The sequence below is a fragment of the Vicia villosa genome, linkage group LG4, assembly GCF_029867415.1.
Source record: "Vicia villosa cultivar HV-30 ecotype Madison, WI linkage group LG4, Vvil1.0, whole genome shotgun sequence".
In the NCBI taxonomy this organism is placed as follows: domain Eukaryota; kingdom Viridiplantae; phylum Streptophyta; class Magnoliopsida; order Fabales; family Fabaceae; genus Vicia; species Vicia villosa.
In genome coordinates this window covers 58,882,889-58,954,977 of record NC_081183.1, presented here as the reverse complement: position 1 = coordinate 58,954,977, position 72,089 = coordinate 58,882,889, and the positions used below count along the sequence as shown (strand labels likewise).

Here is a 72,089-nt window from a genome sequence, read left to right as displayed (position 1 = left end):
TAAAATACCAAGTCGTTTGTCATGCTTTATTAGAATTAAACCAAATATCAAAATATGTGTTTAGCACAGCGGAAACTCATTTTAACAATGTTAAGAAACATATCTAAACGAATCAACAATACATAATCCATAACCAATAATGACAACGATGTACATCAAGTAACTCTAAGACTATCGACCCCCAGTGTTACAAGATCAGAGCATGACCGACACGACTCCACATAACCGGATAAACTCTACGAGTCATCCTCACCGATCGCTTAAACCGCGACTTCAATCTGAAATCATCAAAGTAAGAGTGAGACTACATCATAATTAAATAGCATTATAAATCATCAGATATAGAATTTCATAAGCAATTATCCACCCTACTTAGCATATTCAGATTTATCAATTCATACCAATCACAAGCACAAGTCAAAAATATGCACCAATAACACCACACAATCATAACACCGGATTTCATCCTGACATGTCACAATTTATACAAAGACCATGCAGACTCTTATGCATGTGGTACCAAAATTCGTGAATCACATTCACAGGACTTCTCTCTTTGATACTGCCCTCTAGTCGCTCACACCCCACATGGGCACACGACTACTGCCTCATCGCTCACACCCCACATGGGCACACGATGACTTCCCGCTAATCTCCGCACAATGGGAATTAGCCTTCCAATGCAAATGATTCATGAATGAATGCACACATGTCACATACTTATAACATCATATATCATCATCAATCCGATGCTTAACATCGCTTATCACATCTTACCAATAACGTCACGACAAGTATGTACATGTACATGCATCATTCAAAGCAAATCAATCATCATCAATCATCAAAACACATGATAACAACATTTACCATGAATAACATCCATCTGCATCATCATTCATCAAAACACATGATAACCATATTTACCACGAACAACATCCATTTTCATAACAAGCGGAAGCAATCACATTATAACAACACACATCATTGCACATATTCAATTATGCAAACAACAATTCATTGCACCTCATCAACTATGCAAAACAAGAATAAACCACATTTGAAGAAAACGATACTTTTCAAAATAAAATCAAGTTATTGTTTTTTTCTTTATCTCATATGGTAAAGCATTCAATTTAAGGAACAACGTCCAAAACGGCGTATAAAACGGACTTACGGTTTGAAAATTAGAAGCTTTTAAAGTTAGAACAGTTTTCAAAAGGTGCTGCTGGAATTTGTACTGGAACCCGGTTCGTCCCACATGGGAACCGGTTCCTGGACCCAAAAATGTCATTTTTAACGTTTAAAAACACTGGAACCTGGTTCCTCCCACATGGGAACCGGTTCCCACGAACCCAGTAGCTGAAAAAAGTGATTTTTAAGACTTTTATGCATCCCAAACACATACCAACTCATACCATTACGAAATTGATCATCGATAACATCAAAATACTCCAAATACATGATTCTAATGCACAAACAACATACCACAACACCATGTAACAATACTACATCATCAATTGCAGTCAATTCATCAAATCATACATGTCAGTGTTGGTATTTCACAAAACCTAACATCCCAAATAGAGATTCTAATCCCTTAATTCAATCCTATCATCATCAAAATCATAATACTACATAATTAGAGTAATCACCCCTTACCTTAGCCAAATTCTTCATCTTGGTCCTCTTCCTCTTTGGTTCCTCTTTACGTTCCTCAGCTCTTCTCTTCAACTTCTCATTTTTCACGTTCTGACTCTTTTTCCTTATTTCCCTTATTTTATGAAAACATAAAATAGTTAGTAATGGGCTTACTCACTTAGCACCCCCACCATCCGACCCAATGGCCCTTAATCCATAATTCTACAATAATTCAACCAAATACCAAAATAATTCTAATTAATAATTTAATTTCCAATTAAATTAAAATTAGAAAATATGGGGTGTTACAGAGAACATATATAGTAATCAAAGTAGATATTTATTTTTTTTGTAATAATCTAAAATTCATAAACCAGCACCGACCTGATATCTTCCATAAAAATCTGTTTGGGATTTTCTATCAAGCCAGATATTAATACACCGTATCTGTTCTTCCAAAAATGTAGTCATTCAGTTATCATTATGTAAATTAAAGATAAAACACCCATAAAAAACATATATTGATTGCTTAATCAACTTGTTTCAGAATCACAACAAAGCAGAACATATAGTAAACTACAACTTCAGCAGAAACTTAAGCAAAAAAGTAACGGAGTTTAAACAGAACGAACTAACCAGCAAAAATGTTCAGGAATTGATTCAGAATCAGTATATGAAGGTTTAGGGTTTGAGGTTGGAATAGGTGGTGGAGGGGTTTTAGAATCTGGTTACGGAAGGGCGACAACCATGTTACGATTCGTTGATGAACCGAAGGTGGTGATGGTCGTATAAGGGTGGAGAAAGGGGTTGTGGCGGCTAGGGTTGGGGAAGGAAAGAGAGAGGGACTCTGTATAGAGATGAAGAGAGAAGGTAATGTACTGATTCAAGGAGATTTGGAAGGAAATGGGGAAGTTGGGGGAGCGTGAGCATTACCCGGCGGGTATTGCTAAGTATCCAGCAAATTTGAAAAATTATGTATGCCACTTGGACAATTGAAAGGTTTTGATTGGTTTGGAAAATTTAATTTAGTCAATTACCAAGAAGAGTTTTTTATAGTGTAATGTGAACGATTGGTCTACTGTGTAAAAGGCTTACTGAGTTATAGTATTACACAATGAATAAATTGTTGTTAGAAAATAAACAAAAGCAAAATTGAGAAAGGGGTGCCACTTGGATTAATTGATACATATGATTGGTCCACTTAAGTTTGATTTAGCAAATTACCAAAATGGATATTTTTTAGTGCAAATTTTAAAAAGCAAAAGGGCAATTAAAGGTGTTAATAGGTATATTATAATCTTAGTTAGGTAGTTGATTTAAGGGAGTTAGAAAAAACGTTTATTAGATGAGGGACTAAAGTAAAACCTAAAATTAAACTAAGGGACCGAAGGATGTATTAAGCCTAAAAAATATGATATTGAGATTCTTAACCTTAATGATTTTCAGCAATTAGATTCGGATAAATTGAAATTTATTGCTTAATTAATAACTATTTCGTCTTAACATAATTCTTTCAATTTATATGATCACAACAGAAATTTTTTTTCAAGACTAAGTTAAAAATCAAAAGGTCTCTTTATCAATTAGTGAATATCTAATTCTGAGTTACAAACTATTTTAACAATATCTGACGTGGCACCATACACCGAATTAAGAAAAGAATCTTACCTCCATTTTCGAAACCTTTTCACGAAAAAATAGAAATAGAACTTTTTTTTTTTTCTCCAACTTTCTCTGATGAAAAAAATTTAAATAAATAAACTTTTTGTTTACCTTCCATGTTAAGTCACATTCTGTTATTTCAACATTCTAGAATCTGCTTAAAATTCAAATCATAACAACCAAAACCCAAAAACACACTCTGATTCACAAAAATGGCGCAACAAAACGGTTCAAATTGCAAGCACCTAGCAACGTTCCTCATTACCTTGTTCACTCTCATCTCGAGTTCCTCTGGTTGGGTTGGTGTAAACTGGGGAACCATGACCACACACCAGCTTCCACCAACCAAAGTTGTGAAGATGCTTATGCAGAATGGGTTCAAAAAATTGAAGCTATTTGATGCTGATGATACCATTATGATAGCTCTTATGGGTAGTAATATCGAGGTTATGGTTGCAATTCCCAATGTTATGTTGGATAGGATTAGCAACAATCCTAAAGCTGCGGATGCTTGGGTTTATCAAAATGTTACCACTTACTTGTTCCCTGGTGGTGTTAATATCAAGTTCGGTACTCTTTCTACTTTGCATTTTCTATTTTCATTTCTTTTCATGTTTTGATTTGGTAGATTTAATGTATTAGCGTATATTTGGTTATGCAACCAAGAAAATTGATTATGACTGAATTGATTCTATAATTGATTTTACTATAATTGATTTTGAAGGAATTGAATTTGGCCGAATTGATTTTTGTTTGGTATGAAAATCACATTTAAACTCAGAAGTTATAAATTCTAACTTCAAGTAAAATCATTTCTACTTTAGAATAATCAAACATCTCAAAATCACTTCAGAATCAATTCTACATCTCTGAAACTGTTTTTGGCCCTTCAAAAAGCCAAACCAAACTACACTTAGACTCATAAGCCGTTAATCCTAACTTCGAGGAGAATCAATTCTAGAAAAAATAATCAATTTTACTCGATAGCAACCAAACATGTCAAAATCAATTATACACATCTAGAATCAATTCTGAGTGCCCCAAAGGTGAAACCAAACGTATATTTAATCACTTGATTTGCCGCCCAGATATCTCGACTTTGATTTTAGGGTTTAGGTTTTGATTATATGGAGTGTGGTGTACTTATAGCTTTAATTTGTTGAATGTTTAAAGCCAAACTTTGACTGGAGTGTTCCTCACTCTGCATGCTTACTATTGCAGGTATGTTGCTGTAGGTAATGAGCCATTCCTCAAAGCATACAAAGGTGAATATCTGAATAAAACTCTTCCAGCTCTCAAGAATATACAGACTTCACTCAACAATGCAGGATTGGGATCAAAGATAAAAGTCACTGTTCCATTCAATGCTGACATTTACTATTCACCAGACACAAATCCAGTGCCATCAGCAGGTGATTTCAGGCCTGAAATAAGAGACATCACAATTGAGATAATCCAATTCCTCTATGCAAATAACTCAACTTTCACAGTTAATATCTACCCTTTCCTTAGCCTTTACGGCAATGATAATTTCCCATTTGATTTTGCATTTTTTGATGGAGAAAACAAACCTCTTAGAGATGGCAAAGCTGTTTATAACAATGTATTTGATGCAAATCTTGATACCCTTATGTGGGCTCTAGAAAAATCAGGTTACCCTGACTTGCATGTCACAGTTGGTGAAGTTGGGTGGCCAACGGATGGTGATAAGAATGCGAATGCCACAAATGCGAAAAGGTTCAACCAAGGTTTCATTAAGCATGCTCTTAGTGGAACTGGTACACCCAAAAGGAAAGGTATGATAGACTTTTATCTATTCAGTCTCCTTGATGAGAATGCTAAAAGTATTGCTCCTGGAAACTTTGAGAGACATTGGGGGATTTTTGAGTTTGATGGAAAACCAAAATATGAATTAGACATAAGAGGTAAACATAAGGACAAGGGTCTTGTTGCTGTTGAAGGTGTTAAGTACCTTCAAAAGAGGTGGTGTGTTTTGGATCCAGAAGCTACTGATTTGGATGATTTGGCTAAAAGTATTGACTATGCTTGTAGCCAATCTGATTGTACTGCACTTGGCTATGGCTCTAGTTGTAATGAACTGAGTCTTCAAGGGAATGCTTCTTATGCTTTCAATATGTATTATCAAGTTAATAATCAGATGGATTGGGACTGTGATTTCACTGGTTTGGCTAAGGTTACACGCGAGGATCCTTCAGAAAATGGCTGCCAATTCCCTTTGATGGTTGCTAGCGGTTCGCGTGCAGGGCTTTCCCAGATGCTGATGAGAGCAATGGAGATATGTCTTTTTGCTATGATTTTCATATAGCTAACAGAATTAGGAAGCTATAGAATACTGAGAAGTTCATTTTGACAGGTTCACTTTTTCTGTTAGGAATCCTGTGGTGGTAATAACTATATAGTCTTGGACATTTTTCTGTATATGTCAATTCATTTGGGTAAGGATTGAAGCATCAGTTTACTAACTGCTGCATTTAATGTAACAGTTAGCTTCCATGATCAAATATACTATACTCATCATAACCATCATCTTATCAATTGTAGTGATCGAAAAATTAGCTTTGTGTCTTTGTTTGTTATCCTAATCGATTAGAGGTGAAGGATAGCACTTTAAGTTGACTTGTTTCTCCATCATAGTGGACTACAAATTTAAAGAACAATTCAAATCTAACATTTTACCTTTTTTTAAGAAACAAATGGCATGCAATTGATTTTTTCAACCCAAACAAGACCTACAAATTTACAAATCTAAAACTAAAAACAAAAAATTTAATTTACAGATCTGAAGTTTAAAAATGCATGTATGTGTACTCAAAGATAAATACTTTTGAAAAGTATTGTGAATAAAATTATTGTAAAAACTCTATATAAAAGTAAGTGGTAGATGGTAAATCTTTAATTAAATTAAATATAAAATTGCTATAATAAATATAATAGTAAAAAACAAATGATGAATAGAAAAACAATTCAAGTCTAAAAAAAACAATTGATATTATGAGTATTGAATAAGAAAATATGACGAGTATTATTTCTTCAATTAACAAATATCCTCTCCGTCTCATATTAAGTGTCTCATTTGCACTTTTTTTATGTCTCAAAATAAATATCCCTTTAGAATATCAATACAATATTTATTATTTTTTTTCACTACTATATCCCTATTTATTAACATTCATGTTTTTCAATTACTCCACTACCTATAATAAATAAGGATGTTTTAGTAAATGATACTAATTTTATCATTAAATCTAATCATTTTTTTTAAGAACCATGCACAGCTCAAATAAGACACTTATTATGAGACGGAAGGTGTATGTAATTAATTTTTTCAACTTAGAAAATAACTAAAAGTTATCTGTAAACTTTACTCAAAAACCTATGCTTAGTTCATCTATATTGTTGACATATTTAAAAGATTTTACAACAAAATGATTAAGAGAAATGTTATTTTGCGATCAAATGTTACACCTACACCATAGTTATTGTTCATAAATACAGTAATCAGTAACTTTTTTATTTTGATTTTTTTTATAATTTTTACACTAAAGCAACTGTGGTTAATAGTATATGAAAATTTGGTTAATACACTTTAGGTTTTGGTTATCGAGTATTCTGACATCAATTATTAAATCTTATATAATAAATTAATTTTGGTTAATATTATTTATAAAGCTGATTAATACAATTCATAAATTGGTTAATGAGTTCTCAAAAATAAAATATATATATATTAAATAGTAAAATGAAATTGGTTAATGAAGTGTAAAAGTTGGATAAAGCATTTATAATTTAGTGTCAGAACATGATTAATAGTATGTATTTAATTGGTTAATTAAGTAGTGAAAGTGGTTAATGAATTATAAGTAAAATAAGTGGTTAATGATGTACATTTTTGTCGTTAATATAATTGTGAAGCTGGTTAATGACACATCCTTATGTTATAAAATAAATTTAAAATAAAAATATTTTAAAAAAATTTAAAAATAACATTTTTTTAATGAAAAAACAATGTTCACATTATAAATATAATGAACAGTGTATACAATGTAGTATTTAGTGTCATATTTTAGTGTCAAGGTAGCATTCCTGAATGATTAATTCTCACTTCACAGTTTATGTAAAACATAAAGATTTAGAAGAGTGAATAAGAGAGTGATTGCTTTTCTTAACCTTGTGTCTGCTTTTCAAACAAATAACAAGTGAGAATGTAGAGTAAATTATGAGAGAGATGTTTGTATAAATTTATGTTATTATTTTTAATTTTTTTTTTTTGCAAGAGTCAAGAGAATTTAATAGTTAACAATGTAAATTTGAAAATAACATATCTATTATATATCAAAATCATTATTAGCAATGGTTTTCAAGTATGCTAGAATGTAAGCAATGGTTTTCAAGTATGCTAGAATGTAAGCAATGGTCTTCTTTAAAGGTGTTTTTGGATCCATAGAAGCAAACTGCTTCAACAATCCCAGCTTCGACTAAGAGCGTCGAAATAACTTTCCCAAAAGGTATAAAGGATTGTTGATGGTTTTTGGAGATAACAATCAACTCCTTTAGGTAGTTGGAAATGGTCTAAGGTAGAATAATTCTGACATGATGCATAAGATAGTTAATGAGGACTCTGTCGTCAAGTTCTAAAGTGCTCATGTTGACTCTTCTAGGTCTGACGTTATTTTGCAGAAACTGAAATCAGATAGCAGCAGTGGGAAGAAGTGTTTTAAGATTGGTTGGTAATTAACTACTAGAAGTGTCATGGATGGAACTGAGATTTCCATCTCGAGAGTATTTGACACGAAAGTCTTTGACAATAGCATCAGTTGGGCTATATCAAGTGGCTGCCGAAATACTTGAGAGATTGATGATGAATGGAATTCAAAAAATAGTTGAGGAGATGGAAGCACCTTTTGTGTTAACAGTAGAATACTTCTAAAAATCTTTTATCAAAATGGGATAAATTGGTTCATGCAACATATCCACATAAGTCGACCATCCTAAAATTCTGGTGCAGCAGGCCTAGATGTCTTAAGAGATATCGAGACATCAGGTCTGTCATGAAATACATAGGCAAGATATAAGCAGTTTCGCGTGATACTAAAAAATAAATAACACAATCAATTGTTGACCCAGTCTGGTGACAAACACACCTACTCTGAGGGCTACCAAGCTAGGAAGAAGATTCCACTATCAGAAGTACTATTTCATGTAAACAACCTCTGGTTTACAGATAAACAATCTCCGGTTTTCCTAGTCACTACCCAATGTAACCTTAATCTTAGAACCCCATCTAAGATAAGAGGACCACTGCTCACTCCCTAGTGATACCTAACTATTACAACCCAGTAACATCTATTAAAACAACAACTGAAATATCCCACCCTAACACTGGTATCACCTATTGATAAAGGCAACCTTATCCTTCAACAAGGTGGGCCAAAAATATCCCACCCTAAGCAACTTGTGGGAGAGAGCCATACCGCAAATGTGACTACCGCATGCCCCTTTATGGACTTCGGAGAGGACAGGGGTGGTTTCAGGCTCCCCCAAATATTGCAGCATAGGGGAGGCTCTTGCCATCTTATAAATTTTTCCAATGAGTAGGGTGTAATTCACAGCCTGCTTTCTGACCTTCCTTTCTTCCCTTTCACCTTGTGGGAGTTCAACCTCCTGCAAGTATCGCACTATGGGCAACATCCAACTCGACTCAAGGGTGACTTCTCGGGAGAAAACTTAACCCGCCTCAATGTTGGTGGCAGCGAGAATCTTCTAGATCATTATTTTGTTAAACTCCGCATTTTTGGACTAGTGAGCTTGGACATTAGGTCTCCTCTAAAGTTCTGCTCTCGAGGAATATGTTCTACTTCAAAATATGTAAAGCTTGTCAATAGACTTTGTACCTTATGTAGATATTTTATCAGTTGAGGTTCTTTGGCCTTATACTTCCTGGCAACCTAGTTGGCGACTAATTGGGAGTCGCTCTTCGATTTCAATTTCGAGACTCCCATTTCTATAGAGAGAACCATGACGGAAATGAGAGCTTCATAATCCGCCTTAATATTGTTTACCTTGAATTTAAATTTCACTGCATGCTCGATTAGCATGTCACCAAGTCCTTCTAATATTTTTCTCGTGTCGCTTCCCTACATGTTCCAAGCACCATCAGCTGATAGTTGTCGCTACCACGAAAAAACATAAAGTCGCCACTGAACTTTATTTGTCCCAATAGGGAAAGGAAATATCCAGTAAACCTTAAATAGGGAAAGGAGATGGTCTTGCAACCAGGAGAAGGGTACGAAAATCAGTTACGCAAGGAGAAGGTATTGGCACCCCTCACGTCTGTAGTACTCTACGAGATCCACTCTTATCAAAGGATATGTATATCTAATGCTTACTTTCTATGGGAATGAAATGAATCATAGAATAAAATGTAAAGGGCTCAAAGATGACTTTGGTCAAAAATTCAACTTCCCAAGGTTGACTTTGACCAAATTCAAAGTTCTTATCAATGCACCTTAGATTCCATGGTGATTAGATACACACCACTTTCAAATCCAATCCTTGAATGGAGCCCAATAAAAATGACTTGCACCATTAGTAATGAAAGTGAACTAGATATTTATTGATGAATGATCCCAATGAAACCCTAATGGAACTTGAATCCATAGGTCTTGAATAAAGTAAAAGCTTGTGTCGTTTGTGCCTAATCAACTGTCCATAATCCTGATTTCATAATGCCCAACCCTAATTTGTAGGATGGAACCAAGTACATTCAAAAAAAAATTCTTGTATAAGAAACCATGGCCAATGCCTTGAGGTCTAAGTAACCAAATAAGCCCTCTTGATAGATGATGCTAGATGGTGATATGTGTCTACAATGAAACTCAAATGGAACTGATTCATCAAGAGACCCTTTAGATCATCACAAGAATTAGGGAAACAAACCCTAGTTTCTAGTACAAAGATGATAGTGTTCACTTCATGACTCATTATGGAAACTCCATGTATAATGCATAACCTATGAATGAGCTCCATTGGAACAACTTGTATGACAAGTAACACACATTTCATATGAGACTGAAACCCAAATGTTGAGGAAAAGAGACCCATGATAGTTGTAGGGCGAAACTCTAATTTAAGTCAACCTCAGTTGAAGTAGCCTTAAGCATACAACTAGAAACCATAATTCATGCTTCTTGGAGCAAAACAACTTTGCATGATGTTGATGGGGAACATTGATTATGAGGTGAAAACCATAATCATGGTCCTTGATGAACTTGGATGAGGAATAGCCCTTACAGCTTGAATGAAGATTAGAGCCTCAAAGCAATAATGAAACCCTAACTCTTCAACATCCTTGATCCCATGCCAGATTATTGATTAATGATGCATGATGTGTTAGATGACCTAATGGAAAGATGCAAATGAATTGGGAAGCATAAACTAGTTAGAAGTAAAATCAGGAGGGCAAATTTTGGGGTGCAACAATATTATCCATTCTAGGGGAATTTCCTCATTTGCGGGCGAGCTAAATTCTGCAAAAAAACTACCAGAGCCTGACATTTAATGCTTCCTCTTAAGATGTATTGGATATGGTATTCTGAAAGTTCCACCTCCCAGGATACCATTATTTCTTCCAGATCTGGTTTTTTAAGGACTTGTCGAACAAGATACTTAGTTTTATGAGGATTCTATGACCCTAAAAATAAGGTTGAGGTTTTCTCATTACGACAACGACAACTAGCACTAGCTTCTCGATCTTTTGATAACGTGTTTTGGCGCCTTTGATTACGACACTGGCCTTTCTGCATTATCTATTTCTTGGATGAAAAAAGGTACACACAAAGTAAATATTTACCACTATACTACAACAACAACATTATCACGAAACAAATTCTAAATACAAAGAATATGTCAAACATTCTAAAACAACACTAGTTCGCAAATGAATCGCACCCAGCACACAATCATCTATAGATGAAAAAACACACAAAAGTGGAGTATTTTCGCTCATCCAACAATCTTGTAAACAATAGATTAAATTATGGAACCATCCAAAAATCATGTTGAAAACACAAAGTCAAGAATCACAAGGGCTTTTCAAGGTTGTAGTGTGGTCGGGTGAACAAACAAGGGGTAATTTCTAAAGTTAATTGGAACAAAAACTTGCCTAAACCTAAGGGAGTGATCAATTCACAAAGGCTCAAGCATCAAAATTTCAATCACACTTCTTCCACATTCCCAAAATGTCAAACCAAAACACAATACTTATTTGCATAATTATTCGAACTTTTTGTTTTTCTTTTCCAAAGATTTTTCATTTTTTTAATTTCTTTTTCTTTTCTTTCGCTTTCTCTTTTTTTTCTTTTCTTTTTCAACCTCATAGAAATCAACCCATAAGTACACAATCATTTTTCTCCCCAACTTGAGTTCAACTGTATCATTATGTAAATACTCCCTACATCCTAAGGCAAGACAAAAATTCATACACCAACACAAAGTTGTGGGTTCAAAGAAAAAAACAACAATCAAAATCCATACAAAAAGTGAAATCAATACTCATAGACAACACATCAAATTCAAACAACATGACAAAAGGCTCAAAGGGGTTACAAATGATCACACACTCACAAGGTGAAATTGACTATTTGGCTAGGTAGTTGTGCTCAAAATGAACAAAAATGCCTTGATCCTTTTCATGCTTTTATATAATCAACACAAACAAAATATTAAGCATAATAAAATTTAGTTAGAACAAGAATTGTGGTCTCCAGCATATGTAAACAATGGAAAGCTTCCTCACAATAAAGGTGGGAACTAAAGTGATTCACAAACGAACAAGTATACGAAAGAATGAATGGCCTAGAAGTTGTAAAAAGCCTAAGTATCATGAATATTCAAAGGTCTAGAAAGGGATAAACACATACCTTGAATGTGTACAAAACTTTAACAAAATCATTACCATACACTCGCAAGTTAAAACGATCAAACTTGGAAAATCACCTCAAATTTCCTCAAGCTACTCAAAACAAGCTCTTGGATAAACACAACAAATAAAACACATTAAACAAAAATTATAAACATACTAAAATACTGGGTGAAAGTCGATAAACAAATTTAAAAGTGAAAGTTTAGAATTTCAAAGCTGGTCCGATTTAAATTTGTTTAGTCAATTTCACCTTACTACCTATACTACAACAATTCAAAATAATACAACATGTTTGTTTTACATCATATAAACAATATGAACATTATGTGCATTACTCAAAAACAAAGAAACTATCTCCATGTGATTCAATATCTAAACACCAATCCCCGACAACGGCGCCATTTCGTTGAAGCGGTAAAGCGGCAAGCAACAAAAGTTTTGGAAATATTTATCCGGGAAATTATCGTCTCCACATGGATTAGTGCGAAGGAAAGAATGTCGTTCAATAGTCACTATGTTTATGAGCTTAAATGTGCAAAAGTTATTTACAAGTATAAGGTACAAAATATAAAAATGGAAAAGTAAAGTATAGGAGCGAAAAGAGATTTTCGCGATTGAGTTTCATATTCCCATATAACACATATTCTACCAATCAGTTAATTGCAACCTAAGCATTCATCAATACCATCACGTATCGCTTACAACCAAGGTTATCTCTAATGCAAAGTTGAGATAACAATCGTATTGTCTCATTGGCGATGTCTCGCGCAACTTAACAACACGGAGCATTAAGAATCGATACTCTTGTGAATGTCAAACCTAAAGCTATCTCTAGCGCTTAGAATCTAACAGAGGCAAAGATGTCCTCGGTACTAAATGAGACAGAGACTACAAATAACCCCGTGATCGATAAAAACCTATAACAATATGCATTATCTTAATATAAGCATGTGAACAAAGTTAATCATCTCTATAATCATGTATCACTCGTCAATACCGTCTACAATAAAAACAATTAAACTCAATGATATTTACACGATAACACAATATATACACTATAACGTAAACTATACCGAATACACACTAAAGTTGAGGTTTATTAACGAAAAGCAATTGAATTAAGCCGATGAATCATAATTATTCACACTCAAATTCACAACAATTTAGCACTCATCAGATGAGTACTAAGCTCATTTCCTGATTTGTGACGGAAAGACAAATGGGTAGCGGCGGTCCTTCTCTCGAGCGAGTGAGAAAGGGTAGAGATGTGAGAAAGGTCTTTACCTTAGAAAAAGCATCATCACATTCTCTGGTCCACTCAAACCTCACTTTCTTTTTAGGTGGCGAAGAAGAGGAAAGCCCTGTCTCCCCCATAAGAAAGGAAGCAAGAAAGGGCACCAAGGCGACCTGTAAGATGTTGTACTTAACTGACCTTGGTTGGGCTTCCCATATCAATGATAGCCTGGAATTTATTCGGATTGGCTTCAGTGTCTGTTTATGTCAGCATAAATCCAAGGAACTTCCCAGCTTAAACCTTGAAAGCTCGTGGCAAGGTTCAGGCGTATGTTGTACTTCATGATTGTATGACATCCTCTAACTCCGCAAAATGGTTGGGCTCTTCGATAGTTTTCACTATCATGTTGTCAACATAGACCTTCATATTCCTCCCTATCTGGTGGGAGGATACATCTTCCATGAGTCATTGGTAGGTGGTATTAGAGTTCTTGAGACCGAATGGCGTGACATTGTGGTAGTAGTTATCGTGATCCAAAATGAAGGTCATCTTGGAAGCGTCTAGGGGATCCATTTGAAGTTGGTTGTACCCAGAGTAGGCATCCATGAAACATGGCATGTGGTAGCCTGAGGACCCATCAACCAGACAGTCAATATTTGGTATGGAATATGGCTCCTTAGGACAGGCAGTATTAAGTTCGATAAAGTCCACACACATGCGCATTTGTTCACTGTTTTCCTCACCAACACGATGTCTTCTTTCCTGGCACTAGATAACTTGACCATTTTCTCGTCAATGGTGGATCTCTTCTTCTCGCCAACTTTTTGCTTCCTTTGTGCCATTGGCTTGGCAGAAAGGTTGGCGGCGAGGTGATGGCACACCACTCTAGCGTTTATCCCTGGAATGTCATAGGGGACCCTGGCGAATAAGTTAACGTTATAACATCCCAAAATTTCTTATTTAATTAATTTAATTAAATTTAAATTAATTAATTTGAATTAGCATTTTAGTGGAATTATGTGAGAAGAAATAATAAAATATAGTGTTGGGCCATTGGTGGAGTTAGTAATGTGGGGGTGTTAATGTGAAGGAGCCCATTACTAAATTATGTTATATTTTCATAAAACAAGGAAATAGGAGGAAATCACCGTAAACACTAAGGTAAGGGGAGACTATTCCAATTATCATCTCTTATCGTGTTATGAATGATAGGGCATGATTAGGGATATTGTTTGGGTCAATTTGATCATATGTCAGTTGTTGTGTTGTTGTGTTCCTCCATGAAAGCTGAATTTGAGTTATGGTTTTCCAAAAATTGGATAGAAAGTTAGGCTTTAATGTGTAAAACTGACATATGATAATAGATTGATAAAATTGGATGAATGTCATATGTTAATGTATGAAAAGATGATGTTTTAGACTTAAAATCGCAGGCTGTTAGTGGTGAAAACGAGTAGAAAAACAAATTGATACGAATTGCAGGTTTTTGGGAAAACTGGCCATTTGCGTATGATACGCGTATGGGGCTAGGCCATACGCGTATGAGGGACATTCCCAAGGGCCGTACGCGTATGATACGCAACCCTGTAAATACAAGGTCACACTCACAAAGAAGTTTTTGATCCATGGCAAACTCCATAAGCAATCAAGCAACAAGGCTCAAGTAGAAAAAGTCAAGGAAAAGCAAAGGTTGGCTATTCAAAGCAAAACAAGTCAACCTGCTCTGTATCTAGGTCGACCCAAAACAAAGAAAACAAGAAAGATTCATAAAAGCCACAAGTAGGTCGACCTACCCACACTCCCAGGTCGACTCAAACTGAAGAAATCCTCAAAAAGCTGAATTAACTGATTCTAGGTCGACCTAACCTACCAACAGGTCGACCCAACTGGCAACAAATTCAACCGGGCTTATTTTACTTCTGTTAGGTCGACCTAAGCACTAAGGTAGGTCGACCTATCTGCTGAAAACTTCCCAAATTGTGTGTTTTCTCTGCTCCAACATACCAGCAACATATATATACCATTCCATGTTTATTATTCATCAACACCAACAACTGAAAGATACACAAAGGCTTCTCATCTTCGTTCTTCGTCATCTCCAACACAATTACACATAATCATTCTTGCGTTGAGGGTTAGTGATCGAGTTCGATAACGTCCATGGAACGGAATTGAAGATTCCTAGTGGGTGAAGATTTGTGGGGTTTTTGGTGAATAAAGTCCGCGGGTTTTGTCCTCCAAGATAGGTATTTCTTGGGGGTTTTTATCAAGAGGTTTCATCGAGGATCCAACTGAGTGTGAATATTGAAGAACAAGGGTTCAAGCAATTCAAGACACTGCAGAAAGGGATCAAAGTGAAGCTCTTGGAATACCTTGATCTGGCTCAAGATTAAGGGGGAAGAAGATTCAAAGGATCGACATAATTGGTTTATCGTTATCGCTTTGTTATCTTCTTTGTATAAACTGCTTTCAACATTAATGAAAGATTTCCCAATTTCAGTTTAGAATTGGGGGCAGACGTAGTCATAGCGAGGACGATCGACGAACTGCCTAAACAAATATCGTGTTCTTGTCGCTTTTACCTTTTCATTTACATTCTGTTCATAATTGGTTATAATAGCAAATTGATCAACGATTCGAGTGTTAAGATTGTGAATTAAGAACTTATATAAACATCACAATCCATCACATATTGAATCACCATCAATTTGATCATTATCACCAAGTGTTTGTATATTTGTTTCTTTCACTATTACTGCATTGCAAACATCGTTCATCATATAAGAAGTTAATTGATTTTCAATAGAGCGACGTATTGATTCTATAGAGTATTCTCTTATTGTTCATCTCAAGCTGTTTAGTGGTTTTAACACATATACAATCGTTTCAATAGTGGTTCAGAATAGACGCGAGTCGATTCAGAATCACTTCCGCTTAAAGTTCAATTAATTCCGTAAAACTGTGAAAGATCTATTCACCCCCCTCTAGATCCTTAGGCCAACGTCTAACAAGTGGCATCAAGAGCTCCGGTTTATTCCGTGCTACGTGAAACACTTATTGGAAAGATGGCTTCCGGACCTAAAGGGGCTCACAATAGAGCTCCAGTTTTCAACGGTGAAAACTATGGCTATTGGAAGGATTGTATGTGTGTCCACATCAATGCAATTGATAGGAACATCTGGACAGCTATTGTCAATGGTCCCTTTCAGATCACCATGACAAATGCAGCTGGTGCAGTTGTTCCAAAACCAGAAAATACTTGGGATGCTGAAGATGAAAAGAGATATGGATACGATTGGAAAGCGAGAAACATTCTAATCTCAGCTATAGGAGTTAATGAATACTATCGCGTTTCCCATTGTAGATCCGCTAAAGCTATGTGGGACACATTGCAAGTTGCCCACGAGGGAACTGATGATGTCAAACTAGCTAGAATCAATACGTTAACTCAAGAATTTGAACTCTTCCACATGGAAGATGGTGAATCCATCGAAAAACATGCAGAAGAGATTCGTTCACTTGAAAAATCGTTTAAATTCTCTTGATAGACCTGTTTCCAATGCAGTTGCTACTAACAAAATCTTAAGATGTTTGAACAGGGAATGGCAACCCAAAGTTACAGCAATAAAGGAAGCAAATGATCTAAACACCTTAGACATTACTACTCTCTTTGGCAAACTAGAGGAACATGAACAACACCTTAAATGCCTTGACATGCATGAGAAAAGGGCAAAGAAAGAGAAGAACATGGAGAAAGAGGTAGAGAGAAAGTCAATAGCTCTAAAGGCTTCAAGCTCCAAGACCTCAAGACAAGAGCTAGAGAATAGTGATACAAGTAATGACGAAGACTCCGATGATGAGGAAATGGGACTGTTTGTGCGAAGATACAACAAATATCTAAAGAAAAATGGAGCAAAGCATTCTGACAAAGGCTTGATCAACTATAAAAAGCACTCAAACAAGTTCAAATAAGATGACAACAACAGTGGAAAAATCAAAGGCCCTTGCTTTAATTGTGGGAAAGTCGGTCACTACAAACCAGATTGTCCATACCTTAAGAAGGAAAAAGAGAAGAACCAAAGCAAAGGTCACAACAAATCTAAAAGAGCCTACATAGCATGGGAAAGTGATTCATCTAGTGAAAGCTCATCAAGCGATGAAGAAGAATCAGCAAACTTATGCCTTATGGCTCATCAACACAAGAAAAAGAAAGTTGTAAGTCATCTTAAACCTGAACTCGTAGATAAGGTATCTCATTCTCAACTAAAACTTGCTTTTGAAGAATTACATAAAGATGCAATTGAAGCTTTCAAACTTTTGGCCTCAAATAAGAAAATCTTTTCATATCTTGAATCAAAAATTGAGAAAACCGAAAAGGATATGGAAGCTTTAAAACAATCTATGCTAGATATTCAAAAGGATAAAGTTGAGATAGAGCCTACATCATGGTTTGGTTGTGAGACATGTCATATTTGGCAAAAAGAAGTAAGAGATCTAAAAACCAAATTAGACAAGGCTCTACAACCAAAAGTGACTTTTGCGGTTGATCCAAATAAGTTCAAAAGATCGTATACTCCTTTATATAGTAAATACACTTTTGTACCAAAAGTATCAACTAGCAAAACAGCATATTCTCATCATATTACCTGTCATTATTGTTGCAAAAAGGGTCATACCATTGAAAAATGCAATTTTAGGAAGGTTCTAGTTCCTAAAGGAGTGTTCCAATGGTTGCCAAAATGCAACAAATTATGTACTCACTACCAAGGACCCAACGAAAATTGGGGACCTTCCTCTCTAAATTAATTTTGCAGGAAAAGTGTCTTGACATTGCCGAAAGGTTGTGGTTCCTTGATAGCAGATGTTCAAGACACATGACGGGAGACATATCTCTTTTCGTTGAGTTTCACGCAAAGAAAAAGGGGTATGTCACCTATGGAGATAACAATCGGGGAGCCATACTTGGTAAAGGAAGTGTAGGTAACCCCTCTACCACAACTATAACTGATGTACTACTAGTTGAAGGCCTTAAGCATAATCTTTTAAGTATAAGTCAATTGTGCGACAAAGATTTTAAAGTAATGTTTACAAATTCTGACTGCACAATAGAACATACTAAGAAAAGAGATATTATGTTTAAAGGCTTAAAAGTAAACAACATCTATATGCTAAAGCTGATGAGGGCATCTTCCTTGGTTACTCGCAATCTAGCAAAGCATATCGGGTATATAATAAAAGGTTACTTATAGTAGAAGAGTCAGTACACGTGTCTTTTGATGAATCTTATACAAAAAATGTCGAGAAGGGTCTTTCGTTTAATGGTGCAGGTCCATCCACTGAAGACATTGTCCGAGATAAGGAAGACGAGAATGAAAATTTTGTAAAGAAAGATGCTGAGAAAGAGAAAGATGAGTCTCATATTGAAAGTGAAAAGGAAAGCATCTCAAACAATGAAGAACTTCCTAAGGCCTGGACAAATGTGAAAGACCATCCAATTGACAACATAATAGGAGACATCTCAAAGGGCGTTACAACACGCTCAAAGATAAGTAACTTCTGTCATCATTTTTCATTTGTTTCACAAGTTGAGCCGAAAAACGCTAAGGACGCATTACTTGATGAGCATTGGCTAATGGCCATGCAAGAAGAATTAAACCAATTTAAACGGAATGATGTTTGGGACTTAGTCCCTCATCCGGGAGATCATCAAGTAATAGGCACTAGATGGGTTTTTCGTAACAAACTTGATGAAAACGACGTTATTACTAGAAACAAAGCTAGATTAGTTGCCCAAGGTTACAATCAAGAGGAAGGTATTGATTATGAAGAGACATACGCTCCTGTAGCACGTCTCGAAGCTATTCGCCTCTTACTTGCCTATGCGTGTTCTAAAGACTTCAAACTATTCCAAATGGATGTTAAAAGTGCCTTCCTAAATGGCTATATAAATGAAGAAGTCTATGTTGCTCAGCCACCCGGCTTTGAAAATTACATGTATCCAACTCATGTTTATAAGCTGAAACGTGCTCTATATGGTCTTAAACAAGCCCCTCGGGCTTGGTACGAACGTTTGAGCAAATTTCTTCTTAGTCAAGGGTACTCTAGGGGTAAAGTTGACACTACTCTCTTAATTAAAAGAAAAGATAAAGATGTTCTCTTAGTCCAAGTTTATGTAGATGATATTATATTTGGATCTACTAATGCAAAACTTGTCAAAGAATTTTCTAAGCTTATGCAGAGTGAATTTGAGATGAGTCTCATGGGTGAGCTAAATTTCTTCCTTGGCCTACAAATCAAGCAACTCAGTCATGGAACGTTTGTAAGTCAAACTAAATACTGTACAGAGCTGCTCAAAAGATTTGGAATGAGTGAAGCGAAGGAGATTGACACACCTATGGCAACAAATACTAACCTAGACAAAGATGAGAAAGGTAAAGAGGTTGATGTGAAATTGTACCGCGGTATGATAGGTTCACTATTGTATCTTACTGCCTCAAGACCAGACATTATGTTTAGTGTGTGTATGTGTGCAAGATATCAATCTTGTCCAAAAGAATCTCACTTAAAAGCGGTCAAAAGAATTCTGCGATATTTACGTGGAACTACTACATATGGCCTATGGTATCCAAAGGGAAATGAGTGCTACTTGGTAGGATTCTCCGACTCAGATTTTGCTGGCTGCAAATCCGATAGAAAAAGCACCAGTGGAACATGTCATCTATTCTCAAATTCATTGATAAGTTGGCATAGCAAGAAACAAGTATCGGTAGCATTATCTACTGCTGAGGCAGAATATGTAGCTGCCGGGAGCTGCTGTGCGCAGATATTGTGGCTCAAGCAACAACTTCTTGACTTTGGTATTAAGCTTGATCGTATACCTATCATGTGCGACAACACAAGTGCCATAAACTTGAGTAAAAATCCTGTCTTACACTCACGAACCAATCATATTGAAATACGACATCACTTTCTAAGAGATCATGTAGAGAAAGGAGACGTTATATTTGAACATGTAGAAAGCAAGAAGCAACTAGCTGACATCTTCACCAAACCTCTAGCAACGGAGCAATACTTCAACATTCGTAGGGAATTAGGGATACTCGATATCTCTAATTTGGGCTAATTACGTTTGTTTCCTCTTAAAGTTATTCCTTTACTTTATATCTATATATTGGTTATTCTCAAGCTAATACTTTTCTTAGTGTAAAGGTAGCTCATTATCAAGCCAGGCATCATTCCACATTGACTAAAGGCTTCCACTAAACGGTGACACCTACATATTGAGAAGGCGGTAACATGATTGTCGTTCACTTCCAAAAATATCATTGATGCTATAATATGCTATCAATTAACATGCTTATAGTGACTTCATACATATATCTCTCTTGCTCATTGTACCTCTAAACATGTTTGGTTCTTATGTCATAACTATCTACCTTTTATCTATTATACTATGAATGCTAGCGTTTTATCTATGCTTCTCTCGTTACTCTCCTCTTCTGTTTCGTTGTATTTTTTTGATGTTGTCAAAGGGGGAGATAGGTGCTGAGAGTACGGGGGAGCTCGGTATGAAGTTATAGATGCTGAAGAGTATGGGGGAGCCATCACCACTTGTTTGCCGGAACGGTCACTGCTTGTTTGCCATCATCAAAAAGGGGGAGAATGTAAATACAAGGTCACACTCACAAAGAAGTTTTTGATCCATGGCAAACTCCATAAGCAATCAAGCAACAAGGCTCAAGTAGAAAAAGTCAAGGAAAAGCAAAGGTTGGCTATTCAAAGCAAAACAGGTCGACCTGCTCTGTATCTAGGTCGACCCAAAACAAAGAAAACAAGAAAGATTCATAAATGCCACAAGTAGGTCGACCTACCCACACTCCCAGGTCGACCTAAACTGATGAGTTTTACACATCTCACTGTTAGGTCGACCTACTCACATCCACAGGTCGACTCAAACTGAAGAAATCCTCAAAAAGCTGAATTAACTGATTCTAGGTCGACCTAACCTACCAACAGGTCGACCCAACTGGCAACAAATTCAACCTGGCTTATTTTACTTCTGTTAGGTCGACCTAAGCACTAAGGTAGGTCGACCTATCTGCTGAAAACTTCCCAAATTGTGTGTTTTTTCTGCTCCAACATACCAGCAACATATATATACCATTCCATGTTTATTATTCACCAACAACTGAAAGATACACAAAGGCTTCTCATCTTCGTTCTTCGTCATCTCCAGCATAATTACACATAATCATTCTTGCGTTGAGGGTTAGTGATCGAGTTCGATAACGTCCATGGAACGGAATTGAAGATTCCTAGTGGGTGAAGATTTGTGGGGTTTTTGGTGAATAAAATCCGCGGGTTTTGTCCTCCAAGATAGGTATTTCTTGGGGGTTTTTATCAAGAGGTTTCATCGAGGATCCAACTGAGTGTGAAGATTGAAGAACAAGGGTTCAAGCAATTCAAGACACTGTAGAAAGGGATCAAAGTGAAGCTCTTGGAATACCTTGATCTGGCTCAAGATTAAGGGGGAAGAAGATTCAAAGGATCGACATAATTGGTTTATCGTTATCGCTTTGTTATCTTCTTTGTATAAACTGCTTTCAACATTAATGAAAGATTTCCCAATTTCAGTTTGGAATTGGGGGCAGACGTAGTCGTAGCGAGGACGATCGACGAACTGCCTAAACAAATATCGTGTTCTTGTCGCTTTTACCTTTTCATTTACATTTTGTTCATAATTGGTTATAATAGCAAATTGATCAACGATTCGAGTGTTAAGATTGTGAATTAAGAACTTATATAAACATCACAATCCATCACATATTGAATCACCATCAATTTGATCATTATCACCAAGTATTTGTATATTTGTTTCTTTCACTATTACTGCATTGCAAACATCGTTCATCATATAAGAAGTTAATTGATTTTCAATAGAGCGACATATTGATTCTATAGAGTATTCTCTTATCGTTCATCTCAAGCTGTTTAGTGGTTTTAACACATATACAATCGTTTCAATAGTGGTTCGGAATAGACGCGAGTCGATTCAGAATCACTTCCGCTTAAAGTTCAATTAATTCCGCAAAACTGTGAAAGATCTATTCACCCCCCCTCTAGATCCTTAGGCCAGCGTCTAACAAACCCGTCCCGTCAGAATACCAGCCTTCTGTTGGAACGCGTATGATACGCGTATGAAGGGAAGTCACACGCGTATGGAAGAGACAGTACCTGTATGGGAAGCTTTTTGTGAAAATCCCTTTCTGCCGAGACGCGTATGATACGCGTATGGAATTGTGTGATACGCGTATGGGTGTGGCTGTATGTGTATGATTGTGCTGTGTGCATGAATTCACGTTTTGGGATTTTTGAAAGTTTAATGACGTATAACTTTTGAACCGTTGGCCTGTTTTTAGTGCCGTTTCGAGTATGATGAACCTTATGAGATAACCTATGTGTTTAAATGATGAAATAAGGTGTAGCTTTCAATTAATTTTGAATTATGAATTTATTTCTTGATGAATGATGTATTGTACATATATATGATGAGATATGACAATATATGCTATGTTTTAAAACATGATTATGTGATGATTGTTGAGAATTGTACAATGATGATTGACTTGTTTTGGAAGATGTGAATACATGTATATTCTTACTTTGATGGTGATGATTAGTGTAATACATGTATGTTCTGTAATGATGGTGATGATGCATGATTTGTGATTGAATGATGCTGATACATATAAACATACTTAATAATAATGATGATGATGATGATGATGATGATGATGATGATGATGAAATGAGTATAGGATGATGGTACTCATGGAATGATGATGATGAAAGTATGTTGTATATATGTTTGCATGCATTCATGACCATTTGATGAGGGCTGAATCCTAATGATGAGAGGATTCAGTGAAGGGCAAGATTCCCATTGTGTGGAATCTGTGCTGGCAGGGCCGTATCTGGATGATGTTAGATCGGTCGGTGGGTTATTCCCATTGATGATGTTTGGTACCACATGCATAGAGTCAGTTGCATTCATATGCATGAATTTGTTAACATGACTGAATGTACTTCATTGTTATGATTGGTAATATGTGTTGTGTGTGATGGTGGACTATCTGAATATATATGAATTGGGTGAATAATATAACTATTGATGTGTTGTTATTTATAATGCAATAATATTTGTTAATTGCGAATGAGACTTACCCTTACACTATATTTTTCAGATTGAGGATAGCGGCTTCAACTTGGTGAGGATTAGCTCATGAGTCGATATGTTTGTTTAGCGTCGGGTCATGCTCTGATAGATGTAACACTGGGGGAACATTGTTTTTAGGTTATGACAATAATTCTGTTTTGTTTAATTTATTTTGAAGATTAAAAGCATTGACGATGTGATGCTAGCTTAATGGTTATTCCGCTGTGTAAACATGAGATATTTGATTTATGAGTTATGTTAAAATATTCTACAGTGAATGCATGACATATGACCGATGTTGTTTATTTTATTTATGAATTGTGACGCCCTTGTGCATGTTACTCTGATTTATTTAATTAATTGCCGCGGAGTTTAGAAGGGTGTTACAATAGTGGTATCAGAGCATGTCGGTCCGTCCGGCCAATTGTCGAGTCAGTTTAGTTGCACGACAGTTGAATACTGTCGACGTATTATCCCTTGGTACGCGACATGTGAGTGAATCATTGTCGGTACTTATTTGTTTTGTTGCAGGTGTTGGATTAAAATAAGTGGGGGAGAAGCTTCACTTCTCGATTATGTTTCAGTTGTAAGATGATTGGTCCAGTAGGCTGTTGTTGGCAACAGTGCAGGCGTTGTTTGAGTTTGTTGTTTCCCGAATTGAAGGAGACTTGGAATTAAGACTTGATTGGTAATTAAGTTGCAATTGATTTTTATTTGTAGGAGAGGAAAATTAGAAATTTGCAATGTATCAGCTCTGCTGGTGTACTGCAAAGTTGTCAATTGAGTAGCCTTACGTCTTGGAAGAGGTTCAGCTGCAAGTTTGTAAAGAGGATTGTTGTCATAATATTTAAGAAATCTCACTTCGGTGATGGGATATGTTGCTCAAGTTATAAGAATGTTTGGAAGTGAAGAGATATGATAAGGGGCTGTTTGGAATGTGATCGAGTTGAAGAGAATGAGTTTTTGAGTGAGATTTTCGTAAGCAAAACGCAGGAAAATTGCTGAATAGCTCTAAAACTTCGAAAATTCATAACTGGAGTTCTGGACATCCGATTTGAGTTCCGTTTGAAGCGACAGAAAGCTAACGAGATGAACTTTGTTATAAAAATGGTTGCAGCAGCTGTAAAATATTTAATTGTGACAAAGTGATGTTGGAAAGAGGCGAAGTTGCGGTTACTCTTGTTCTTAGAACTAGACTTGTTTATTGGTACTGCACGTGATGTCAGTGTCAACGTTGAACGGATTGAAGGAATAATTAGAAGGTTTGTTGAGAAGTAATTTTAAGAATTGAATATATCATTTGAAGAGTTTTGGAGATATCGTATAGAGTGTCGCTGCATGATGTCGATGTTGCATTTCGGATGACGTTGGAAAATTCATATCTTGAGTTCCAAGTGTCGGATTAACGTGCCGTTTGAACCTACAAAGAGGAGAGATTATGTTCTACCTTATAAGAGAGTTATAAATACAGTAGATTGATCCTATGAGGAGATATTCTGAAGTCAGTTTAGGAAGCGTGAAACTTGTTGAATAGGAATGGTTACTACCGCGATTGTTTGAAACGAAGTTGAGTAGAACATGTTGTTGATGAATAAGTTGATGAGATGTTCGGTCATAAAGATGATTTGAGTACCAATGGATTTTAGTGAGAAGTGAATTAGTAGTAAAGGCGGGATAAACTTTAGAACTCTTGGAGTCGTATTTGTGAGGCCAAAGTAACGATAGGTATAAAAGAAGAATTATAGAGAATTTCTAACACCTATTGATGTGAGGAAGACTTGTTGAGATTTCGAGTGGAATGATATTTGGGCGCGAAAGATGTCATGGAATTTGGAGTAAAACCACGAGTTATGAATGTTGTGTTCCTGATGGTTTTGAGCTTCGAAAGAATATTCTTGAAGAAGGACACCACAATGAATTATTGGACTATGACGATGTTTATGAGTTTGAGTGCAAACTCAGAAAGGACACTATTATGTAGTAACGACAGTTTATGCTTAAATATGGTTGTCGGCTATCTATTGACAAATTTAGGACTTGATCACCCTTAATCTCTTGTTGATAGTAGACGGAATCATATAGATGGTGTGAGATTGTTTGTTACCTTAATGGTATAAGATGTGATGAATGCTAAGCCGTGAGAATAATCGCTCGCCATATTGTGGGAACTTATGAAGAAGTGACTATGAAAGAGTGCAACGTATTGGACAGTGACTTAAGACGGGTAATCAGAGTCGCACAGCGAAAGTGTGATGTGGAGTAATATTATGAGTACTACTCGTGGGCAGTGAGGAATTAATACGTCGGAAGCCTACGTGGAGAACATGTATTGATCTATATGTTGGATTTAGTATCTAGTGTATGTAATGATGTTGTATCATAGAATTAGAACTTTTTCGAATAATTGCCAAGATGATGAATGTTATTGTGGTTGTACAAGGTTGACAAGTATGTATTCGGCGAAGTTAAGACGATGAGTTGATACCATATGATGCTATAATAATTTGTGCTGTTGTAAGAAGTTATTGTAGATTCCAGATATAATAAGGGATTATACTATAAGAAGGACGAGGTTGATTTAATTCTTAGAGAAGACCGGAACTCAATTTGAGTTGTTTTGTAAGAAATGGTGTATTGAGGCTGACGAGTGTGATTATAATTACTTATGTATGCTTGTTATGATGGTGGGAATGTTTTAATATATGTAGTAACTCCGGAATTTGTTTTAGTACGTGTAAGTATTGCTAAGTGGTAAATTAGTACCATGTGTGATAAATGAGGATTTTAAACGAATGAGTAAAGAGATTCAGAATTGGGTAAAACTAAGAAAATCTAACTGGTAATGATGATTGTAATGAGTAATCAGAGTAGTGCAGCAAAAGCGGAATGTAACGTGTTGGATAATTGCTGGTGTGACTTAAGAGGAGTCATATAGTTGAAATCCAATGATATAGGAATATTATTATTGTGTTTCTTGAAGGAAGCGGTTGGTGAAAAGTGTAAGTATTACCTTATCGCTCAGATGGAAAAGCGTATCTAAGGTTGGTATGTTCGATAGATGGAATCCATTACTGCATTGTTGATCAATTGTGATCATACTATGGATTGTGTAATTGTATTATTCAGTTATTGAGCGTATTGTATGGATCGCACCTCGTCGTTTCACTGTCGTTAACCTTTGGAGATATAGCGAGTGTTACACCTTTGGAATGGTCGAATGCGACGTAAGAGCTGCAATTAAATGCATGAGACATGTTTCTGTTGGTTATGTCAGATGAATTCTGAGGATCGACTAGGGAAATGTTACCCGGGAACTGGAGAGTCAGATGAAGGACTCCTATCCGGAACTTTTCACTTGAGGTATATTTTCGAGGACGAAAACTCTTTTAGTGGGGGAGAGTTGTAACATCCCAAAATTTCTTATTTAATTAATTTAATTAAGTTTAAATTAATTAATTTGAATTAGCATTTTAGTGGAATTATATGAGAAGAAATAATAAAATGTAGTGTTGGGCCATTGGTGGAGTTAGTAATGTGGGGGTGTTAATGTGAAGGAGCCCATTACTAAATTATGTTATATTTTCATAAAACAAGGCAATAGGAGGAAATTGGAAAAATAGAGGAGGAAAACCTAAGAAGGAGAGAAGAAGAACTCATGGGCAAAATCTATTTTCGCAACCCCTTGGCAGCCTTCACAAATCATGCCATAACTTTCTGCTCGTAACTCCAAATCAGGTAATTCTTGAAGATTCAAATTCTAAACGAAATTTCCTTCGATTTGATATATTAATTCGTGTCAGGGAGGTTCTCGATGAGGGAGATAAGCGAGTTTGAAGATTGGGGATTCTTGCTGAAAGTGAAGAAAAGAGGCTTACAGGTTTGATGGAGAAGAAGGGGGAAAATCCATATTTTTGGCTAAGTGTTAGCTGGAGATTTCGTTTGGAGAGAATATTCTTTGAAGAGTTAGAATTCAAAGAAGAATAGTTTCCGATGACCATTTATGAGAATAAAATAGCTCCTGATGGCCATGATTCGAGTATGTTTGTTTAAGATGAAGTAAAGATAATGGAAATTGAAGCTAGTTCGAAGTAAATTGTCTTTAAGACTTAAGCGTTTTTACGAAATACGAAGGGTACTGAAGCTTGGCGTGTTTTTGTAGCATTCTCGGTTTGGATCACGTTGTTACATATCGAAAGATAATTCAGGCGAGAGGATTTGAATTTCGAAATAGTCTGTGTAACCGAACAAGGACAGATGGCGCCCCAGGGATTCGAAGCGTGTGCATGTGAGCAACATGGCGTTTCGCTAGTGTAGGACCGTTTGGGTCGAAATTAGTATAAATAAGGATCTTAATATCAGGATCCGATGTGTTTATTTTGTACAAATCACTCACAAATCACTCAAGTATCAAGTGTTAAGAGAACGAGTTCGCTGAGAAATGTACGTATGACACCACCAATTTATTTACATTTGTACTCATCTTTATTCAAGTATCTTTCCAGTTTCTTTTATATTTCTTTAGATTTCAGTCATTTACATTCTTGCACTTTTATCTTTTGTTTAAGTTTACTTCGAAGCATTTACATTCTGCAATTTACGTTCCTGTACTTTAAATTTCTTGCAAATTTATGTTTGTTTCATCTTTTGGCCTAAGTTATATTTACGTGTATAACAAGGCAATTATCAATCTTTACATTTCGTTTATTTGTTTCTTATTTCGAAGCCAAACAACTGACAGAATATGAACCAAATTATCACAAAAGACAAGCTTTTTGACTATGTCCTAGGATCAATCTAGTCGATCCTGCGAGTAACCAAAGTATATTTTTTATAGTTTAGAAGACTAGCGGTTGTTTACCGGAAATCACCGTAAACAAATTGGCACGCCCAGTGGGACCGTGTCAAACAGGTTGTCATTAATTTGTTGCTTTATTTTGTCTAGAATATATCAAGACCTTGTATGAACCTTAGGAACGGTAAATTAACCAACAGTGCGCCACCGATTCCTAAACGAAGGTACAACAAGAAAATGGTCAATCCGACCAGTGGAAGGGGAGGCCAAGATCCCCCACAAGGGTCAGGAACAATAGCGGCAAATACTACACATGTTTCGACATCTACATCACAAGAACAGGAAATACCTGTTTCTGGAGGATCTGCAGCTGCAGTTAGTTCCCAAGCCATGGCCGAAAACACAACAGGAACGATCCCAATTTCCAGTTCGACTACCATGCCTCATGCGACAGGCACAAATGAGATGCTTCATTTCTCGACAAGTCAAGTACATTCTCCAAGGCCATTCTCATCTGCATTCGATGTATGGAGGCCTGGAAACCCTTATGGAATGCCATATTCTTATATGGCAGGACCTACATATACTGCACCTAATGCCACAACATTTTCGCCTAATACAGGTTCGGTAGGTCGAAGTGCACAAAATGCAGGCACATCCAGCCAGATGCCTCTTTTAACTACCAACAGTCAAGCAGCGTTTAGGCAAGAAATGGATGCAAGTAACCATGATAAGCTAGGTGCTCTTGCCAAAGAAATAGGGTCACTCTTTACCCCATTAGTAGCAAACATGACCAGAACTAACAGGGACAATGTAGAAACCTTCCAAAAAATATCATCACAAATAAATCGAATGGCAGATTTTATGGGAGTTCCACAAACTAGGCGAAGAAATAACCAACCCCCTTATCGAGAGGGTGATCCGATATTGGAGCTTGTTCAAGATGCGGTTCCTCCGCCTAGGCCAACACTCGCTGATGCAGTTCCCCCACCTAGACCACCACCAGTCGGAAGAAACCAAGTGATAGATCTAGAGAATCCAGGTCGAAGGACTGACTTTGGTCAACAAGAGACCATCGAAAAGGGTCCCAGATTAAGGGTAGTTGGTAGGAACAAACATCCAGATGAAGTAGTTCACAGGGTTAGGAGAGAAAATATGGCAACGAAGAATAATTTAACTGCCATGATAGAGAGAATCATGGCCAATCATGGCCTTAACACTGGACTTCGACGTCCAAACTACACATCCCCTATAGCAGAATATATTATGCAAACGGAATTACCAAGAGGTACCAAGGTGCCTAAATTCACAAAGTTTTCAGGGGACACTAGTGAATCGACTGTAGAACACATAGCCAGGTATTTGACAGAAGCAGGGGTGTAACACCCCACACATATATGTCTAGAATAATATGCATAAAGTATTAAATATGGTTCATAAGACAACAATTACATAATGTTTGCAGCGGAAATAGAAGTACGCAAATACATAAGCCGAATGTATCATGGCCAAAATATAAGTACATCATAGGAGTACATGTCCAAAACATAAGAACTAGTAAGCACGATAAAGAACTAAGAGAAAAATCCAAGCATCGCCAAAAGATCTAATCCATCTTTCCCTTACCGCGATCTTGTCTCGAACCACCTGAAAAAAATATAATTGGAATGGGATGAGATTACTAAATCTCAGTGAGTCCACCTATCCTATTAGTCCACTCGGATCTAAAGGGAACATACAAAAATGAACGAATCCACCATTGATTCGGGGTTATTCTTACTTCCGATACAAATACGGAACAAATAATCAATTCATCCGCCATTGGATGAATAATGCAAATATACAATTATATAAGCAACCAAGTATGCAAAACCCGCATCCATATACGGGGAATCCAGAAACGCGTTAATGCCTCGACTAGGTTATAAAAACACACCCTCGATGAATCACGCTCATGCCTATTGTCAAGAGACTTGTACAAGCACACCGCAAATGATTAAACGGGTTCGCACAAGCCTAAACGGCCGTGAGATGACCTTAGCCTAATTGGCGTCATTGTCCCATTAACCATCTTCACGCACATGTGTTAACGCCGAGTACAATACGCCATCTTGACACATGGGTCCATCGGGCGAAAGCCTAGTGATGTAGCCTACATGGCACCACTAGAGATGGTTTACCTATCATGCGTAGGCCTACTTGGCCGCATAACGCCACCATACCGAGCACGCAAGTGTGTTAACGCCAAGTGGGAAGTGCCTCAAGACCCTCACAAGCACACTGCAACGGTAGCTCAGGTGTGAGCCCAAGATCACATGATCGGGGTTGTCCCATTGGTCACAAAGCCCGGGATGTAACGCAAACTAGCCCCCGGCCCGTTTCGATTCAAGCATACACACATATCAAGCGCCAAAACACGCAAGCACGCAATCCCATTTGTTTAACCAAAACAACGGGCATTGATAGAACATTCATATATCATCATAAATATGGCATTCACATTTCAGCATAAGATAGCAGTTAGGAATAATGAAGTTACTTCAGTCTAACTATATATAATTCACATGTTATCAGTGTCGCACTTAACTAAAGGTGCGTCAGATATATCGAAAAATATTATTTAGACATCAAGGCTAATTTTCCTAGATAGTACGCTTTATTAGCTTTCTAACGGTATATGGTACACGTCAAACGGGTACACGAAGAGGGAGTTACGAATTTTCAAAGATTGCTGATTTTTCCTATTTCGCTCAGTGTAACCGGTTACACCAGGATCCGTAACCGGTTACACTGCGCCAGAATCATTTTTCTGTATTTTAAGGATTCTATAATAGTCCCAAATGCTCTATAATGGATACCTACATCCTCAATACAGTCCCAACGAATTTTTGCATCAACTAAACACATTTAGGAACATTAACATGCAAGGATTAAAGCAATCAAACATAGTTAGCATCAATGATTCATAATTGCTCACAATCCCTAAACCCCAAATAGAAACCCCAACATACAAACCTCATAGTTTCTATCTAAGGACTCACCTTAGAAGGAGATAAAGATGATGATGATGAAGCTGAGTGCAGATGAAGATGGTAGAGACAGAGCTTGGACAGATTCTGTTGCATGCAAGAATGAAGCTTTTTCTCTCTTCCTTCCCCTTCCACGTTTTCTCCTTCTTCTTCTATTCTTGCCAAATTCTGGTTTTTGGTTCTAAGGTTAGAGATATGAGAAAGCCAAACAAGTCTTAATTCTCATTTAAGTGGGGAAATGTCCAATTTGCCCTCATTCTTACTAATTAGCATGATTCTATATGATGAACCTATTAGCAAGAGTGTGTATCATAATTGTCCACTACTCACATCAATTTAATTTAGAATTTGGTAATTGGACAATTATAATACCGGGCATTACAAGGGGATTTAGCGGGCAACGAGGATTTGAGAATTAAATATTTCCCTAGTTCGTTAATAAAAAATGTTTTTACTTGGTTTACTACGTTACCCCCAAATTCCATAGATGCATGGGCACATTTGGAGAGATTTTTCCATGAACAATTCTACATGGGCCAAACCAAGATAAGTCTCAAGGAATTGGCTAGCATCAAGAGGAAGTTCACGGAACCCATAGATGATTATTTAAACAGGCTCCGTTTGTTAAAGTCAAGATGCTTCATAGTTGTCCCAAAACATGAATTAGTCGAAATGGCTGCAGGCGGTCTAGACTACTCAATCAGAAAGAAACTGGATACCCAATACTTAAATGATATGGCCCAATTGGCAGACAGGGTTCGACAAGTCGAACGACTAAAAGCAGAAAAGGCCAGAGCAAATAAAAGTTACAAGAAGGAGAGGGTAGCGTATATTGAAGCCGAAGACACTGAGGGAGAACCCTTTGAAGATTCATACGACGTTGAAGAGGTCGAAATAGACCTAGCCGAATTAAAAGAGGCGCCGCCTTATTCTTGCAAACTGCTCACCCCTTCGAATGGAAAAAATCCAGTCGAGAATGATAAAAGCGATAGATTTCCAAAGAAAACTTACACTTTTGACGTCACTAAATGTGACGAAATATTTGATTTGCTAGTAAAAGATGGCCAGATGACAGTGCCTCCTAATTCCAAAGTTCCTCCATTAGAACAACGGGAAAACGAGGCTTTTGTAAATATCATGGTTTTTTAGGCCGTAAAACCTCACAATGCTTTCTTTTCAGGGATCTAATTCAGAATGCTATCAAGGATGGACGTTTGAAATTTGCTGATAAGACAAAGAATCACATGAGGGTTGATGCCGACCCCCTGAATGTTGTTGACACTATCTATGCTGAACCACTCGATGTCAACATGGTAGATGTGTTCGAAACTGATATTGCTGAATGGGAGGTGGTTTCATCTGGAAAGCAGGCTACTAAGGGCCTAAATGACGATGCAGCCTTCAATACTGATGTTGAAGAATCCGTTGAAACCAAAAGCAATGAAAATTTGAAGGAAAATACTAGCGAGGCCACTGAAGACCTCAGGGTGAAACTCCAACAGATAAAGATCTCTAGAGCTTCCCCAGCAGGTGTCAACCTGGTGAATGTTAGACAACCTCTATCTGAACTAGAGGAATTAGAGAAGTGCTTGTTGAGAGAACAAGGGAATGTCAACGTGGTAAAGTATCCTTAGAAAGGAGAAAGTTTGAAAGATTATCTTTGGAAGTGTCACGATAAGAATGTTGGACGGATGATAATGTGTCCAAGGTGTTCGATCATGCTGGATCGAAGGGTCCAAGCTAACTACGAGAGGGCCCAACGAGAAAGGCTGGAACAGCCCTGGAGAGGAGGAAACCTGTTGCTGAAGGTTTATCCAAGGCCAGAAGAAAGCTTGGTGGGTTTCCTAGTTAGGTGTCACAAGGAAAGGACTGAGATTGTTATGTGTCCCAGGTGTGGGGTAGTCTATAATAACCTTATGGCGTAATCATTCGAAAGAACGCTATTCACTTCTAGTAGGGAATCTCAAGGACTCCGTCCCAACATGTATGTGTTCGACAATCGAACGCCATCAAAAAGGCCTGATAGTCCTCATCTTAAAGTTCGAAGAGTGACGTTCAGACTCCCTGCAGACATACCCATGGATAGATGGACACAAGCAGGTACAAGAAACAACAAGTGGCGGAGTTGGGACCAAGGGGGGCGAACTGCAAGGGCCTATAGAAGGCAATTCCAAACCTCAAATCGAGAGATATACAGGCTGGAGAATTACAAGGGTAAGAATCCTATGTCCAGATCCCAGTGGAGAAGACACCAGAGGATGAAGAAGGCCCAGAAGGAATACAAGGCAAAGGAGGTTGGAGAGTCTAGCAGTACAAAAGTCCCAATGCAAGGGGCACGATCAAGTAAACCTCCGGTAGAACGCAAGCTATTCAGTTCTGAAAATGAGAAAGAAGAAGAAAAGATGCACTCCAGTCCTTGGAAAGAGGATGATAGAATGACAAATGATTTTGACTCAGACGGAGTGTCATCTATAAACTTTAATTGCAGTGTAGTATCAGTGCATCCTCACGAGTTTAACCAAGAAACAGAAGCAGAAGATTGCGAGGAAGCTGATGCAGAAGAGATGGCAAGACACAGACCTGTGTGTTATTATGTGCTAAACAACGGGGCTGTCGAAGAGCATAATGCTTTCTTCGAAAGGCCTGACGAAGGCATGAGAAACCATCTCAAACCACTTTACATAAGGGCCAAGATTGAAAATGCTGGCATTAACAAAGTCCTAGTAGATGGGGGGCAGCAGTGAATCTAATGCCCCAGTACATGTTGAAAAGAATTGGTATGTTCGATACTGATATAAGGCCACATAAGATGGTTTTGTCTAACTACGAAGGCAAAATAGGGAAAACTTTGGGAGTCATCCAAGTGAATTTAACTGTGGGTTCGATCACAAGGCCAACGATGTTCATGGTGATACCAGCAAAGGTAAATTACAATCTTTTGCTAGGAAGAGAATGGATCCATGGAGTTGCTAGAGTGCCTTCGACAATGCATCAGAGACTAACCATCTGGAGAGAAGATGGTATAGTGGAAAACATTGAATGAGATCAAAGTTACTACATAGCTGAAGTCAACCAAGTCAACAAGACTAGTTTCGATAGAAATCTGGCCAACATAGGGCCATGCCATGCAGCGGAAGATATATACACCCCAAATAAGAATGCTTTATACTATTTATCCTTACACCCAAATGGATTTCAATGGAATAGGGAAATAATGGATGGTCCAGATGATACAGAACCTGTCGAAGGAATACCACCAATACGGCCAACGGGCTGGGATGAAGAGGGTAATTATGCCTGAGTCATCCTTCTTCGAAAAGATTTTGGCTTACATAGCCGAGAACAAAAGAAAGACGGCTCTCGAAGCCGAACTATCAAATATGACTGTTGAAGCAACTCAGAAAGAGGTAGAAGCACCAAGCCCTAGGATGCACTGTATCCCTCAACCTCCTGACGACACAGTTCAAGAAGTGAAGGTTTCAGGCGAAGAAATACATCAAAGGCTGGACGCGATATATGATGAAGAGCCATTGGGATTCGAGAAAGATCCAATGGCGTCAAACATAAAGATGTTGGCTCAGGACCCACTCGAAGAAGTAAATCTTGGAGACGAGAATCAAAAGAGGGTGACATACATCAGTGCAAAGTTAGGACCAACTTTGAAGTCAAAGGTTATTACATTACTGAAAGAAAACAAGGATTGTTTCGCCTGGGATTACGATGAAATTCTTGGTTTAGGAAGAGATTTGGTCGAACTGAAGTTTCCTATAAAAGAAGGGAAGAAGCCTATCAAGCAGACTCCTAGGAGGTTCGCACCAGAGGTTCTCTCGAAAATCAAAACAGAGGTCGAAAGACTTCTCCGTTGCAAGTTCATTAGAACTACGGGGTATGTTGAATGGATTGCTAATATTGTACCTGTTATTAAAAATAATGGTTCATTAAGGGTATGTATACATTTTCGCAATCTAAATGCAGCAACCCCTAAAGATGAATATCCCATGTCTGTGGTAGAAATGCTAGTAGATTCAGCCGCAGGCTTTGAGTACCTAAGTATGTTGGATGGATATTCTGGGTACAACCAAATCTTCATTGCAGAAGATGTGTCCAAAACAGCTTTCCATTGTCCAGGGGCAATAGGCACCTACGAATGGGTTGTAATGCCTTTTGGTCTAAAAAACGCTGGGGAAACTTATCAAAGAGCAATGAATTCTACATTCCATGATTTTATAGAAACATTTATGCAAGTGTACATAGATGACATTGTCATAAAATCTGTTTCAGATTGTAGTCATCTTGACCATCTGAGCCAATCATTCGAAAGAATGAGAAAACATGGCTTAAAGATGAATCCCCTTAAGTGTGCTTTCTTTGTGCAGGTTGGAGATTTCCTGGGCTTCGTAGTCCACAAAAAGGGAATAGAAATTAATCAGAATAAAACGAAGGCTATTATGGAAACAAAGCCCCCATCCATGGAGAAAGAACTACAATCTTTACTGGGAAAGATAAACTTCTTAAGAATATTTATCTCTAATTTGAGTGGACGCACGCAAGTTTTTCCCCCTTACTTCGACTAAAGCAAGGAAGGTTCGAATGGCTTGCTGAACATCGAGAAGCTTTTGAAAAAATTAAGCAATATTTGATGCATCCACCAATATTGTCTCCCCCAAATGGGAATAAGCACATGCGCCTGTATATCTCAGCTTCAGATAATACAATAGGTAGCATGTTAGCTCAAGAAGATGATAATGGCATCGAAAGAGCCATTTATTACTTAAGTAGAGTACTCAATGATGCAGAGACTAGGTATAGCGCAATAGAAAAACTCTGCCTTTGTTTATATTTCTCTTGTATTAAACTCAAGTATTATATAAAGCCAGTTGACGTTTATGTTTCATCTCATTTTGATGTCATTAAACATATGCTATCTAAACCAATATTTCATAGTCGAATTGGAAAATGGGCTTTGGCCCTTACTGAGTACTCTCTAATCTTTCAACCCCTTAAGGCAATGAAAGGGCAAATTGTGTCAGATTTCATTGTTGACCATGCAGTGGTTGAGAATCCGAAGCAATATGTAGATTTAAAGCCTTGGAAGCTATACTTTGATGGTTCAACACATAAGGAAGGAAGTGGCGTTGGGATACTCATAATTTCTCCTGATGGAATTCCAACAAAACTCAAGTACAAAATTGAAGGCCCGTTATGCTCCAACAATGAAGCTGAGTACGAAGCGCTGATCGCTGGACTTGAAGCCTTGTTGGAATTGGGGGCAACTAGAGTCGAAATTAAAGGAGACTCAAAATTAGTAATTAAGCAAATGACGAAAGAATACAAATGTATCAAAGAAAATTTGATCTTGTATGTTGTCATAGCAAATAGACTGCTTAAAAAATTCGAGTACGTGGAGTTAAAACACGTCTCAAGGGTGAACAATTAAGAAGCAAATGATTTGGCACAATTAGCCTCAGGATACAGAGTATCAAAGGAAAAACTAGAAGATTTGATCGAAGTAAGAGGCAAAGCAATGGCCACAAAGTTATCTCCAAGTGATCTGGAGAACTCACAATTAGGCTTCGCTAACGAAGAGGAATTTGAAGTTCTAAATATAGACTCCCTAGCAGATACAGATTGGAGGAGTCCAATTGTAAACTACTTGAAAGATCCTTCGACAGATACAGATAGATAGGTGAAGTATAGAGCCTTATCATACTTCTTGATGGGAAATGAGTTGTTTAAGAAAACCCCTGAAGGATTTTTACTAAAGTGTTTAAGCGAAGCAGAAGCATACTTGGGACTTTTGAATGTGCACAGTGGGGCATGTGGTGCTCACCAAGCGGGGCACAAAATGAAATGGCTTTTGTTCCACTATAAAATGTATTGGCCTACCATGTTAAAGGACTGCATAGAGTTTGCAAAAGGATGTCAGGAATGTCAAGAACATGCAAGTATTCAACATGCACCTGCAAATGAATTAAGTTCAATAATAAAACCATGGCCTTTCATAGGTTGGGCATTAGACTTAATTGGAGAAATTCATCCCACATCTTCCAAAGGTCAAAGATATATTTTAGTAGGAATAGACTACTTCACAAAATGGGTTGAAGCAATACCACTAGCCAATGTGGATCAGGAGGATGTGATTGAATTTATTCAAAGACACATTTTATACAGATTTGGAATCCCAGAAAGTATAACCACGGATCAGGGATCAATGTTTATTGGTCGAAAGATGCAAGAATTCGCCAAAGAAATGGGGTTCAAGTTATTTACTTCTACACCTTATTATGCTCAAGCAAATGGACAGGTCGAAGTAGCCAATAAAGTGATCATTGGTCTTATTAAAAAACATTCAGGGAAGAAACCAAAAAATTGGCATAAAACTTTGGACCAGGCACTTTGGGCTTGTCGAACATCACCAAAAGAAGCTACTAATACTACACCTTTCCAGTTGACATTTGGACACGATGCAGTACTCCCAGTTGAGATATACTTGCAATCAGTCCGGATCCAGAGACAAGCAGAAATTCCCCCAAACGTGTATTGGAAAATGATGATGAACGAATTAGTTGATTTGGACGAAGACAGACTTCGAGCGTTGGAAATGATAAAAAGACAAAAAGAAAAGGTGTCGAGAGCATACAACAAAAAAGTGAAAGGTAAAACATTTATCAATAATGACTTAGTTTGGAAAGTTATTATGCCTATAGATCGAAAAAATCAGGCTTTAGGTAAATAGTCCCCACACTGGGAGGGACCTTTTCGAATCTTAAAAGTATTCTCAAATAATTCTTATGAGATAGAAGAGTTGGCAGGAGATCGCAGGATTTTGAGAGTAAATGGGAAATATATGAAAAGATACAAGCCACTCATGCATGAAGTAAAAATAGCAAAAACATAGACATTAAAAGTGTGCGCCGTGGGCCAAAATGGTGGAACAAACACCAAAATGGTTTTGTATCTAAGTGAGATATATAATAAATAAACTAAGAAGACAGAACAATGTCAAAATATATTTCATTATGATTAAAAGAGTACATTCAGTCAAGAAGGTTGTGTTTGCATGCAAACCAAAAATTACAAAAATAGGGGCATGCTAGAAGCTATCAAAGAAGCTTTCAAAATTGTAGACAATAAAACTAAGGCCTACAACGCCTCTAACAATGCCTCCAACAATGCACCATTTAGTTTATCCTTTGCTCCAAACCTTCCAAGGATAACAGGGGCAAGCTTTCTGCTTCAAAAAGATCTAAAGATCCTTCCGCGCGCATTCTCCTTACTATTCCCTGTTTGACAAACATGTGAGATAACAACCTGCCATAAGGAAGACATGTCGCTATGCCCTGACGAGAGGAGGCTATAGCAACAACTTTGGCAAGCTGTTTGAAAATCAGTAATGGAAAGTTGATTTTTCTCCCCCGGAGAGCACAGAGTATGAACTCCAGATCTTCCACCATGATGCTTTCTTGATCCTCGTTTCGTGGGCAAAAGTTGCCCACTAGAAGTTGATGCCAAATCCTGATAATTTTGGCACTGAAAGGATCATTGGCCATGAGGGCCCTTAAAACAGCAGAGGCGGTCATGGTGAAGGAGTTCTCAACAAAGACTTCTCCGGAGTTCTCGCATCTCAGCAGTTCAGAGATAGACGAGGGAGAAATGGTAATAGGGGCTCTTCGAACCTGAGACACGACGGTGGTTCTTCCTTCTGGATCTATCCGGAGAGATGCGAACATCCAGAAATCCGCCAGCATGTTTGGATAAACAGACCCCTCCAGGATTCCCTGGTAAACCTGTAGTTGTTGATTGGCAAAGAGTGCGTCAACATTGATATGGTTTTCATCGAACTCTTCTACAGAAAGTTTAAATTCTTTCTTAATAGAAGACCTGATAGTGTTGTAAGTTAAAGGTGTCATTGTAAGCAAGGAAGTGCAAAAAGGAAATTCTTTAAACTCTGTATTCAAAGAGGTACAAGAAGAAAAGAGAAAACTTTGATAGGAATATGGAAAGATGATGAAGAAATGAGCAGAACACCAAGGCTTATATAGAGGACGTTGGCTATAAAAGAGTGATTACTCTTTAAATTCTGATTGGACCGCAAGTGGTTTCCCTGAGGGAAGATAGAGAGTCCGCCGTTTCTGGCCTTGGAAGTTGGAGTGTAATCATTTTAGAAACTGACACACGCACGTCTTAAGTAGACGTTTTGAAAAAGAGATGTCATCATTTAATGATGGTTGCGGCTAGTGGAGTAGAAACATCAAGTCTAGGCTTAAGAGACTGGGAAGAGTAATCATGTCACGTGGATACACTATCGAGGTCATTATGGTAGTGGGAAAATAAATTTTAGCAATTTAAAAGTTGTTAAAATGTTATTTTTGTGACATTTGAAGAATATAAGATATGGATAATTGAAAGGTAAATTGTGCATACATTCCTTGGCTAGTTTGATTACAAAAGTGAAACAAAATACGAAATGCAAAAATATTACAAGGGTTAGCGCAATTAATTAAAGTCCTTAGGGAGATTATCCTTTATCTTGGAATATTGGGATGTCCACAATGACAGACGGCGTTCAATTAGTGCTTGTTGTTTTTGCAGTTCTTATATTTCTGGTACTAACTTTTGTGCCGTCTTGAGATATCGAACCCCTGACTGCGTCACTTCATTCAACTTGTTCTGCTGGGATTGTTTGAATCTTGGCGAGACTTGGCAGTTTTTATCTTCTCTTCGAGGAGTTTAATTTCTTGTTCCCAGGATTTGATGTCCGCTTCACAAGTTTCGTATTCCTTTTGGCGATTCGCACGCTCAAGCTCAAGGACATCAGCCTTTCTAGTTGCATCACCAGCAGCTTTCCACGAAGAACTATGAGAATTTATTTTTGCCTTGAGTTGTTCGTCAACATCTCGCTTTCGAAGAATGTCAGCTTGAAGCTGATCGACCAAAGAATTCAGCGAGACAATCACTTGCGAGACTTCCTCTGACACCAAGAGTAAATCCACCTTCTTCAAAAGATTGTTCAAACCAAAACAGCTGGTAGAATCCTTATGTAGAACTTCGATAAGGTTGGCTTCAAAGAACTTTTTCTTTATCTGATGAAGGAGGTTTGGAATATCACTCTCCTTATTACTTTCCTCCAAGATATTCGAAGAAGGTTCAAGCCTGATAAGCGAAACACTCTCGGCATTCATCATAGCCTTGAGGAAGCTTACAGGATCAGTATTCTTGAGTCGCTCCAGTTCTGTAGGAGTGAGCATTGCAGGGGTCTATTTCGAAGCGACCACAGGGGTAACTATAGTCCCGAAGGTCAAAGTTTCATTATTACCTGGTCTAGGCAAATTAGAAGCTTCGTCCACATCCTCATGTTCAGAAATAGTGTCCTCGCTCCCAGTTGGTTGCTCAACTACATTGCCGCTATTTGAATGTTGAGGGTTTTCTTCCATGTCTTCATCTTGATGAGTAATTGGAGAAGCGTCATCCGAATGACTTTCCTCAACACGCACAGGTGAAATGATAGTCGCAATAGGTTGAACGTCTACGAGAACTGGAGAAAGGATAGGATATTTACGTTGAGGAATACCTGTACGTATAATCAACACTTGTTAAGACAAAAAGTTGAAGAAATTGTGTGTCAATTAGAAAGGGCGAGTGTATACCATGAAGATTATCAAGATCAATATTGAGGTCTGAAGTTTTGAGGTCAGAAGTAGCTGTGCCCATGTCATCCTACATTTACAAGGTAAAATGTAAACTTAGCCATTGGAGTTAAATATGAAAAATGGTTATGTTATAAAATCCAAATACCTTGGTTGGGACATTATCTGGGCTCGAGTTATGGCTCTCCACAACTGGGATAGTACGAGTAACCTTTAAAGGGGATTCTTCAGAAGATACCTTATCACTCGAGGAAGCAAGCTTCGAAGTCCCAGATCATTTTTCTTTGGTCAAAGAAATGGTAGTCTTTTGTATTTTCTTTGCTGCTTGTCTGGTACGAGGAGGAGATTTGTCCTCATCATCTGAAGCATTAGTGCGAGAAATTTTCCGCTTTGAAGGTGTCAGAGGCTTCGAACTCTGAAAATGCACATTAATCAAAGTGAGTAATATTCAGAAAATTGAACAAGTTAGAATATAAGGTATGTACGTACCATGGGTTTCTTGCCAGTAGTGACAGAATCACTCCCACTTGTCTTGGTGCTTTTCGAAGCTCCAGCATCTTTCTGTGCAGGGGCTTCCTTAATAACTTTCTTTCGAGTCACAGTTGCGAACAAGATAGAAATCAGTATTTAAGTAAGAAAAGAAAGTTAGTCGAAGGATAATCCAAACTCCAACCTTCAGGTATAGGAGTCAAAACATGAACATGCTCAAGACTTAAATGAAGATGTCCATTGAAATTATCCAAGGTGTGCTTAGTCGGAACCACCCATTCAGCGCGTTTTATAAATTGTTCGCAAAGGATTTTGGGGACATTCCCACACACAAACCAGTCTGGGAAAGGAGGACTAGAGCCACACCAAAATCAGCACTAGGTAGTGGAGGGAATTTTGGAGGATTAATATTAAAAGCCACTTCATAACGTAGTTCAGGTCGAACATACGTGGGCAATTTTAACTTATCCAGTTTAGCAGAAAACGTTTCACGTAAAGTGACCGCAGCTTCACGAACGGTCCGACTAAGGTCATCAGGCCTGTAGATAGTTTCAAAGAATTTTTGAAAGGCTTGGATTTCTTTAATATGAGTCGAAGTACCTTTATGGAAGTTCTCCTGCACATCAGCAAAAGCTTCAGTTAGTCCTTGAGTAAGGCTCTAAGCATCGAAGATTTGTGTAGTATAATAATTTGTCCACCATTGATGAAAATCTATGGTAGAATAGAAGGCAGGCTTGAAGGAGATGGGAGAGAGAGTTGTAATGCCAACGTATTTGGAGATTTTGGATTCATATTCATCTTCAGCTAAATGCAGAGTGTATAGACACATGTGATTCCTCTTGTCATACATGCATTTTGGTTTAAGCTGAACCAGTCCAAATTATCTCGATACTAGATTTGGTTGATAGCAAAGAAGACAACAATGACTTTTGGGGGATCGTAGTCGGTGGTATAACAGTTTAGGAGTGAGGAAAGCCTCCCAAATAACCATAGATTCGGCTTGTTGATCTGGAGAAGTTGCTGGAAATTCTCGAGTAAACCACTCGGGACCTACTTTCCTTTTTACAAACGGAGCCATGGAAGAACTAAACTGATAACGTTTAGCGAACATCATTATGTACGCTTAAAAAGATTCCTGAAGCTTTCCCGCTTCTTCTTTTGGAGTCAGGTGAGCCAACCTAGTTCCTTCTACTGTTCGATTTTTAATGGTTGTATCTTCTTCATCCACAATACCTTTATGTGGGAGATGAGCCTCGAAAGTGGCATTGAGCCATAGATGCAACAACCAGAAGGGGCCAGCGAAAAGGAGAGATCCTGTTTTGTAGTTCTTGACGAGATCTGTTGCTTCACCAAGGTTCTCGTAAAGGAATCCTAGAATTAACTGGCTTAAGTTTAACTTTTTCCCAGCATTTATCTGGTTAGCCAAACAAAAATACCTCTTTGCTACTTGGATAGACCTAGAACAAAAAACACATCTCGAAAGCCAGAGTGCTAGAAACGCAGTGTGTTCTTCATCTTTGACTTTTGTAGTCGTTTGGACATGGTATCTTTGGATAAAAGCAGTATAGGTGACTTGCTTCATTGAATTGGATGGTGTCAATATCCATGAAGTTGGGATCGAAGATTTCCTCAGTTGGTCGAAGCCCTGTGATAGCGGCTACATCAAAGAGAGTAGGGGTAATCATTCCACAAGGAAGGTGGAAAGTATTGTGAAAAGCATCCCTAAAATGTATTGATGCTACTAACATGGTTTGGTTATATTCTAAACCTGTTTTGGATAATTGGATTAGGTCATAAATCCCTAGTGCCTTCCAAAATGAAGCCTTTTGTTTTTCTACTTTAGTTAGCCAAGTGTAATACAGGTCAAGATCTTTTGCTAAAGGAATTGACCTAAAGACTTTCACGAAATTGGTTACATAGTTCAACCTAATTTTTTCTAAGACCGCAGTAGCTTCAATCGAAGTATCATATGTATTGTTAGGTTTAGCTAAGATTGGGTGGCCATCTTCATCTATTTTGTTCTTACTAACCAAAGGCCTAGTTTTATAATAAGCGGGGAAAAATTTACCCATAGAAGGGTTATTTTCTCCAGGTAAGGGGCCCATAAAGGCATGAGTTTTTCCAGAAAGTTCAAAAGGAATGATTACCTGAGAAGCATAAATAGCGCGAGTCTCTGCAGCATTTGGGTCTGGAATGTGTTGTTGATTCCCTATCTGTGTGGGATTTTGAAGTTTTTGAATAGGTTGGAGAGCATTTGAAGATGACGCCATGGATGAGTTTGTTTCAAGAATTGGGTTGAAAAAACCAAAGAGGATTTCTTTTTCTGTGATGATCGCAGAATAATGGAAGATGAAGTTGTGTGAAGGCAAAGGGTTAAGTATTTAAAGGTTTAGTGGAAACCTTTTCAAATCTTTTGGGTAAAGGTCAAAAGACACGCGGCAAGCGCTGATTTAATCCAACGGCGGTCGAACCGTTGTTAGCCTTACTTCTAGTATATAGGAGCAATGATCACAAGTAATGACAAAACGTGGGAATGCACGTTTTGAAGAGACGTTTTTTAAAATGACAAGACGTTTTGAAAGTTGAGTCATAAATGATTATGACGTTAGTCAGTTTTCTTGGAACTCTAAAAAATGAGTAAAATGAAATCTCATCATGACAAGAAACGCCTATTTCTCTTGTTTTCGAAACAGGCATTTATTGGGGGCAATTTGTTAGCTGGAGATTTCGTTTGGAGAGAATATTCTTTGAAGAGTTAGAATTCGAAGAAGAATGGTTTCTGATGACCATTTCTGAGAATAAAATGGCTCCTGATGGCCATGATTCGAGGATGTTTTTTTAAGATGAAGTAAATATAATGGAAATTGAAGCTAGTTCGAAGTAAATTGTCTTTAAGACTTAAGCGTTTTTACGAAATACGAAGGGTACTGAAGCTTGGCGTGTTTTTGTAGCATTCTCGGTTTGGATCACGTTGCCACGTATCGAAAGAGAATTCAGGCGGGAGGATTTGAATTTTGAAATAGTCTGTGTAACCGAACAACGACAGATGGCGCCCCAGGGATTCGAAGCGTGTGCATGTGAGCAACGTGGCGTTTCGCTAGTGTAGGACCTTTAGGGTCGAAATTAGTATAAATAAGGATCTTAATATCAGGATCCGGTGTGTTCATTTTGTATAAATCACTCACAAATCACTCAAGTATCAAGTGTTAAGAGAATGAGTTCGCTGAGAAATGTACGTATGACACCACCAATTTAAATACATTTGTACTCATCTTTATTCAAGTATCTTTCCAGTTTCTTTTATATTTCTTTAGATTTCAGTCATTTACATTCTTGCACTTTTATCTTTTGTTTAAGTTTACTTCGAAGCATTTACATTCTGCAATTTACGTTCCTGTACTTTAAATTTCTTGCAAATTTATGTTTGTTTCATCTTTTGGCCTAAGTTATATTTACGTGTATAACAAGGCAATTATCAATCTTTACATTTCCTTTATTTGTTTCTTATTTCGAAGCCAAACAACTGACAGAATATGAACCAAATTATCACAAAAGACAAGCTTTTTGACTATGTCCTAGGATCAATCTAGTCGATCCTGCGAGTAACCAAAGTATATTTTTTATAGTTTGGAAGACTAGCGGTTGTTTATCGGAAATTACCGTAAACACTAAGGTAAGGGGAGACTCTTCCAATTATCATCTCTTATCGTGTTATGAGTGATAGGGCATGATTAGGGATATTGTTTGGGTCAATTTGATCATATGTCAGTTGTTGTGTTCCTCCATGAAAGCTGAATCTGAGTTATGGGTTTCCAATAATTGGATTGAAAGTTATGCTTTAATGTGTAAAACTGACATATGATAATAGATTGATAAAATTGGATGAATGTCATATGTTAATGTATGAAAAAGATGATGTTTTAGACTTAAAATCGCAGGCTGTTAGTGGTGAAAACGAGTAGAAAAGCAAATTGATACGAATTGCAGGTTTTTGGGAACACTGGCCATTTGCGTATGATACGCGTATAGGGCTAGGCCATACGCGTATGAGGGACATTCCCAAGGGCCGTACGCGTATGATACGCAGCCCGTCCCGTCAGAATACCAACCTTCTGCTGGAACGCGTATGATACGTGTATGAAGGGAAGTCATACGCGTATGGAAGAGACAGTACGCGTATGGGAAGCTTTTGTGAAAATCCATTTCTTCTGATACGCGTATGATACGCGTATGGAATTGTGTGATACGCGTACGGGTGTGTTTGTACGCGTATGATTGTGCTGTGTGCATGATTTCACGTTTTGGGATATTTGAAAGTTTAATGACGTATAACTTTTGAACCGTTGGCCTGTTTTTAGTGCCGTTTCGAGTATGATGAATCTTATGAGATAACCTATGTGTTTAAATGATGAAATGAGGTGTAGCTTTCAATTAATTTTGAATTATGAATTTATTGCTTGATGAATGATGTATTGTACATATATATGATGAGATATGACAATACATGTTATGTTTTAAAACATGATTATGTGATGATTGTTGAGAATTGTACAATGATGATTGAATTGTTTTGGAAGATGTGAATACATGTATATTCTTACTTTGATGATGATGATTAGTGTAATACATGTATGTTCTGTAATGATGGTGATGATGATTGATTTTTGAATGAATGATGCTGATACATATAAACATACTTAATAATGATGATGATGATGATGATGATGATGAAATGAGTATAAGATGATGGTACTCATAGAATGATGATGATGAAAGTATGTTGTATATATGTTTGCATGCATTCATGACCATTTGATGAGGGCTGAATCCTAATGATGAGAGGATTCAGTGAAGGACAAGATTCCCATTGTGTGGAATCTGTGTTGGCAGGGCCGTATCTGGATGATGTTAGATCGGTCAGGGGGTTATTCCCATTGATGATGTTTGGTACCACATGCATAGAGTCAGTTGCATTCATATGCATGAATTTGTTAACATGACTGGATGTACTTCATTGTTATGATTGGTAATATGTGTTGTGTGTGATGGTGGACTATCTGAATATAGATGAATTGGGTGAATAATATAACTATTGATGTGTTGTTATTTATAATGCAATAATATTTGTTAATTGCGAATGAGACTCACCCTTACACTATATTTTTCAGATTGAGGATAGCGGCTTCGACTTGGTGAGGATTAGCTCATGAGTCGATATGTTTGTTTCGCGTCGGGTCATGCTCTGATAGATGTAACACTGGGGAATGTTGTTTTTAGTTTATGACAATAATTCTGTTTTGTTTAATTTATTTTTAGGATTAAAAGCATTGACGATGTGATGCTAGCTTGATGGTTATTCCGCTGTGTAAACATGAGATATTTGATTTATGAGTTATGTTAAAATATTCTACAGTGAATGCATGACATATGACCGATGTTTTTTATTTTATTTATGAATTGTGACGCCCTTGTGCATGTTACTCTGATTTATTTAATTAATTGCCACGGGGTTTAGAAGGTGTTACAAACGTTTCTAATGAGTTGGACGAATAATCCATGTTTTTCTTCCTCAATAAGCAAGGTGTCTATCTTTGTTACCTGGTGGACTGGGCGGCCTCACCTTACTTCCTTCAAGTTCCTCATGGGCGTGAGCCTCTCTTTGTCCACACCCAGTCTCGGATCCCAACAATCAACGTCTGCATCTAGTGCCTCGGAGAGGGGCACCCACAAAGTCACATGTTTGAGGGACAGAAAACTAGAATGACCTTTCTTGGGTCCAAAAGAGGTTGACTCATATCATATTCTTTCTAAGAATATCACAAAAGGACATGAAGCACAAAAAGCCCATGACCGCACCTAACCCGACCTAATGTGTCCACTATATGGACCATCTGGGCCAAGTCCACATTCCAAATTCCAAGATTAAGTGCGGACATGTTAGACCATGTAATACGTTGAATAACTCACGCTACCACCATTTAAAAAAGAAAATCACTCCTTCTATTAAGGTAGAGCAAATGGTTCTTCAAGTCCCCACAATCTAACTGAGTGGGTAGACAGTGGAACTGTTTTTACGGCAACTAATTGATTGAAAAAGTGAAGTCTATAAATATTTTAACTACATGGTTAGAGGGGTCATTCACTTTTGACGAATTCAAAGTTCTAAAGCCCTTCCGCACTCCCTAAGGAAAAAATAGTTCACATTATTGTATTCATCACAAGTATTTTTTTAAAATCAAATGTATATATTAAAATATGGAAGCAGACTTAGGGGTGTTCGCGGTGCGGTTTGGGCGGTTTTGACGAAAAAAATCATCCGAGCCGCAAGAGAAAAAATAGTGTGGTTTGATTTGGTTTGGTTGGCTTTTAAAAAAAAATCCGAACCAAACCAAACCAAACTAATGCGGTTTAGTTCGGTTCGGTTTTTTACAAATATTTTATTGAGCCATACATACACATATAGATGACAACATAATTTTGTATTTAGACATTCATACACTATCAAATAACAACAAAACTCGTCATATTTTGACAACAATTTTTCATTTAATATGTAAAAATTAAATTAGACAAAAGTGGAATATTAAACATAAAATAATAGCATAAAATGATATAAAAATTATTATAATGAAATAAAAAATAGAAGAGACGAAAGATTAGTGAAGGTAAAAAAGAAAAAAGAAAAGTGTTGAGAGATTAGAGAAGAAGATGTGCGATAAAAACGAAACTGAAATACGGAACATTTACATAAAAATGAGAAGGTGAAAAAGAAAGAATATAAGAGAGTAGAAATTATAGAAGAAGAGAGAAGATGCATGTGGCAAAGAATGTGCGATAATGTTATTAGAGATTTGAGAAGATCGGGACTGAAATTATATGTGTAAGGATGAGAAAATTATTCGTAATCATAAGGCTAATATATAATAGGTTTAAGTTTGAGTTGGATGTGAGTTAAGTAAAATTTAGGTTGTAACATAATGCGGTTTGATTCGGTTTGGTTCAGTTTACAAAATACAAACCGCAAACCGAACCGTGCGGTTTTGTTAAAAAATGACTCAAACTAATCCGAATCAAATACGATTTTTTGCAATTTCGATTTAGTTTGGTTTGATTTTGAACACCCCTAGAAGCAGCTGATTAAAATTTTCTTTCTTCAAGACACTTAAAAACTATCTCTCAAATACACACTTGTTAGAGACAAGAGATTAAAAAAAAACAACAATTTAAATCTTTGAAATAAATAAAAATCATGCGCACAATTCAATACTCGTGAATCCATTCACCAAACTCTCTTGAATTGATTCACATAGACCTGATTAAGAAAAAATGTCAAACTTTACATGTGTTCATGTTTTCTTTCTTGTCACTAGTTAACCTTTACATGTGTTCATGTTTTCTTTCTTGTCAAAAATGTGGAAAAAATAATTCCTATAGAAATCACTAGTTAACCTTTACATGTGTTCGTGTTTTCTTTCTTGTCAAAAATGTTTCCTATGTCCACCGTCTAAGCAAAAGGGTATGGATGGCATGGGTAATTCACTTTATAATGTAGATTGAACTATTAATAAACAAACTTAATATAGATATTTAAAGTACATTATTATATATTTTAGTCCATAATGTTTCGTCCATAATGTTTCGTCCATAAATTCTTCTAATAAATTTGATCCTTATTTATTCTATATTTTCATAATTAGTCTCATAGGTAAAATCCAAGTTAACAATTGCCGGGTGAACTTCTAAAAAAACTCGTTAAAAGAATGCTAATAATTTACAGTTGGTTGATCATTCAGAATATAAACAACACGAAGCCACAATCTCTGCCAACAAAGGCAATCAACAAAACATAAACTCAACAGGAATTTTCATGCATGTTTGCCCAGGGAGGAGGTATACCACGCCGACTGCTTCAAGTGTACACAGCTGTTTATTTGAAGAAGAATGAGATGGAAATCAGCAAAGAAATTGGTATAAAAATTACTTAAAAACAATTAAGATGCATGCAAAACACTTACCTCAAGAGATCTTCAAGAATCAAAGAACTTCTCTCGATAAGATGGAGGGAGTGTATGAATTAATTTGTCCTTCCACGTGAGAAGATACTATAGAGCAAGAACACTTCCGTTTCGTGATTTTCCTCATTACCCCGGTGACGTAGAAGACACACCTGCAACTTGTAATGGATGTCCAGGAATGTTTGTCACTTCTGGACTTCCATGTAGAAGGGATGCCCTTTGGGGATTTGAGAGCATAAGTTGTTGCATGTCCTTTGATAGTACATTAAAAACTGCCTGAAGGTCTCCCTTTAATTTCTGACTTGTAATCATGGAATCATCCCCTCCCTTTCCAGATTCCTGCGTCTGATAAATAGCATTTAACAAGATTAAAAGATGATGTCTTGCGATATTAGTTTCTATTTGAATTTTACCCAATTTTAATCCATATATTTTCTTAGAAAGCGCAAATTTATTTACTAAGAACTAACATGTGCATTTTTTTTGTATAGGCGATTAGTATGTTAGTTGTTATGTTATATTTTCTCCCTATTTTTATTAACCATAGGGAGCAGAAGTAGTTAATAAATTCAAATAGAGGCTAGTTTAAAACCTTTTTAAGTACATGAGTTTTACAGAATAAATAATCCCAAAATAGATGCAATAAAGTACGCAGCAAAGCATCAGAAAACTATGAAGCATTTTCATATACTAACAGTAAAATATAAATAAGCCAGTCTGTCACATTTCATTATATCTTCTTTATTGCCACAGCATGCAATCTCTAAAGTTCACAAGTGTACAAGTATGATTCACACGTGCATGTACATTTACACATCGACAACAAAATACAGTTCACGATCTTCCAGAGCTGACTCAAGTGTGACCTTACATCTAATCCTGCCTAATTGGGCATGCACTTACTCAATAGTCGCTTAATATTCTGTGGAAGAACCAAAGACAAAACCCAATAGTAGTTTCTGATAGAACATAGAGCTGAGATAAAGAAACTTATAACAAGTAGTTTTATAGAAAATTCAGCATATTCAGAGATTCAGAGGAATAAACCTTTGTATTTAGGAACACTTCAATACAAGGAGAACTCTGAGGAGGAAAAGTTGATGGATGCAGTTGTTAAGAGTATCACATCGAAAATATATGGCTTGAACGTGTGCTTATTGGGGGCAATCATCACCCAACAAGTTGGTTTTGTAGGAAAGAGTTAGTCCGAATCACATTTCTTAACAGCAGTGAAGGGATGTCATGCATTCCAATGGTGGTGCTTGGTGAATCAACGCCGTCTACAGGTGTGTCAGAAAGTATTCCCACCTTCAAATATTAAGCGTTTTAAACCGGAATACGGGGACAAACGCCCAAAATCAAATGAAGAAGAGGATGAAACTAGAATCAGAGCCAGTGACTGATCAAGGAAATCAAAGCCTAATTGAAATAGCAAGGAAATTGAAGGAGAGAAAATAGGGACTCTTGAGGATGATGAAGAATTTGATATTGAAAAGGAAAGAGAGCAGAAAGGAGAATTTATCCCCCAGCACATGATTGCCTAAGATAAAGGAGAAGGATAATAGATTTGGTTTTGGAAGTCTATTTCAAAAGTCACCAAATAAAAACAATAATGGAACGAAGACCAGAACAATGTGTGACCACAATAGCTAAGTGGGTTACGAATAGGTCAATTAACAAAATTGCAGGACAAGAAAAAGGGACTAAATTGTGAGTGAGTTTAGAATTATTAAACTTGATCTCAGAATTTGGGTTGGGCCTAACTCATTCCTACAAAACCGGCTGGTAGAGTGAGGATTGCCCCCACTTATACACACAACACAGGCCATATCTCTAAGCAATATGGGACTAAATTCACCCCTTCAAACCCAACACAATGAACATGTGGGGGCTGCAATTAAGGCAAGCCAAATGCCACAATTAAGGCAGAAATTCCAACACATTCCCTCACGCTTGGGCCTCAATGAGTCCGAAGCGTGGACGATGCGGGAAGCCCAACAATGGATCTAAGATAGGCTCTGATACCATCTCAGATTTTCGGTTGGGCCTAACTCATCCCTACAAAACCGACTTGTCGGATAAGGATTGCCCCCACTTATAAACACAACACATGTCATATCTCTAAGCAATGTGAGACTAAATTCATCCCTTCAAACCCAACACAATGAAGGTGTTGGGGGATGCAATTAAGGCAACGAGGGACAGACCGCAATTAAGGCGGAAATTCCAACACACTCCCTCACGCTTGGGCCTCAATGAGCCCGAAGCGTGGACGATGCGGGAAGCCCAACAATGGATCTAGGATAAGCCGAACAATGCCTCTAAGCACACATTGGGTAATACAGTATGTTTCAAGTTCCAAAATTTGAGGAAGTCAGACATTTATGAGTGTTTTGAGAACAGAAAAGAGACTGACATCATATAATTCATCAGATAACCAAACAGATCCAGCTAAATGAAGTGCTAAGCATTCCTATGGTAATTGTTGTGGTGCATAATGTGACAAAAGAAAGAGCTTTACGACATCTCACCTCAGTTAGGATGGGACCCCTTCTAAAAGGACATTCTTGTTTACCCATTATGCTCAAGTTGAGGACAATGTGAAATTGGTGGGGTTTAAATATGCTCATCAAAATTGGGAGGTCCATTAAGAGAAATGAGAGAACATTTTGGAATGAATGAAGGAGAAGGGAGAATTATACTTGTGGAGGGGGATAATCGAAGGGTATCAGAGAATTGGCAAATGGTTATTATTGGGGGGAAGCTAAGAGTGAAAGTGATTTTCCCTTCGCAGTACGGCGGTCTTTCTTCTTTTTTTCATTTTACCTCTGAAGTGGGTGACTGTTTATACTAATACCTCAATTTCTCCATCTATATTCTGGTAAAATAATACCCCAATATCTTAATAGGGTATCAGAGCCTATGGATTTGCAGGCGGCCGTCAAACTATCCGGGCACCAAGCTCAGTAGTCTTGGGCACGGGTGTAATGGAAAAAATTTAGTCCCATATTCGAAAAGAGATAATACCTAGAAATAATTTATAAAGAGGAGGCAATCCTGACCTTACAAGCCAGTTTTTAATTGAAGAGTTAGACTTAGACCGATATTAAGACCTAATAGTCTCTAAACATCTAGCACTATTAGATGCTGACTTGCATGGTTAGTTAAACTCAGCCACAATCTCAGTTTGACTCTTTTGAACCACCTCAGACTTGCATGGCTAGTTCTAGTCCTTCTAAACAGTCTCAAAACTGGTACAACGTTAGATACTGCTCCCCATATTACACCTAACCAGCAGCATATGATAAACGAAGTTCCTCTAAAGTGTCAAGAGCATGTCTTACTCCGAAATAATTAAAGCTTAAAAGACAAACCTGTTGATTAGATACTGCTCCCCATATTACACCTAACCAGCAGCATATGATAAAAGAAGTTCCTCTAAAGTGTCAAGAGCATGTCTTACTCCGAAATAATTAAAGCTTAAAAGACAAACCTGTTGATTTTGCAGTACTTAATACTCCCTCTAATGTCAAGTTTTACCTCAGTATGTTTTTGTTTGTTCCTCTATCACAATGAATCTAGTTAGTGAGTCAGTTTGCTAAGGATAATGGTGTCTATTTTGAATGTCATTCTATTAATTGTTTTGTTAATCCGCCGGGTCCTACTTAAAAATTTCCTAGGCTTGGAATTCCCCATTCTTCTTTCAAGTCCTCCTTGTAGGGATTCAACTTCTTTCAATTTTTTTCTAAATACTGCTACTACTAAATCTGCCAACTATCATTGTTCAGTTCTATCCATTAGTAAATAATGTTGACTTTACTCTTAGTTCTTCCATGTTGTGTTTGTGGCACAATAAATTGTAGCCTTTCTGGTTCAAATAACAATGGAGTTGAATTTTGGGTAGAACAATATATGGGAAAGTTTCGTCATCTTCCCTCTCCTTTTCCCTCTGATACCACAAGATTTCGTGCCTCGGTTCTATTGAGAGAAAATGCAAGAAACAGAGAGAGATAAATCTCTGAAATATTCTAAAACTGAATTTCGAATTAATACTTTTGAGCAATAGGGCTCGGGCAAAGTACAAATAGGCAGTAATATGAACGAGTTACAGCTGTCACAGCTGTAAATAACTCCAACAGAAACTAACTAAAAGAAAGTTTAGTCACTAATCAAATATATAAAGCATATAAAACACATACCGAACATATATTCTAACAGTAACAGGTCGGTTAGGGGGTGAATTACATGGAGTCAGAATCTCTGTTTACTACACAAAATAGAAGGAAAAGAAACGGAAAGAAAGTAAAAGGAAAACGGAGAAGCTTTAATAGTCTAATATGTTATCTGTTTCAACCGGGTCTACTCACACAAAGGCCTCATTTACTTTGAAAACAATTCCTATTTTGCTTCCCTAAAGTCTGTGCTAGTTTTCCTGGATAGTAAGGAAAGATGAGATTCTTGAAGTGAACACTTGTCTTGCATTTCATGAAACAGTGAAAATGTCAAAACAGTTATTTTCATTATTTCCTAAAACGTGTCACTCTTAACTAGCACTTAAATTTCTCTCCATCATAATGGCTCACTTTAAAAGTCTCTTTTCTCCTTGTTAATAAATTAATAAGTAAAACTAACGAATTTTAGAAAACAATTATAGAAAATGTTTCCCCAAAGTAAATAAGACCTAAATTTTTCAGTCAGGCCACACTAAAAGACTAAATGTATATGTAATTCTATTATTATAAATTTTTCAACAAAACTTTTTGACAATATGTACAATTGTTTTACAAAATAACTCAAATTAAGTTATTCTAATTTTCCATGATTTTGAACAGAATGATTTTCATAGAGGTACCCTGACAGATCCTTGGCATTCACTGAACCCTATTCATTCACGCAAGCACATAAGGATGAAAATAACATTTTTGCTACTAGTGGCAAATCAATATTTAAATGTTTTGTGAAACATAAAAGGAGAGGGAGAAGGTATGATCACACAGTTAACGTATATTTCTGTTTTGACTTGAGCATCATTCATAATATATTAGCTGCCTTTAGATTTGACCATTTGTCTAACAGGATCATAAACTGTCAGCAAACAATAAAATCCCAATAAAATGTTCTTTGTTACGCAGGACGTACTATGATAAGAGAAAGGCTCTGTCAACCAACTGCATAAAGTCATTTGAGGATCTCAGTAGAGCAGATTACCTGTATTTCTTTGATGAGAAGTCTTTCTATCACATTGAAAGAATCCACAATTTCAACCTCGGAAAACTTAGAAATAAGTTGTTGTATGTCAGTTTTTATCCTTGCCTGCCTCCACAATCTATCTTGCTCTTGCTCAGCAACAGCACGCCTTCTTCGAAACCATGGCATAAAGTTGGGCCCATTCAAGAATCGCCTGATGAGGGCATTAAACCAAATCAAGTGTAGATTAGAAATTTAGTAAGTAAAGAACTTCAAATTGAGTGCAAATGAAAGTACGAGACAAAATTGGGGGAACAAGATAATAACCTGTATAAGTCAAGCCAGTTAGATTTCATTCGCTTTAAAATAAACTTCCCCGGGCCTCTTGCTGATAAACTAGCCAGAAATTCATTGGCATCAAATGGAGGTAGAGATGGAGGGTCTGTGTAAGGAGAAGATCCTTCTGATGGTATTGTAGTTCTAAAATATGGGGAAAAGGGTGCCAAAAAATTAGTTGTGAGCTCCAAGAAATGTCTCCGTAATATCTCATTGTTCACAACAGACATTGACTCCTCAACTCTTGGTGACAACCCAGCATCTATAAGCCTGTTTAAGATAGAAGTATCTGGCTTAGTCGTAGCAGAATAGGTACTCCAAATGGCTTCCTTATGTTCAGTCATTAGACAAAGAGGACCGTCTCTTCGCATCTTAACTGCATTCAATAAACTTGAAGGAGAGAACTTTTTTAGAGAAAGTTGTTGAAATCCAAGACCCTCAGGTCTACCCGAAATTCTGCCAGTCGAAGATCTACTCGATAGGGAAACCCGGTTTGAATTGGGAGGAGGACTTCCAACCGAGACAATATGGGGAATATTACGGAGGGCTTTGAGGAAGAAAAGGTTTGTCACACCTAATATCATCGGTGGGAAAGCCTCGCCTTCTTGAATTGAGTTTAATTGTGCAAACACGGGATCATGGATAGTAAAATAAGGCCTAAAATCAACACTGCAAAGCAATGGTGCAACCATACTGACAAGACTAGCAACAGCCTCACAACATTGTGGAGGCGTGGGGGCAATGATGAGCATTGGTTCACCAATAAGCAACAACTCCCACAACAACCAAAGCTGTAATAAAAGTCCACGAAACGAGCCAAAAAGATCCGAATCATGAAAAAGACCCTGCAGAACAGACTGATTGTTTGCAAGGAAAGGAACCATCGAGGAAGCAGATTCTTCAAAAGACAGTCCACTTTCAACCGGCAAACTAAGAGCAGGCGGTAAGTTTACTTTAAGCGAGGCATTTCCGATAGGAAGATCCATCACCTGACCAGGAACAGGAGGCGGCCATTTTGAAACATAAGCAGCAATATGCTCAAGTGCTTTCTTACCGATATCAAAAAACAAAGGACCTACAATTTGTAACAAAGGTCTAAACACACTAGAATAAGGTCTATGAGATAAAATCACAACAGATTTTTGTTCCCCGCCGCGTTTAAGCCTCTCATCATGTCTCTGCCTGTTAAACACATAACCATACAAATACTCCGAAGATTTCTTCCTATCCTCCAGAGAGTCGCCAGTGGCATTACCATTACCAGTTGGAGGTTTAAAATTCCTGCAAATTCGGAAAAAGAAAATACAGTCATGAATGCTGGAGCGGTTTTGATGCTGGGAAACAGAATCCGGGAAGGAACTGTAAGCAATTTCAAGCTCCTCGTCATGGGAAAGAACACCATGTGGATAACACTCTTCTACAAGCTGGCCTTGTTCGAGATCGAATCTAATGGCACAAAATGCAACAACCCATCGTTTCAGTGATTCTGAGTCAACACTCGGACTCAGTTCGGTTTTCACTTTAAACGAAGGAGACCTACTCATATCTCACCAACAGCTACATAAACCAATCAATAACAGATAACGGAACGAAAATAGGGTTGTGCGAGATCCAGGATTGTGTGAGGGATGAAATTGATGAAGATCTGGGGAATGAAAGGAACCTGATTTTGGTGATGTGTATGGATCGGAGAGATTGGACGAAAAAATGATTTGGAGGAGTTGACAGCGAGAGTCGCTAGCTTCAATATTCAGAAGAAGAAAAATTGTGGCAGGCGGAGGAATTGGAGGCGGTGGGAATGGTATGGCCGTATGGGAGAGGCGGGTTTCCTTCCGATTTTTCACAAGACGATATGAGTTGGATTTTTACACAATTATGAAAAATGGTTTTGTCGAAAGAGAAAGGGCATGTAGCCTAAAATTTCTAAACTTTTTTAATGAGTATATTGCTAAAATTAATGAATAATCATTACTAATAGTCTGGGTAAGTTATCAACACTTACTCCTCATCTTGACCATTAATTTTTCTCAATTTAATGGTTAAAATTAATGAGTATTAGTTTTTTTTCTCCATATTTAATTACTCATTAATTTTAACCATTAGATTGAAAAGAATTAATGGTCAAGATGAAGAGTAAGTGTTGATACCTTACTCTTGGAGTAAATATATCTCTCCTTATATATATATATATATATATATATATATATATATATATATATATATATGGAGCAGTTAAAATCGTCTTCGAGCAATGTGACATGTTGTACAGACATCTGTTTGATTGATCTTGATGGTGGGTGGTGCCTTAACGACAGAGTTACATGCATTAGATGAAACGGAAGAACATGTGTTCCTCGCGCTCGATTTCTTTGCTTTTCCTCTAGGCCTTCCACCTTGGGCCTTAGGAGTTTCCCATAATAGTTACCCTACAAGCTTTTGTCCCTACTTTGCAAGACAATGGTTTACCATATACGCCTTAGGTCGGTTGATTAGCCTAAGGAGATAAAGAGCCTTGATGGAACGTCATTATCTTTTGGAACAGGTACATCAAATGTCGAATCAAAAATTGAAAAGTCGTGCTTTTTCAAAAATATCCATTCATTTTCTTTCATTTCTTATCATACTCTCTTCATATTTGTCAAAACTCTTTTTTGCGAAATTCTCATATCATCATCAAACTTCATCTCATTTTCATAAAGCATCATCAATCATCATCTCATACTCATGACCCATTTCTCCAACTTCATCAATGGCTTCTCACAACCCTCAGAAAAGTTTCACTGACAAGCAACAAGGCAAGAGACCCGTGGTATCTTCTTCTCCTCCACCAGTGCCTAAGAGAGCAAGGACCAAGGTTCAAGCGTGCAAGGCAACACCTGATGCAAGGATTAAGAAGAAGTCATCCAAGGCTCAAATTGTTGAAGCTTTATGTCACAAGGTAAACATCCTCTCTCTGAGGATACTTTACAGCTCTACCAAGATAAGTTTTTGAACAAACCAATTGATCTTGAGTACTTTGTTAATGCATCATTTGAAACTGAATTGAGAGCTAAATTTCTGAAATCATTCGCTGAAGCAGAACTGTTGAAGTTTATTGGTCTGATTGTTAAAGCATTTTATTGTAATCTAGTTCTGACTCCTGCTAGTCTCGAGAGTAGATTCAAGGATAATATTGTTAAGTTCACTTGCTCGTATTTTACTAAATATTTGGATATGGTTTCTAGTGGTGCTGATATTTCTATGAGATTGACTGAGTATGACAAAATTTTATATGTTCTCTCCATTTCAAAATATGTCTATGAAAACCCTGCCATGTTGTTGCCTGAAGATTTCGTTTAGGAAGAATATTCTTTGAAGAAGTTTAGAATTCGAAGAGAGATGGTTGCTGATGATCATTTCGGAGATTAAAAATGGCTACTGATGGCCATGTTTCGAGGATGTTGTTTGAGTTGGAGTGAAGATGGTTAGAATCAGAGCTAATTAGAAGTGAATTATCTTTTGAGACTTAAACATTTTACGAAATACGTAAGGTACTGAGGCTTAACGTGTTTTCGTGGCATTCTCGGTTCTGATCACGTTGCCACGCATCGAAAGAGGGTTCAGGCGGGAGGATTTGAATTTCGAAGTAGTCTGTGTAACCGCACAAGGACAGATGGCATCCCAGGGATTCTTGTGGGTAACGTGGCATCATATTAGTGTAGGACCGTTAGGGTTGAAATTAGTATAAATAAGGGTCTTAATGTTAGGATTTCGTGTGTTCATTTTGTACAAATCACTCAAGTATCAAGTGTTTAGAGAACGAGTTCGCTGAGAAATGTACGTATGACACCAACACCATTTTAAATACATTTGTATCTTTCTTTATTCAAGTATCTTTTCAATTCCTTTATCCTTTTCGTTTAACTTTCATTTCGAAGCACTTTACTTTTCTGCATTTTACATTCTTGTACGTTATATTTCTGCACTTTACATTCCTGCAATTTATACGCTTTTGTTTATGTTTTCTTTGTCGAAAGTCACATTAACATGTATAACAAGTGTTGTTTTTAAGTGAATATTCATACGATCACATCACAAACAAGTTTTCTTGAAGTCAGAACAAACAAACATGAATCAAATCATATCGAGAGACAATTGTTTGACTATGTCCTAGGATCAATCTAGTCGATCCTGCGAGTGACCAAAGTATATTTTATAGTTTGGAGGACTAGCAGTTGTTTACCGGAAATTACCGTAAACAAATTGGCACACCTGGTGGGACAGTGTCAAACAGACTGTTATTAATTGATTGTTTTGTTTTGTCTAGAAAATATCAAGACCTTGTATGAACCTTAGGAACGGTAAATTAACCAACAGTGCACAACTGATTCCTAAACGAAGGTACAACAAGAAAATGGTCAATGCGGCCAGTGGAGGGGGAGATCAAGATCCCCCACAGGGGTCAGGAACAGTAGCGGCAAATTCTACGCACGTTTCGACTTTCACTCAAGAGGCGCAAGATATACCGGTTTCGACAGGGTCTGGACCCATAAGTAGTTCCCAGGCTATACCCGAGAATACTTCAGGGACAACAGGGACTGTTCCAGTCTCGAGTTCGACTATCGTGCCTCCACTTACAAGCGCAAGCGAGATACCACCTTTCTCGACAAACGCTGCAAGTCAATTATTTACCCCAGGACCATCAACTGCTTTTGAAGGTTGGAGACCCAACAACCCATATGGAATGCCATATTCATACATGGCAGGATTACGAGGAACAGGTCCTACATACACTACAACTAACCCAACTGCGTTTTCGCCTAATGTCGGTTCGATAGGTCGAAGCGCATAAAACACTGGGGTCTCTGCTCAAATACCTCCTTTAACCACAAATAGCCAAGCAGCATTTCGACAGAAAATGGATGCAAGTAACCATGATATGTTAGGGGTCCTTGCTAAAGAATTGGGGTCGATTTTTAATCCATTAGTAACAAACATTGCCAGGACTAACCAAGACAATGTGGAAACATATCAAAAGATATCATCACAAATAGGGCGAATGGTGGATTTTTTAGGAGTCCCACAAAATAGGCGAAGAAACAACCAATCAACCTATCAAGAAGGGGACCCAGTTCTAGAACAAGTTCGAACCACAGTACCGCCACCTAGGCCAACACTAGTCGAACGAAACCAAGTGGTAGATTTAGAAACTCAAAATCAGACGACTAACGTTGGTCGACAAGAAAATCCCCAGCAACAGCCTAGAGTAGGTATATTGGGAAGAGATGAACATCCTGACGAAGTTGTGCATAGGGTTAGGAGAGATAATTTGGCAACCGAAAATAATCTCACTGCCATGATAGAAAGAATAATGGCTAATAATGGCCTTAATACTGGACTTCGACATCCAAACTATACGTCTCCCATACCCGAATACATTATGCAAACAGAATTACCAAGAGGTACCAAGGTACCCAAATTCACGAAGTTTTCAAGGGACACTAGTGAATCAACGGTAGAACACATAGCCAGATATTTGACGGAAGCAGGAGATCTAGCAGGGAACGAGGATCTAAGAATTAAATACTTCCCTAGTTCGCTAACAAAAAATGCTTTTGTTTGGTTCACTACCTTACCCCCAAATTCAATAGACGCATGGACACACTTGGAGAGATTATTCCATGAACAATTCTATATGGGTCAAACCAAGATAAGTCTGAAAGAATTGGCTTGCATCAAGAGGAAATTCACAGAGCCTATAGATGATTACTTAAATAGGTTCCGTTTGATGAAATCAAGATGTTTCACGGTTGTCCCAGAACACGAATTAGTCGAAATGGCTGCAGGCGGTCTAGATTATTCAATCAGAAAGAAACTAGATACCCAATACCTAAGGGATATGGCCCAATTGGCAGACAGGCAGAAAAGGCCAGGGCAAATAAAAGTTACAAGAAGGAGAGGGTAGCATATGTCGAGGCTGAAGACGTTGACGGAGAATCTTTCGAAGATTCATACAGCGTGGAAGAGGTCGAAATAGATCTAGCTGAGTTAAAAGAAGCACCGCCTTATTCTTCCAAATTGCTCACCCCTTCTAATGTAAAAAATCCAGTAGAAAATGATAGAAACGATAGATTTCCTAAGAAAACTTATACATTTGACGTCACTAAATGTGACGAAATATTTGATTTGTTAGTAAAAGATGGCCAGATGATAGTGCCTCCCAATTCCAAAATTCCTCCGTTAGAACAACGGAAGAAACGAGGTTTTTGCAAATATCACGGTTTCTTAGGCCATAAAACCTCACAATGTTTTCTTTTCAGGGATCTAATTCAGAATGCTATCAAGGATGGATGTTTGAAATTCGCTGATAAAGCCAAGAATCATATGAAGGTTGACACAGACCCTTTGAGTGTTGCTGACACTAACATGTGTGAACCACTGGACGTCAACATGGTAGAAGTATCTGAAATCGATGTTGCTGAATCGGAGATAATTTCAACTAGAAAGCAGGCTACTGAAAGCCTAAATGACAATACAGTCTTCAATACTGATGTTGAAGAATCCCTTGATGCAGAGATGACTGAAGATCTGAAAGGGAAAACTAGCGAGGCCACTGAAGACCTCAGGGCGAAACTTCAGCAGATACAGATTTCTGAAGCTCCTCCGGCAGTTGTTAACATGGTCAATGTTAGGCGGCTGTTATATGAAATAGAAGAACTAGAAAAATGGCTGATAAGGGAGAAAGGAAACATCGAAATCCCACCAAGAGGGGAGAGTCTGAAAGATTATCTCTGGAATTGTCATGAGAAAAATGGTGGAAAAATGCTGATTGCCCAAGGTGTTCGATTATGCTGAATCGAAGGGTTCAAGCTAATTTTGAGAGGGCCCTATGAGAAAGAATGGAGCAACCCTGGAGAGGAGGAAACTTATTGCTAAAAGTATACCCAAGGACTGAAGAAAGCTTAGTAGGATTCTTGGTCAGATGCCACAAAGAAAACACTGAGGTTGCATTGTGCCCCAGATGTGGAGCAGTCTATAACGAACTACTAGCACGATCATTCGAAAGGGTATATTTCTACATGGGTCGAGAAACTCAGGGGCTTCGTCCCAACATGTATGTGTTCGATAACTGGACCCCGTCGAAGAGGCCTGACAGCCCGCACCCTAGAGCTCGAAGGGTCACATTCAAAGTCCCTGCAGACATACCCAGGGATAGATGGATGCAAGCTGGTGCGAGAACCAACAAATGGCGAAGTTGGGACCAAGGGGGAAGAACTTCAATGACATATAGGAAGCAATTTCAGACCTCAAATCGAGAGATGTACAGGTTGGAGAATTACAAAGGCAAAAATCCTATGTCTAGATCCCAATGGAGAAGGCACTAGAGGATGAAGAAGGCCCAAAGGGAATACAAACCAAGGGAGATTGGAGAGTCTAGTAGCAACCAAATCCCAACGCAGGGGGCAAGGACAAGTAAGCCTCTAGTGGAACGCAAGTTGTTCGATTCTGAAAATGAGAAAGAAGAAGAAAAGATGCATTCCAGCCCTTGGAAAGAAGACGATAGGATGACAAATGATTTCGACTCAGACGGAGTGTCATCCATAAATCTCAATTGCAATGTTGTGTCGGTGCTCCCTCATGAGTTCAATCAAGAAATAGAAGCTGAAGATTGGGAGGAAGCTGATGCGGAAGAGATGGCACGACACAGACCTGTGTGTTATTATGTGCTAAACAACGGGGCAGTCGAAGAGCAGAATGCTTTCTTCGAAAGTCCTGATGAAGGTATGAGAAACCATCTGAAACCACTCTACATAAGGGCCAAGATTGAGAATGTTGGCATTAACAAAGTCCTAGTAGACGGGGGGGGCAGCGGTGAACCTAATGCCCCAATACATGTTGAAGAGAATTGGTATGTTCGATACTGATATAAGGCCACATAATATGGTCTTGTCTAACTATGAAGGCAAGATAGGGAAAACTTTAGGAGTCATTCAAGTAAATCTAACTGTGGGTTCGGTCACAAGGCCAACGATGTTCATGGTGATACCAGCAAAGGCGAATTACAATCTTTTGCTAGGAAGAGAGTGGATCCATGGAGTTGCTGCAGTGCCTTCGACAATGCATCAAAGATTAACCATTTGGAGGGAAGATGGCATAGTAGAAAACATTGAAGGAGATCAGAGTTACTACATGGCCGAAGTTAATCAAGTCAGTAAGACTAGTTTCGACAGGAACTTGGCGAACATTGGACCTTGCCATGCTACTGAAGATATATACACTCAGAACAAGAATGCTTTATACTATTTGTCTTTACACCCAAATGGATTCCAATGGAATAGAGAAATAATGGACGGTCCAGAAGATACCGCACCAATAGACCATTTGTCAATGATACGGCCTATAGGCTAGGATGACGAAGTTGATGATGTCTGAATCATCCTTTTTCGAAAATATTTCGGCTTACATAGCCGAGAACAAAAGAAAGACGGATCTCGAAGCCGAATTATCACATATGATTGTTGATGCAATTCCAAGAAAGGAAGAAACGACGAATTCTGGACACATTCGATCCCTCAATTCCTTGAAGATACAGTTCAAGCCAAAAAGATCTCAGGTGAAGAGTTGAGTCAAAGGCTGGACGCAATCTACGATGAAGAACCATTGGGATTCGAGAAAGACCCAATGGCGTCAAATATAAAAATGTTAGCCCAAGATCCACGGGAAGAAGTAAATCTTGGAGACGGAGATCAGAAGAGGGTAACATACGTCAGTGCAAAATTAGAGCCAACGTTGAAATCAAGAGTCATCGCGTTATTCAAAGAAAACAAAGATTGCTTTGCATGGGATTACGATGAGATGCCTGGTTTAGGGCGAGATTTGGTCGAATTAAAGCTGCCCATAAAGGAAGGAAAAAAGCCTATCAAGCAAACTCCTAGGAGGTTCGCGCTGGAGATTCATTCGAAGATAAAAGCAGAGGTCGAAAGACTTCTACGATGCAAGTTCATCAGAACTACAAGGTATGTTGAATGGATTGCTAATATTGTGCCGGTTATTAAAAAGAACGGTTCATTAAGAGTATGCATAGACTTTCGTGATCTGAATGCAGCAACGCCTAAGGATGAATATCCTATGCCTGTGGCAGAAATGCTAGTAGATTCAGCCGCAGGCTTCGAATATCTAAGTATGTTGGATGGATATTCTGGGTATAACCAGATCTTCATTGCAGAAGAAGATGTGTCCAAAACAGCTTTTCGTTGCCCAAGGGCAATAGGCACCTACGAATGGGTTGTAATGCCTTTTGGTCTGAAAAATGCTGGGGCAACTTATCAAAGAGCAATGAATTCTATATTCCATGATTTTATAGAAACTTTCATGCAAGTATACATAGATGACATTGTTGTAAAGTCTGTTTCAGATAACAGTCATCTTGACCATCTGAGCCAATCATTCGAGAGAATGAGAAAACATGGCTTAAAGATGAATCCCCTTAAATGTGCTTTCTTTGTGCAGGCTGGAGATTTCCTGGGCTTCGTAGTCCACAAAAAGGGAATAGAAATTAATCAAAATAAAACAAAGGCTATTATGGAAACAAAGCCTCCATCCACGAAGAAAGAACTACAGTCTTTACTGGGAAAGATAAACTTCTTGAGAAGATTTATCTCGAACTTGAGTGGACGCACCCAAGCTTTTTCTCCCTTACTTCGACTTAAGCAAGGAAGGTTTGAATGGCATGCTGAACATCAGGAAGCTTTTGAAAAAATCAAGCAATACTTGATGCATCCACCAATATTATCTCCCCCAAACGGGAAGAAGCACATGCGCCTATATATTTCAGCTTCAGATAATACAATAGGTAGCATGTTAGCTCAAGAGGACGATGATGGCATCGAAAGAGCCATTTATTACTTAAGTAGAGTACTCAATGATGCAGAGACTAGGTATAGCGCAATAGAAAAACTCTGCCTTTGTTTATATTTCTCTTGTATCAAACTCAAGTATTATATAAAGCCAGTTGATGTTTATGTTTCGTCTCATTATGATGTTATTAAACATATGCTATCAAAACCAATATTGCATAGTCGAATTGGCAAGTGGGTTTTGGCCCTTACTGAGTACTCTTTGATATTCCAACCCCTTAAAGCAATGAAAGGTCAGATCGTATCAGATTTCATTGTTGACCATGCAGTGGTTGAGAACCCTCAACAATATGTAGAATTGAAGCCTTGGAAGTTATACTTCGATGGTTCAACCCATAAAGAAGGAACCGGCGTTGGAATACTAATAATTTCTCCTGATGGAATTCCAACAAAGCTCAAGTACAAGATTGAAGGTCCCTTATGCTCCAACAACGAAGCTGAATAGGAAGCACTGATCGCTGGACTTGAAGCTTTGTTAGAATTGGGGGCAACTAGAGTCGAAATTAAAGGAGACTCCGAACTAGTGATTAAGCAACTGACGAAAGAATACAAATGTATCAAAGAAAATTTGATCATGTATTTTGTCATAGCAAATAGGCTGCTTAAAAAATTGGAGTACATGGATTTAAATCACGTCTCAAGGTTGAATAATCAAGAAGCGAATGATTTGGCATAGTTAGCCTCAGGATACAGAGTATCAAAAGAAAAGCTAGAACAGCTGATCGAAGTAAGAGGCACAACAATGGCCACCAAGCTCTCCCCAAGTGATCTGGAGAACTCACAATTAGGTTTCGCTAACAAAGAGGAGTTTGAAGTTTTGAATATAGACTCTTTAGCAGACACAAATTGGAGGAGTCCAATTGTGAACTATTTAAAAGATCCTTCGACGGACACGGATAGAAAGGTAAAGTATCGAGCCTTATCATACTTCCTAATGGGAAACGAATTGTTTAAGAAAGCTCCTGAAGGAGTTTTGCTAAAGTGTCTGGGTGAAGCGGAAGCATATTTGGCTCTCTCAAATGTACATAGCGGAGCGTGTGGTGTACACCAAGCAGGGCACAAAATGAAATGGCTCCTGTTTCGATATGGAATGTATTGGCCCTCTATGTTAAAAGATTGCATAGAATTTGCAAAAGGATGTCAAGAGTGTCAAGAACATGCAGGTATTCAACATGCTCCTGCAAACGAATTAAGTTCAATAATAAAGCCATGGCCTTTCAGAGGTTGGGCACTAGATTTAATTGGGGAAATTCACCCCAAATCTTCTAAAGGTCAAAGATATATCTTAGTGGGAATAGACTACTTCACAAAATGGGTCGAAGCGATATCACTTGCAAATGTGGATCAGGAGGCTGTAATTGAGTTTATTCAAAAACACATTATATACAGATTCGGAATCCCGGAGAGTATAACCACAGATCAAGGGTCAGTGTTTACTGGGCGAAAGATGCAAGATTTCGCCAAAGAAATGGGGTTTAAGTTGTTTACTTCTACACCTTACTACGCTCAGGCAAATGGACAAGTTGAAGCAGCAAATAAGATAATAATTGGTCTCATAAAGAAACACGGAGGGAAAAAACCCAAAAGTTGGCATAAAACTTTGGACCAAGCACTCTGGGCCTGTCAAACGTCGCCAAAAGAAGCTACAAATACTACACTTTTCCAATTGACGTTCGAACACGATGCAGTGCTCCCAGTTGAAATCTACTTGCAATCAGTACGGATCCAAAGACAGGGAGAAATTCCTCCAAACATATACTGGGAATTGATGATGAACGAACTGGTGGATTTGGACGAAGACAGACTTCGAGCGTTGGAAATGATAAAAAGACAAAAAGAAAGGGTGTCCAGAGCACATAATAAAAAGGTGAAAGGTAAAACATTTATTAACAATGATTTAGTTTGGAAAGTTATTTTGCCTATAGATCGAAAGAATCAAGTTTTAGGTAAATGGTCCCCACACTGGGAAGGACCCTTTCGAATCTTAAAAGTATTCTCAAATAACGCTTATGAGATTAGAAGAGTTGGCAGAAGATCGTAGGATCTTAAGAGTGAACGGGAAGTATCTGAAAAGATACAAACCAAGCATGCACGAAGTAAAAATTGCAAAAACGTAGATACTCAAAGTATGCTACGTAGGCCAAAATGGTTGAACAAGTACCAAAATGGCTTCGTGTTTAAACAAGATATGTGGTAAATAAAAGTAAGAAGACAAAGCAATGTCAAAATACATTTCATTAAGATTGGAAAGAGTACATTCATTCTGGAAAATTGTGTTCCCACGAACAACAAAGGCTACAGAAATAGAAACATACTAGAGGCTATTAAAAGGAGCATTCAAAAATAAAACTAAGACCTATAACATCTCCATCAAAGTTTCAAACAACGCACCCTCTAGTTGATCCTTTGTTCTATGCCTTCCAAAGATAGCAGGGGCAAGCTTTCTGCTTCAAAGAGATCTAGAGATCCTGACTTACACATTCTTCTCACTACACCTTTTTTGAGAAACATGTAGGACAGCAACCTTCCATAAGGAAGACACGTCACTACGCCTTGACGAGAGGCGGCCATAGCAACAGCTTCGACAAGCTACTTGAAGATCAGCAATAGAAAGTTGATTTTTCTTCCTCGGAGAGCACAGAGTATGAACTCCAAATCTTTTACCATGATGCTGTATTGATCATGGTTTCGTGGACGAAAGTTGCCCACTAAAAGTTGGTGCCAAACCCTAATTATCTTAGCGCTAAAGGGATCATTAGCCATGAGGGACCTCAGGACATCAGAGGTAGTCATGTTAATGGTGTTATCATCAAATGATTCTCCAAAATTATCACACCTCAGTAGTTCAGAGATGGTTGAGGGAGTAATGGTAATGTGAGCCCTTCGAACCTGAGACACAATGGTGGTTCTTCCTTCTGGATCTATGCGGAGGGACGCAAACATCCAGAAATCTGCCAGCATGTTAGGATAAACGGACCCCTCCAGGATTTCCTGGTAAAACTGGAGTTGTTGGTCAGCAAAGAGTTCGCCAATATTGATATGGTTTTCATCGAATTCCTCCTCAGAGAGATTGAATTCTTTTTTGATGCAGGACCTGATGGTAACGTAAGTAAAAGGTTGTGCCATTTTTGAGGAAGAGAGTACAAGAGGTTTTATCAAACTCTGTATTTGAAAGGGTAAGGAGAAGAAAGGAAAACTTTGATAAGAGTTTGATGAGAGAATGAAAGAATGAGTAGAATGCTAAGCCTTATGTAGAAAACGTTGGCCATAAAAGAACGGTTTATCTTTTAAGTGCTGATTGGACTGCGTTTGGTATCCCCAAGAGAAGTTATGGCCTCCGCCATTTCCCACCTTGGAAGTTGAAGTGCAATCATTTTGAAAACTGATACACGCACGTCTCAAATAGACGTTTTGGAAAAGTGATGTCATCATTTAATGATGGTTACGACTAGGGAAGTGGAAACGTCAAGTCTAGGTGTGAGAGGCTGCGAAGAGTAATCATGTCACGTGGGGACATTATTAAAGTCATTATGATAATAAAAATAATTTTGGTAGTTTTTAGGAAATTGTTAAAATGCTACTCGTGACAACTACAAAATTTGATGAATTGGAAGATTGAAAGTTAAAATTGCATATACATTCCTGAGGAAGTTTGATTACAATAAAAAAAAAAAGAACTAAGTACGAAACACAAAAGGATAGTACAAGGTCCAAAGTGGTTAATTAAAATCCTTGGGAAGGTTATCTTTCATCTTCGAATATTGAGATTCCCATAAAGACATATGACGTTCGATTAATGCCTGTTGTCTTTTCAGTTCTTCGATCTCTGGCACTAGCTTCTGTGCCGTCTCGAAGTGTTGAATCCCTAACTGCGCCACTTCAGTCAATTCTTACTAATGAGTTTGTTGAATTACTTCCTGACGAGACTGGGCATTCTTTATCTTCTCTTCGAGGAGTTCAATTTCTTGTTTCCAGTATTTGATGTTCGCTTCACAATCTTCATATTCCTTCTGGTTCTTCGAGCGTTCAAGCTTAAGGGTGTCAGCCTTTTTTGTTGCATCATTAGCAGCTTTCCATGAAGAACTATGGGAAGTCACCTTTGTTGCGAGTTGTTCGTCAACATTTCGTTTTCGAAGAAGATTAGATTGGAGTTGATCAATCAGAGAACCCAGTAAAACAATCACTTCCGAGACCTCCTCTGAGACCAGAAGTAAATCCACTTTCTTCAAAATATTGTTTAAGCTATAACATCTGGTGGAATCCTTGCTTAGAGCTTCAACGAGGTTGGTTTCAAAGAACTTTTCCTTTATTTGACAAAGGAGATTAGGAATATCATCCTTGTCGCCAGTATCCGCCAGGACATTAGAAGAAGTTTCAAGCCCAATGGCGAAACGTTATCAACACTCATCATGGTCTTGAGGAAGCTTACGGGATCAGTTTTCTTGAGTTGCTCCAGTTCTGAAGGAGTAAGCATTGCGGAGGCCTGCTTCGAAGTAGTCACAGGAGTGACTATAGTTCCAAAGGTCGAAGTTTCATGAGGACTAGGTGTAGGCAAATCGGAGGTTTCCTCCGTAGCATCTTGCTCAGATATAGTATCTTCGCTGCCAGTTGGTTGTCCGGCTGCATTGGCACTATCCGAACACTGAGGATTTCCCCCCATATTTTCATCTTGATGAGTAGGTGGAGAATCATCATTTGAATGGCTTTCTTCAGCAGGCACAATTGGAATTATGGTTGCAAAGGGCTGAGCGTCTTCGATAACCGGAGAAAGCACAGGAGATTTGTGTCGAGAAACACCTGTGTTGGACAGTTAGAATTGATCAAAATGGAAAAGTTGCAAGAAATTCATTTGTCATTCGAAAAGGCAGATATTTACCTCGAAGATTGTCAAGATCAATGTTTAGACTTGAGGTTTTGAGATTAGAAGTAGCTGTGCCCACATCATCCTACATTTACAAGGTAAGATGTGAACTTAATCATTAGAATTAAAATTTGAAAAGATGATTATGTTGTGAAATCCAAATACCTTGGTTGGAACATTGTCTGGGCTTGAGTTGTGGCTCTCTACAATGGGGATAGTACTAGCTGCCTTTAACGGTGATTCATCAGAAGATACCCTATCCCTTGACGAAGTAAGCTTCAAACTCCCAGATCCCTTCTCTTTGGTTAAAGGGGTGGCAGCTTTCTGTCTTTTCTTTATTGCTTGTCTAGTACGAGGAGGAGATTTATCTTCGTCATCTGAAGCAGCCGTCTGAGGAATTTTTCGCTTCGAAGGCGCTGGAGGTTTCGAGCTCTGAAATACATATTAAAACCAAGTGAGTAATATTCATAAAATCACACAAGTTAGAATATAAGGTATGTATGTACCGTGGGTTTCTTGCCAGTGGTGACAGAATCACTCCCACTTGCCTTGGTGTTCCTCGAAGCTCTAGAACCCTTCTGTGCAGGGGCTTCCTTGATATTTCTCTTTCGAGTAACGACTGTGAACAAAATGTGAATCAGTATTTCAGTGAAGAAGGAAAAGTTAGTCGAAGGATTGTCTAAACCCCAACCTTCAGGTATTGGAGTCAAGACGCGAACGTGCTCAAGACCTATATGAAGATGTCCTTTGAAAGTATCCAAGGTATGCTTAGTCGGGACCACTCGTTCAGCGCGTTTTTTAGATTGTTCCTGAAGGATTTTTTATGAGATTCCCACACACAAACCAGTCTGGAAAAGGAGGGCTTAAAGCCACACCAAAATCAGCACTAGGTAGTGGAGGAAATTTTGGAGGATTAAGTTCAAAAGCCACTTCATAACGTAGTTCAGGTCGAACAGACGCGGGCAATTTCAACTTATCCAGTTTAGCAGAAAACTTTTCACGAAAAGTGACTGCAGCCTCACGAATGGTCCGACTAAGATCATCAGTCCTGTAGATAGTTTCAAAGAATTTTTGAAATGCTTGGATTTCTTTAATGTGAATCGAAGTACCTTTATGGAAGTTCGGCTGCACATCAGCAAAAGCTTCAGTTAGTTCCCGAGTAAGGCTTTCAGCATCGAAGATTTGCATGGAATAATAATCTGTCCACCATTGATGAAAATCTATGGTAGAGTAAAAAGCAGGTTCGAAAGAGACGGGAGACAAAGTGGTGATGCTAACATATATGGAGATTTTTGACTCATATTCATCTTCTGCAGATGCGAAGTGTGTAGACACATGTGATTCCTTTTGTCGTACAAGCATTTTGGTTTGAGTTCAACCAACCCAAATTGTCTCGAAACCAGATTTGGTTGATAACAAAGAAGACAACAGTGACTTTTTGGAGATCGAAGTCAGTGATATAACAACTTTGGGGTGAGGAAAGCTTCCCAGATAGCCAAGGATTCGGCTTGTTGGTCGGAAGAAGTTGCTGGAAATTCTCGAGTAAACCATTTGGGACCCACTTTCCGTTGTACAAATGGAGCCATCGAGGGACTAAATTGATAACGTTTAGCGAACATCATTATGTATGCCAAGAAGGTTTCACGAAGTTTGCAAGTTTCTTCTTTTGGAGTTAGGTAAGCTAATCTGGTTCCTTCCACTGTTTGATTCTTTATAGCTGTACTTTCTTCATCCACGACACTTTTGTATGGGAGGTGAGCCTCAAAAGTGGCATTAAGCCATAGTTGCAACAACCAGAAAGGACCAGCAAAAAGAAGAGATCCTGTTTTGTAGTTCTTAACAAGATATGTTGCTTCACCGAGATTTGTCATACCCCAAATTTGTCCTACCCTTATTTATCTGGTTTACTATCTCTGAGCATACATCCATCTAGGTCATGTCATTGCATACATGCATATCATTGGTACCAATCAAAGACTAGCAAGAAAGAGCTTTTACGGCAAGGGATTCCCTACCAAATGTGAGGACCTGAGGTGTGATTATATGGCTTTGTTTTCATTCAAGTATTCCTGGATTAGGGCTTTCCTCAACTCAAGGCATTGGGTGGGAAGTACAAGCTTGAAGTTCATCTGATTATCCTGAA

At 37.9% G+C, this 72,089-nt stretch overlaps 2 protein-coding genes across 2 annotated transcripts; one reads left to right on the top strand and one right to left on the bottom strand.

The window, feature by feature from the left end:
• Positions 1–3,481: 3,481 nt before the first annotated feature.
• LOC131599188 (glucan endo-1,3-beta-glucosidase 8-like) lies at positions 3,482–5,871 on the top strand. The gene is made up of 2 exons (XM_058871639.1): positions 3,482–3,868; positions 4,525–5,871. Exons 1-2 carry the CDS (start codon positions 3,516–3,518, stop codon positions 5,627–5,629), a joined length of 1,458 nt encoding a protein of 485 aa, XP_058727622.1. The 5' UTR covers positions 3,482–3,515; the 3' UTR covers positions 5,630–5,871.
• Positions 5,872–49,383: 43,512 nt separating this feature from the next.
• On the bottom strand, positions 49,384–57,102 carry LOC131594840 (uncharacterized). Its single transcript, XM_058867048.1, has 4 exons — positions 55,181–57,102; positions 54,875–55,067; positions 49,667–50,011; positions 49,384–49,574 (listed from the first exon to the last, which is right to left on the bottom strand). The coding sequence occupies exons 1-3, from the start codon at positions 56,731–56,733 to the stop codon at positions 49,793–49,795; spliced, it is 1,965 nt and encodes a 654-aa protein (XP_058723031.1). The 5' UTR covers positions 56,734–57,102; the 3' UTR covers positions 49,384–49,574; positions 49,667–49,792.
• Between the last annotated feature and the right edge of the window lie 14,987 nt (positions 57,103–72,089).

Bases quoted from the DNA above. Each gene is read 5' to 3' on its own strand.
- LOC131599188 (XM_058871639.1), top strand. From the start codon at position 3,516: ATGGCGCAACAAAACGGTTCAAATTGCAAGCACCTAGCAACGTTCCTC. The intron at 3,869-4,524 runs GTTCGGTACTCT...TTACTATTGCAG, and splicing joins CCTGGTGGTGTTAATATCAA to GTATGTTGCTGTAGGTAATG.
- LOC131594840 (XM_058867048.1), bottom strand. From the start codon at position 56,733: ATGAGTAGGTCTCCTTCGTTTAAAGTGAAAACCGAACTGAGTCCGAGT. The intron at 55,068-55,180 runs GTTATTATCTTG...TGCCCTCATCAG, and splicing joins AACTGGCTTGACTTATACAG to GCGATTCTTGAATGGGCCCA. The intron at 50,012-54,874 runs GTAATCTGCTCT...GCTATTTATCAG, and splicing joins TTCTCATCAAAGAAATACAG to ACGCAGGAATCTGGAAAGGG.